The following is a 72,089-nucleotide window of genomic DNA, read 5'->3' as shown; positions in this document are numbered from 1 at the left end:
ATAGCCACAACTGATTAATAAAAGATAGTGTTACATAAACTGTCATGACAGCTCAAACAGTATAAGCTGTCAATTGGTAATTATGTATAATGTACACCAAGCCTGAAGAAGAGACCATTTGGATGTGAGTCATAAGACATAAGCATCGGAAATTAAGTAACAAGCTATCTTCTAAGTTTATTTGAGCAGAGGGAGATTGTGGAAAGCTGGGATGGGATGGAGCCATGGTCAGGAGAGGGAGAGAGTTAGAAGAGACCCACTGGGACAACGAGGTGGACCTGCGCCCAATTAACCTCTTTCTATCTCTGTCTGTGTTTCAGTAAACACTGGCAGATGAGCCAGTGGACTGAATGAGAGCTGAAACTGCTATGTTATGCTGACCTGATGACTGGTGGCCTGAAAACGGCATTCATTATCTGGCAACAGTATGAAGTTTTGCTTATTTACTGCAGTGCCAAACAAAATGTACGGCCTTAAAAGAATTATTCACCAAGAAAACACATTTAGCCTTAATATGTTTTATTTCTATTTTCAACTCAGTTCAACACAGTTAAGGTTCTTTCTATTCCCAAGGAGGAAATCCAGTTTACAGCCAGGGCTAATGACACGCAGTGGTACACAGTTTAAAACACAAACACACACACGCAACAGTAATGTACACAGTATTACAGATTAGAACCTTTTGGACAATGAACTGGTAAAGCCTATGTGGCTCTGAGTATAAAGTAGCTTTTCCACCAATTGCCTTCCTCCCTTTCTATTACTATTTTTTGCAACAGTAGATGTGATGAGAACAGTCATTGTAGTTATCCACATACATTGCATGTAGACATACAGCACAGCTTGATAAAACCATACTTAAGTAATCTAACAATAACCTAATGGCGTATATACAAACACCCTTTTTCTTGTATCTCACTCTCTATATGCCTCTCATCATTCCCATGGTCTGGAGACAGAAAAAAGCAGCTCAAACAGTGCTGTGCACAGAATCATCTTCCTCATCATCCTCAACCAAAGAAAAAGTTCTGAATGAAATATTATTTACACAAATCTATCAATCTTTGGTCATCTTCCCTGGGTTTTGATTAGGCTTGTCTGACTGTCTGGCCCATCCTATTCCTATACCTATTCCAGGATGCAGAGATTGGGTCTTAATTATGAAAGATGCCTAGGCACCAATTGTATGGACTAAAATGTAATTTTTAAATCTTTATGGCTTAAAATTCAATTTGGCAATGCAGTGTTTAGAAATCCCATTAGGGATTTAGCCTATAAGAAATCAAAACACCAAAACAATGTTTGTTTTGCCTTTATCAGTACAATCCTATTCCAACTTTCAATAGTAATTAAACTATTTTGAATAGTTGCCAGCCGGTATGTTCTCTTCACAATAAACACCACTGGTCACTGCTCAACAGAAAACTACAGTAAATCTCATCTTCATGTCTTTGATATTGTATAACCATACTCTTACCTGCCCATTCCACAAGAGACTATCTTCCTTCGGAGGAATATAAGTCTCATAAAGCCATAGCCTCTTTCTAGAATCATTACATGATTTGACTGAAGCCACACATGATGAAATATCTCCAGGATTAGACATTTCCTCTCTTTAATGAAAATCTGATCCATGCTTTTGTCTCTTGCAGAATTGATCACTGCAGTAGCCTATCTTGGGCTGCTCCCAATGCCACACTAGTAAATATCCAACTTATTGAAATTCCAGCTGCCAGAATACTCACACAAACCAGAAACCATGACCAACCAATTCCCTGGTTTTTGCCTTTCTTCATTAGCTCCCTCTAAATGCATATATCGATTACAAAGTACTACTTCTAACTTACAAATGATTGAATTGAAATTAAATTAGATTGCCCCACAGTCTCTTAGTAGTGTGACTTTGTATGGGAAAGAGATTCTGGAACCATCTCTATCCAGCCTAAAGGAGGAGTTCAAATGTGCAAATGTAAGATTAGACGATGCTGACAGAGTCTAAAGACCTAACAGTTAGGAGGGCAGCGCCTATCAGCAGGGTGAAAGTAGAACCCAAGAGAAGCAGTTCAGCGTCACAGTCAGTAAATAGACATAGGGATATTGTAGGGCAGGTGCAACAAGGATGGGAAGGCTTAGGACAACGGCATTTTTTACATTATCTGTCTAGCAATTATCAATAATATCGTGAATCAGTTTTGTTTGAGGCATCAGTTTTATTAGAAACTGTGACAGCAGCGACAGAGTTGAAAGACTTTGAAGATGAGCCAGCTGGATCAGAGTGGCTCTGTAGATCTTCTGGAAACTTCTGACACTCGTCACTGAGGCATAAATAAGCAGACTTCATGTAGTTCTCTCCTGCAATGGGAGAGAAAAAGATAATTAGTGGCTGCACATTAAGGTCTACTTAATACACCAGATGACACTGTCTAACCTCCTACTATGTATGAACACTATAAAGAAATAAGTACTCTTACCATGAGTAATGAAAGGATGTAGGGTAAGTATGTCTCAGTGGCTTTATTTCTGAAACAAAATATTTTAGCCAAAAGTCCAATTACACAAATGTTTACTCTCTTAATCAAAATAATTATACATTGTAACACATAAAAGCAAGGCTCAGCTATAACCTGATAATAAATTTGAATGGGTGAAGGAGTGGTTGTTTTACCTGCTGTGTGGTGGGAGTCGATTTCACGAGTCACGATTTCGATTCTAAATCGAAAATCGATCGAAATGACCGTTCGATTTCAACCTTCGAAATCACAAGCAGGTTTGTGATTCTCCCAGTATTTTTTTTTCTCTCCACCCCTGCCTACTTGCACGCGTCCGAAAAAAATCCAAAAAAAAAACATTTCAATGACGACACAGCGTAGCTGCTAGTTAACGAGCTCACCGGTAGCCTGCAGCTGCATTACTTTTCGAGACACCATCCCACCGCTGCTACCCCACTGGGGGACTGCCCATTATTCCAAAACCCCAATAGTCCGAAAAATGTCCCATTGGACCGAAAGCCCATTTGTCTGACAGCCCGTTATCCCGAAAACAAACGCCCATTGCTCCGAAGGCCTATTGCTCCGAAAATACACACTCTCCCTGCAGTTAGAAAGATTCATGGCCTGCAATCAGTCGGCCCTGCCTCCTAATGTTTCACACCCTCTTTCCCCCGGTTGACTGGGAGCATCTGTGTATATACATGGCTGTCGGAACTGACGTCCGGTAACTTACCAACTACACCACTCGGCTGCTCCAAACATCAGACCATGTGCGTCCATGAAGAAAACGTGAGTAGCTTGTTCTTCTTAGGGGATTAAGCCCTCACTACCATCGTAATATCACTGCTGCATGGAACGCTGCATAATTCCAACCAGGGAAGACGGATTGTTAGAGTAAACATCCGACGAGGTCCGACAGACAGCTTCCTCCGTTGCACCTGGGAAGGTCCGATGACGTCATTCTGCATAATAATTAGCCATGTGCTTCTGTTTGTTTGAGAAACGATGGAAGATTTAGTGTGAACAATGGACAGATAAAGAAAGATAAATTTGCCTCAGAGTAGATTAATTTCATTAGAATTATTATTTGGAATGTTTGTTTAAATTATCTTTCTAACTACAGGGAGAGTGTGTATTTTCGGAGCAATGGACGTTTGTTTTCGGGATAACGGGCTGTTGGACAAATGGGCTTTCGGTCCAATGGGACATTTTTCGGACTATTGGGGTTTCAGAATAATGGACCGTCGGAACAATGGCATGGCACCCACTAACAATGGCATAGCCGTCAGTGCTGAAATTTTTTTTTTTTAAATCGAATCGAATCGTGACCTTAAAATCGAAAGTCAAATCGAATCGTGGATTTGGAGAATCGTGACACCCCTATACAGTATATACTTCAGAGTGCACAAACACAGCACACCTGTCTATGTGATAACATGCCCTGACATGAGGTAAGTTGTCACAAGTTGTCAAGTGATATTTCATCAGTAATAACTTTTGCTTCCAGTAAATTATTCAAAATGTAAAAGACCTTAACCTAGCTATATTTTGTATCTCAGTAGTAAGACACTGTTGATAAATGCACCAATGAGTATTAAGTGTGACAACATGCCCTGGTCTCCCCTACACATTATGCTGTACAATGAGAACAGAATAGACTCAGCAATCCTGTCCTCCCCCTCCTTTTGCTAGAATCAGATATGAAGAATGATGTTAGATTGCACTCGCTTTGTTTCTTTAATTTTCTCCTTTGCTTTTACCAAGATGTGGTTTCAGTCTATAATGGTGCTCAAACATGCAGGTGATCAATGTGCTTCTGATTGGTGACATTTCTGGTGGAGGAAGGAATGTGCTGACCGAAATGCTGCTGAATGTGTTGAACTACATGCTGTATTTCGTCAGGCAGGCAGGCAGTTAGTGTAGCGGATAAACCGTGTCTTCTAAAGTGTTGTGAGTCACGGCTTTATATCCCACATGAGCTGTGGGGTTTCTGATCCATCTGGCAAGATAAATAGTGATCCTACGCAAAGTATATTTTGTACAAATATGTCTTAGACATCTAAAAGTCAGGAAAGATGATAAGATAACGTATTGTCTACAGCAGCACATGGTACTAGTGATCTGAAACCAGTATCAAATCCAAAATGTACATCCCTTGATTAGGGATTAAACTTCCCTTAAAAATGTAATACTAGTTATCTTATTCAACACAAGAGTGAGAAATAAATTGAATAATTTAGGGAACCTTTTTTGGCTTATGTGCTGTCCTTTGTACTTGCTGAAGTTGCATTGCCCAAAACACTAAGCATAATGGGTCTGTTTGGCTCAGTTGGCAAGAGCACAGCATTATCACTATTAAGGATCAGAGTTCAATACCCGCAAGGGGTCAGTAAATTAAATGCCTCATTTACTGTAAGTGAACTACGTTGCTCTGTTTGAAAGCATTTTGTATTGTCCGTTAAGTGGTAGAAATTCACCAAATGTCAGAGCTGTACAAGTGTCTCTTGATAAATCCCATTGTTATCACATTACTGAATAATACTTCACATTTAGGCCTATATGTTGTTTTAAAATAATGCTTGTTTAAATTAAAGTCAACAAACAATAGAATAGAAAATTAAAGGGTTCCTATTATATGAATTCAAATTTTCATATTCAGATCATCAACGATGTTAAATGAAGACTTTGTTTGAGTGGTTAAGTTTCAAGTTATTGCATTTTCAGACTAACTCCGTAAATTAGTACACAACTGGACTTTGTCTTCATTGGCTCCCCTTACGAAACAATTACTAAAATCCTTCCAATCAGGCCAGTTCGCAGGATTTGTGCTGACACACCCACTGGAAAGCCTCCTCTTGGCAGGTTTACCTCATTTGAATTAGAGGAGCTAGGATTGTTGCCAAATCAAGGTCCAGTATTTTGACTGTTCTTCCAATTAATTTAATTAAACTAATTCAGTTAAACTTCTAACTAAGCTTTTATTTATTTGCAAAACCTTATTCTTGTCCTGAGCCATTTGAAAAGAAAATCAGGAAACGGAATAATATGGGACCTTTACAACTGAAATGTTTGCTGTCTATCTAGCCTTGTTTCACCCCCAAAGGATCCCTGAAAAACTCAATTTGAAGAACAGGGTTCTTCAAATGAAAAGTGTTCTTCATAGAACTATTTCTTTTACAAAGAACCCTTGAGGACCCGTTTCAACCAAAATGGGTTATTCAGACGCAAATGGTTCTAGGTAGATCCTTGCCCTTTCGAGAGGAACCCTTGTGGAACCCAGGTTTTGAAGAGTCTACTGATTTGTCAGCAAAGTTGGAGCAGCGGGGTTGGAAAGCTAGAGTGCAAAAAAGCGTGGAAGTTAGATGCCGAGGGTTTATAGCAAAGTCAGCTTCAACACTACCAGGTGAATAGTTTGTTTGTTCATTTGTGGGCAGAGCTTAAAGCAGGCAGTAAAGGCTTTGTCTGAGGCAGCAGTTAGAGGAGTGCACACTGACTGCATGGGACACAAAGTTGCTACAGTAAGTCCCCTTGAGTTTTATAGGGTGGTGTAGGCTATTTGGTTTGGTTTGGTGGTGTATTGGTTTGGTTTATCAGCATGTCCAATGGTCCCATAGATCTATGACAGAGTGTGGGTTTGTTAGTATTTATTTGTAGCATGTTTGCTGGTATTTTGCTTGCATGTTAACTGGTATATTGTTTGCTACTGGTATGTTTGCTAGAATGGTGTTTGTTAGTAACATATGCTTGCGGATATATTTTGTTACTAGCATGTTTGCTGGTATATTGGTTTTGTTTGAATGCTGGTATAGTGGCTTTTTTGTAACCCTCCCCGTTCCCTATAGGATCCATATCCCGACCCCACCCATCACCCATTACTCTAGCCAGCGTTCACCCTTCACCCACATGCACACACATACACAGGCACACACACACACACACACACACTTCTCTGTTTCTGGTAACACATTTGTATTGGGGCGTGTAGAGGTTAGGTACTGAGGTCTTAGGTAGCAGTGCCACAGCTGTGTTGGGTCTGCTGAGGTTGGATGGGGGGGGGGGGGGGGGGGGGGGGGCTAACTCACTGAAACATCAGTGAAGGAAGGTGCCTACTTGATAAATGACAATCCTGCACTCATATTCAACACTGTAACAATAGATTAGGTGGTTAGAGAATGGTGCTGTGGGTTGGTGCCTCATTCTTTTAAAAACCTGAATTGGGCTTCTGTATGGATGCATGCCCTGGATTATGGCACAAAGCATTGTTATATTACATCCTGGGTATTGGTGACAACTCAGTGACCACCACAGCTTGGGTTTCAGGACATTTTCTTTTAACAATATGCAGAGAGGAAAAGTTGGACCAAGGCAGATCTGGCTCTAGACGGAGTGGCCATTTGCCCTTGTGTGTCACATTATGTGTGTTATCACGTCAAGGATAATTGGAAGTGTGGGGGAGAATACCAAGCGGGGATACTGAGGACAAAATGATGGTAAAGGAAAACAGTGAAAGCCAAGCACAATATGCAAGCTGCCTTCACAGAACTGACACAATATGATGCATTGTCACAATATCAGGTGCGGTATAATCCTACTATAGTGATTCAGATGTCTGGCCTTTGTTTATGTTGGTAAGTTTATAATTTTTCTTTTCTTTCTTAAATGGCAGTGATGACCTGTCACTGCACAACAGTGTATTAAAAAGTTAAATCATTACAGGTCCTGTAAAAATAGTTGGTAACATAGATGACATAGATTTAACATTGGCATGGCTTTAGCCTATCACTAAATTTACATCAAGGACACAGTAATGTGAAGTAAATACAGTTAAGGATCACGATTGTAAATAATTAGTTTTTCCATAAATACTGATTTCTTCACTTGTAAAGAAATTTAAATCAGACAATGAGTGTATATTTTACATCATGGGCAGTTATAATCCTATTTTTGGTCAATATCCTTGTTTATTCAGATATTTATGGCTCAGTATTGGTTTATTTGTCTGTCTGTCACCTTACTGTTTGGAAAGAGTAAGGTGATAGAAAGTGTCGAATAATTTAGATGAAATTATAGTGATAATTTAGTTACAATTTCAAATACATTTACCAGTAATTACCATGTAGATAGATCTGTAACTGCAGGTTACAGGTTACGGTAATTGACCATATCTTCAATATTGTAAATTTCATTATCATTATCCCAAATTAACTGTCGTTAACCAGCAGTAACAGATCTACTTACATGTTAATTACTGGTAAATGTATCTGAAAATGTAATCTCTCTCTCTCACACACACACACGCACACACACAACCAGGCATAAAAGGGCAATGTGTTGGTGGTTTTTATAACGATGAATTTACAAAGAGTTGACAGGAATTTAGTTTAAAATTTAATATTTGGACTGCTCAGTTTTATTGTCCTAGATTTAGTTTTTCCATATTTCCATGTTTATCCATCCCCATTATCCCAGCATTTAGTCTATTCTCTCATGTAGTTACTATAGCCTATATATGCTTGCAGTAGCCATACAGTGTTGTTATACCACACTGTATGGCTGTATGTGGTTAAATTTTGTGCAATCCCCAGAAAATACCAGCATCTTACATAACCGCTTTGGAAGCAACCCAAATGGGAGCGACTGCTAGCAGCTTGTTAAAAGTACACTACAAGAACTTAGCAAATTTATAACAAGCCTAAATATGTCTATCTCACTTTAAACCTACTGGAGGCCAAAACATGTCAGGCATCAGAAAAAGGAGGAAAAGCAATGCTGGAGGCCCCTTCAAAACTCATGCTTTGTGTATGCCTACACACACACACACACACACACACACACTGTATGTATTATGTATAGTATTAGCATGCCTGTATGTGAGCTATGCCCATGGTTATTACTTAATATTATACGGTATCAATTATTTGCCATATCCACTAGTATTCTCTCAATGCTTACAACAGTAGCAGCACTGCTAAGGCTCAGGAGCCATCTAGAACTGGATGATCTAAAATACATATATATTTAATGAAACAGTTAAAAAAAGAATAGCGATGAAGCAATTTTCTATAATTAGTGCTCATCAACAGCTGAAGATGAAGCCTGAAAATGACGTTCCTCTGCACACAAGTCAGCCTGCGTGATTCCTCCCACTCATCTCCCATGTGTGCAGAGGGGGAAAAAAGAACTCATAAACACCCAGCTTAAGGTAAACAATTAGCTGTTCCACATGAGTGCCTCTGACACCCAGACTGTCAATTTAGTTCGACCCAATTGGGGAAGAAAAATGGAGCTTGCAAGATCTTGCCATAATGGCAAATTTCTTCCAGATCATTCAAGGTGATGAGACAATGGCATTGTAGCGTGCACTCAGCAAAATTTTTAAGATTATCTCCAAAGTGGTGTTATGAAATGCTGTGCTGTCTTGAATTCAAGAATGTGCATTGTTCTTCATGGTGTAACAACACTGGCCCCTGCTGCTTATGTCAAGTACAGCAGGTCAGACCTCACACACTTATCTACACAGTGTGCACGAGTGTGTGTGTGTGTGTGTGTGTGTGTGTGTGTGTGTGTGTGTGTGTCTGTCTGCGCATGCGTAAGTGCCTACACACAGGTCCTCTATGCTCATTGAGGATTGTATTTGCTTTCCATATGAATGTGGTGACAGATTGCACTTCATTCCCAGCTGACACAAGAATCATTGTTAAAGGAGCATAACCATGTCATAAAGTTATTTCCTCATGTCATCATGTTTGCCGTATGTGTGTGTGTGTGTGTGTGTGTGTGTGTGTGTGCGCGCGTGCATTGCCTGGTTGCATGGTAATTTGCAGCAAATCATAAAAAATACTGCAACCAGTTTCATAAGGAAAGCCAAAAAAGCAGTAAGCAGCCCAGTAACAGCCTGACCAGATGCAGTGAATTTGCATGTAATCGATTTCACATGGTTTCACATAGTTGTTTATGAATGTCAGCATTTATTTCCTTTTGTTAATTTTAATTTAGTCTCATAAAATATTGCCCATTACATAGGCTATATGATTAGTCAAAGAAAATGTCATTTAGGAATGGGTCTATGAAATAAACTATTGCCCTGCAAAATTGGATTACCCTACATGGGGAATTTTAAAATAAGCATTTGATGTCGAATGAATTGCCTTCCTACTGGAACTGGGATTTTGGACGCATCATCTGTGAGTATGTATGCAGACATAATGCATTCTGTTCCATTCTACAATTATTCTCTCCACCTCTCATCAGTCTTAACAGAAAAGTAGAACAAGGAACTAAAATTTACCAAATTACAGGGAAAATGAAGCAGATCTTGGATGCATCCCAATGCTGTTTCACTACTCCTCCTCTCCTTCCCTCCCTCACTAATACTCTAATATAACTTGGGAGGAGACGAGGGGAGGAATGGAGAGGAGGAGCAAGGGCAAGTGCAACTCATAGCCGATCATTATGCACACCCAGCGCAAGTTAGAAGGAAAGGAGGAGGTAGTAGAGGAAAGGAGGAGGCAGTGGAGGAAAGGAGGAGGTAGTGGAGGAAAGGAGGAGTGATTTTTGGAGCTTTGACTCTTGTTTGCCTAATCAGACATGTTCACCTTCATTGCCAAACCCCAACCCGCCCGTAAATCTGTTGTACCTGTTACTTTAGCCTAATCAAAGTAACCTTTTCCCCGACACTAATCACAACCACAGATTTTGTTGCCCAAGGTGGCTGTGCTAGTTAAACAAGAGGCACTTGAGCTGCCTAATGACTTGCCATTTTTTCTCAATAATATGCAAATTTATGCAGCAAGGTGCTCCAAAATCTAATCAGATCATCTACTCTATAGGGGGAACCTGTGGTGTAAGTATGACGTTTCTGTCACATATTTTTCTTTAATTATTGTGTTCTCAAGAATGTGTCAAGAAAAAAGTACAATTTTCATTATTTTTTTCTGTTCAGTTTCTTCATTGACTTCTAAAGTGAAATTAGTGAAGCAAAAGAGTGCACTGTTATTGCACCCTGTGTAATTCTATAGTGATGTTGGGATGATTTATTTATGTTGAGATGATTTATTTATTTATTTATTTATTTTTTAGACCTCAGAAACTGGAATCACTACAAACCACACCCTGCAGCCTGTTAACATGTTCTAAAGGGACCGGGTAAAGCTTCCTGACAATAAAGGTAAATGGTGAGAATTTATTTCAAATGTCTAATTATAACCTAAAGATGAAGTGTGAATAGTATATGTTACTGAATGTTGACCTGATTTCCAGTGAGACAGTTTAGGCCAAGTGAGTAAAAGGGGTGGACACTTTTACAAACTAGATTTTTTTGTCATTGGAATTTTACATGTTGAAATAAATTCATTGAAATTTCCATTTTAGTTTGATAGAAAATAATACTTGATTCCTGTCTTGCTTTGATACCTGGGACTGATAAAAAATGAAAAATAAGTTATTACCACTACAGTGTATGTGAAAAAAGAGAGGCTGCAATTCTTCAACTCTTCTTTGTTGTTGTTGTTTTTTTTTAAATAAAATGTCCGCAAAGACTTTCATATTCGTTTAGAAGAGAGAAAGTGAGAGAGAGAAAAGAGAGAAAAATAAGTTAATATAAGTCAGTCTTGTGTTCACAAGTCAGGACAATTCTTGTATGAATTGAAGATTTATAGAAAAGTTAAAGAGTGGGTGAAGGGTGAGTTGGAAGCGGAGAGAAATGTTCGGCCTTGGATTGTGTATGCGACACGCCGCAGACGGATGTGTTGTTGCAGGCAAGCGAAGGTTACATTTTCCTGGGTGACTGAATTCAGGAAGTCCCTGGTCGACCTGGAGACACAGATAGTACGGAACAAAGAAGAAAGAGAGGCAAAGGGGAGGAAGACAGCTGTGACAGCAAACAAACTGCGAGCAGGTTGCATGTAGGAGTTTACATGCTGTTGGTTTGGTGATCAGGGAGATAGAGATGAGGTGAGCAGTGGCTGGCTTCACAATCTACTGATATGACTTTATATGCTGGATATGAGCCAGTTCATCCAGCAACAATGTGTCCTTGTGTACAGCATCTGTGAACAGTGTGAGTCCTAATATGGTAATTTCTAGGTAACAGGTTGCCTTGAAAATGATGCAAATTCAAACTTCAACGCAAAATCATTAGCTGGTTGTTGTTGTTTTTTGTCTGTTTGTCTGTAAGCAGGACAAACAGATTTCAATGAAATTTAGTATACAGATAGGCCAGTTGATTAGATTTTGGTGGTGAGCAGGATCTGGGATTTCTGCCATTAGACGATTATAGTTTTTTGGCCATAACTATGAAACTAACAAAGATGCACATTTGATTCCACATCCTATATGGAATATATCTGGAGGGTCAAGAAATCAATGCAACTAAAACGTGTGATAAGAATTGATGTGTTTGGGTGTAACAGCAAGTTGGAGAATTGTAACAAAAAAAAAAAAAAAAAAAAACATCGACATAAAACATTGAATCCACTGTCTACTTTTGTGAAAGGATAAGTATAACATCCAACTGTGCTTTTCATTGTGTTTACTTTACATCTAATGATGTCTTTGAAATGAAAAGGGGGTCAAACTCAGTTCATGATTGTACATTTTACAATGAATAAAAAACATATTTTCTACCATTCTCCTTAATTTAAAGACTTATATTTTGTGATAAATACACTCTGCTTTTGAAATTAATCTTCCCAGCAGGCTGCATTATTTGGAAAAACATGTCAGTTGAGATAGCTCTTGTAATAAGCCCACTAAACAGCAGATCATGATTCAGCACATCATAAAACCCTGTGCAGGCCTGTCTTTTCCACTAGATGGTAGTCTATCTTTATATCCAGCTCCACTGGGGGCTGCAAGATGCATCATTCTTCCTCTCATATGATCCAGAAGGTTTTACTGTATAATCTCTGCCTCACAAATAGCTGTTTTGTTTATTAAATGTGTTTTCCCTAAACAACATAACTATATTGCTTTATATAGCATAAAGTAAATACGTAATAGCATTGTTGACCTTATCCTTTGACAATATTCTCCTCAAATGAGATTTGAGTCATCATGAAGTATTGCCTTCTCTTTATTTATTTATTATTTATTTATTATTTATTTTAATTAGCTGGAATATTCCTTATTTTGTCAAGTACTTCCCAAATAGTATAAAATATTGTGATTGTTGAGAATATTTTCAAAATGCTGAGGAGAGGACCAACAACCTCTAATGTGACAGAGTTAATTATCAAGAACACATTTTCATTAAAAAAAACTGCTCTCTTAATCTGCAAAACGTTTATATTTCCCTTCTCAATATGAGACAATGAATTGCATTAGTCTCTCTCTATTCCACTCTGCTCTTAAAAAGGAATTAATCCTCTCAACATGACTTCCAGCATCCTGTCAGAAGTGCAGAGACCGGCCTCAGTATGCAGGAAGGACTGAGCAATCGGTTAGTGTTGATGATCTTGTGATACACATGGAACAATGATATCGATTAGCCCCTAATAAATCTCACCCTGGGAATCGGTGTTCCTGTGCTGCAAACGCTTCAGTGTTCTTGGGGGACACATCAAATGAATGATCACCATAAAATGTCGGAGGTGGATAATGCTGAGGGAAGGCTTTTTGCAAGCTAATAAAGAGTCCTGGTGTGAACGAGCAGGAGACCACAGGGGTTGAGCCTCTTCCTGTAGCAAATTCTCTATAGATTTTCCATTTGTTTAAGTAGGGCATATCAAACTCTCACCCTATATGCAAGAAATACAACATGAGCTGCTGTCACTGCAACTTCAAGGAAGCATGAACTAATGGCTTCCTCACCTCTTGTGGGGCTTTAATGAACAGTAATAAATCATTCCCTAAGCTTCAGTTCTAGTGTTTCCTTGGTTTTAACTGATGATATTGCAAGTTGACATGTATAACATTTTTATAAATCAAGCAATTTATTACAATCTACAGAAGTAACTTGGTTATTTGTATCATGGGATTGTAATTTGCATTGCAGCTGAAGGACAGTGATGTTTTGTGTTGTGCTAAGTTTGTCATAAATCATTTCACTTTTTAAATATGAAGAAGGTTTTCATAGACACCGATGTAAAACATAACAAGTATGTAGTCAATGAATACTTAATGATTAGCACTGTCCACGAGCTCAAGTGCTCACATAACTCAGGCTATTCAGAACGATATTGACTTATTGGTAAAAGGGGGCATCCAGTAATCTCCAAACAGTTCATTAGAGATGACAAATGGCCATGTGTGTTTAACAATACAACTGAATATAAATTGCACAAAAAGTTTCCAGGGAACAGTCTGGGAAATGTACAGTGCCAAAGTTTTAATTGTATTATTCTGCGTATAAGGCTGCAGTGAACCATCTCATCTTTGGTCTCACAATAAACAGATAAATCAATGTCTTTACTGCCTGCCTTTAACCTACAGAAAGATGGTAAATGTGACATGATTTACTTCTAATTGGATGGGTTTCTATTACTATACTAATATAATCCACTGAGCATTAAAGATACAATTGATTGAGCAGTCATGCTCCAAATTGATCCACTTTGTTGGCAAATACAAAGATTGTCTGTCAGATTGTTATTCATATGCTATACATATTAGATGTCAGGGGTTTCCTCTGCCAGAAGCAAACAAAACAATAACACCTTTTTCCTCAGTTTTTTCACTTTACAGAAGATTATATAGCTGAGAAATAGTATCACTTGCTGTACTGCTATATTTCAGGTGTGTAGCCTAATTATTTTTAAAGAGCACATCAGCACTAAATCACATTCTTTGTGCTGTAAACATAGTTATATGGTTTCAATTGTGAATAGCATTAATCCTTTGCTTAATTTAAACTTTTTTCAAATAAAGTCCTGCATCTGCTTCGAGGGGCAGGAAATTGTTCTCTATGTCTCTTTGTTCTCTAGTCTCTGCTCTCTATGGGCTGAAACTTTCAACTGTATTGCACTTCTAAGAAATTTCCAGTGCATAACATTTTAATATAACAATCGAAATTGCAATATTGACTCCAAACAGCAAAGAAGCTGGAAGGAAAGTAGTTTCAGATTGCCCCTAAACAATATTTCCTGGTGTTGTGTAGAGTCCTTGGACTGAAAAACAGGTTCCAAAATTCCATACCAAGTAAATTCCTGTGCAAATTTTCAATTTTTCAGGTGCAGGAAAACTAAATTTGATAGAAAAAGTTATGTCCATTGTTATCACAATTCATATGGTAACTGCAATTTCAGATAAAGAAAAACAATATGTCCAGTTCCACTTTTTCGACTTCTTAGAAACGTCTCAACATCTTACAAGAGACCAGTTGTTGTCTGCATGCAGACTACCTGCTTCCTTAAAATGCAAGGTGCGTAGGCTAATGGCTCGTGCTGCTCAGACTACCAAGAGCTCTTGTAAAGACTAAAGGGCTGAGCTGGGAGAATCATTTCTGTTGCTATCAAATAAGGACTTTGATGGCCTCCAGTGGTCTCAGGATACTTTTTAAAGGTTGACAATTTAAGTGGTCAAGGGGAGATTTATTTTGAAATCTACTATGTTCTCATGTTGCACAGACCTACAGGTCACATAAATATGTAATGAAGCTGTTATAAATGTTGATTTTCCCCTAATGCCATGTCATACTGTGTCCAACTGAAGTGTTCCCACTGATATGACATCCAGCCATCATTATTTGTTTTTGGTGTCTAGTAGAATAGTTTGATATAAAATGAGGCTGTTAATGCACTTACTAATTACTAATAATAATGCACTATTGTGCACGTAGTCGTCCTTAAGCATGACGTCACGGCCTCACGCGTTGCGTCCAAAGTCTCGCCGTCTTTCACCAGAGTGGAGAACAGCCTAGTTGCGGATCAAACGGCGTTATATTGAGTCCGACTGTCCACCTCATACAACTTCAGAAACAAGGAATGTGTTTTTGGAGCTTTTGGAATATATCCTTCCAGCGTCCGCAGAGAGATTTTTAACCGCTATGACCGACTATTAAAGTTAGGGTTTTGTTTTGGGGTTTTTTTCTATTTACTTGCGCTGATTGGCGTAGAGGTTTTACTGTGATTTTCACTAACTGCTGTCGTGCGTGCGTGTAAAGTTTTGTCTAAACCTCCTGACAGCTTCTGTGTGGGATCAAACCAGTTTTTGCTGTTCGTGTGACAGACCAGTGGGGACAGAGGAGTGGATGGGACAACACGAGTGAGCAGAGACAGGAGTGGAATTGGACTATCCTTAGCGCGCCTTTCACATCTCACCGGTCCATTTTAATTGCCTAAAACTCTGTCAAATTTGTACGATGTGTGCAGACTTTGTTTTGGGTGAATCCACCGGACCTCAGCGCGAGAGTTGGGCTTCTCATTTTTGCATGGATCTACAGAATGCATGATCACTTGAACACAGATAATGTGCAACGCGAAGCAACGTGGATCCGTCTGAGAAGTTGTCCTGATATTTTATTTTAATCTTTGAAATACCACTCTAAACGTTATATACGAAGTATCTTAAAGCGCAATGATTTTAGCAACTCTTGTCATTATATTGTCCTTCCTGGGTAAGTCATTCATTCATTTGTTGAATTTTCATGTCATAAATTTCAAAACTTCCGCTGTTCCTTTCATATTTACAATTTAACAATCATATTTACAGTTTAACAATCAATGTAGTAAACACTGCCTGTGCGCAAAACGCTGGCACACTCCATGCCAAAAGGACCGCGCGCGCGCTGTAGCGCATTGCACGTTGGAACGCAGATTGTTCCTACAGTGAACCTTACAATTAGTCTTGATTTTTGAAGCACTTGTAGCTTGTAGTCCGGTGTTATCAGGGTGGCAGGAAGGTTACTCAAGACATTTTTGAATTGTGCTCAATAACAAATGTGTTTTATTTAGAACAAAATTAGCTTTAATAATACTACTAAAGAAAACTTCATTGACTGATTGGTAAGGCTATGATTACGTGTGAAACAAAGTCGAAAAAAGTTAGTGATCCAACTCTAATCTTTTCTGATCTAATTCTTACAACTCCCAGATTCAGTATTCACCTTGAAGGGTGACAGCAGCACACCGTCCCGGCAGAACCGCCTGGACTGCGTAAAGGCCAGCGAACAATGTTTAAAAGTGTACACCTGCAGCACCAAGTACCGGACGATGAGGCAGTGTGTGGCGGGGAGGGAGAGCAGCTTGAGCTCGGTCACCGGTCCCGAGGCGCAGGACGAATGCCGCAGCGCAATAGATGCCGTGAAGCAGAGTCCGCTGTACAACTGCAGGTGTAGAAGGGGCATGAAGAAGGAGAAAAATTGTCTCCGGATCTTTTGGAGTATATTCCAGAGTTTACAGGGTATGCACATGCTCACTGATGCAAAACAAATAACTAAGGTGCTCAATATTAAAATATCCGATGTACTGAACTAATTTTCCTCCTACTGTAAATCTCATTCACGTTGACCACAAAGTTTATTACTTCAAAATGTTTTCACAACATATGCATTCCATATGCAATCCTTATACTGTATGAACCATGTATTTATTTCACTGTCTTATACCACGATGCTAGCTGTTGTCCTGAAAAAGTGATGTACATTTAGATTCCAGATTTGTTCATAAAACCAGTGTCAAGCCTATAGATTACCATGAGAGAGAGAGAAAATTGTAAGGTGCAATGGACCTTGTCCAAGGTCAACTTTATGCATTTGTTATTATAATTACCTGATAAGCCTATATATTGTCTCAACTTTGGTCATAACTGTAAGTAGCAATAATAGTAATTTATAATAATAAGCAAATTAGTGTGTTCGATATTCTCACGTCAATGTATATTAACACACACACACACACACACACACACACACACACACAGCACATACACCATCCAAACACATTATTTATGTTGTTTATTGTTCATATGCAGGCAATGACTTGCTGGAAGACTCTCCTTATGAACCAGTCAATAGCCGGCTCTCAGATATCTTCCGCTTGGCTCCCATCATATCAGGTAAGATGTTGCTTCTACATCCCAGACATTCCTAAGGTTTAAGTTAGGATTTTGTATGAAGGGGCGCTTTGCATAGAGCCATTATTTCTGACTAACTTGTGCCTCAAACCCAGCTTGAGTCACCACATCACCACTACAAATCTGTCTCTATTTGACAACCACCCTTTTCTATTGCTGTCTGGTTTCAGGCTGCAGCTTTCAACACCCATTATCCATCACAAAAGCTTTTATCTGCCATTGTGACCCACCATACACAAAGCACAGTAATTTAGTATATTTCACTTTCAGCTCTCAAAGCAATAATGAGAGGTCCGGTGTTTTTCCACTGTTGCAGTACTAGTGTTGGAAGTAGCAATTTGGAACCAGGCATTTACATGCTAGTTTTGAATGAACCATCCTTTTAGAGTAAAGTCTGGTTTGTTTGTGCTGCTTGAGCTCCAAAAGCTTGACATGGCTGCAGTGGGTGCTGAGTGCCTGGATTAAAAGAAAAAAAGTTAAATTAATCAAAAAAGAGAAATGGCTTGCTGTTGTAAATCTAAAAGCCATAAATGTGTCTTCAAAAGCCAATGGAGTGCAGGTGGACTTGGGAGCATGCAGTTAGGCCCGTATTCAGATTTGGTGAGATCACAGAGAGCCCAATTAAACACAGGAGCAATTAACCATCTGTCTGCATTCTATGGCACTGATAGAACAGGAGTTGTGTGTGTCAAGTGCAGCTTCCCCTGGCATCGCTCACCGGTGGTGCGGCTCTCTGGCTGGAGGAAGACCTCTGCTGCACCGGCCAGCTACCATTTTAGTGAAAAACTGCTCATTCCATCTCTCTCTCTCTCTCTCTCTCTCTCTCTCTCTCTCTCTCTCTCAGCTGTAGAGCATGTAGTGAGTTCTAATTAGAGGCATTGTCTACATTAATTGTCTTAGCTTGCAATACTAGGGCTGACAGCATGTAACAGCTACTGTCACTTGTCAGTCATTTTGAATTTACATTTCACCTCATCTCAGTCTAAGATTTGCATCTCTGAGCTCATCTGGACTAGAAGCCCCTTTTCAAACTAAGTTCAACAGTGGTTGGATTTTACTGAGGAAATGGGTCTCACATTTGCTTACCTGCTGAATAATCATGTGGGTTAGTGCAAACCTTTATTTCTGAAAGAACCAATGGTTCAAGTGAACTCTATCAGCCTCAACAAAAGATATGAACAGCGGTCCACAGACATGCAAGAAAATTGGAAAAGTGAGCATTGGTAATGATTCAGGAGGTTTCCAGATAATGGGACAACAAATAAAAGACAGCAGAGATTATGAAGGCCAAGAGGCAGAAGCAGGTTGTGCCAAGTGGCTCCAGCTACTTTCCTAGCTTGATCTATGAGACAACAGTCCCCAAAAATGCTAAAACATCACAAAAATGCCATCCAACCAATGGCAAATGTTCAAATCTTGATTGATTAAGATATATTTTAAACCCTGGTTTGCTGCTAATGCACTCTTCTATCAAAGTCAAACCTTTTAGTGTCAATGACACTCTCCCCTCCCCTTTGAAGTTGGACGACCTGGCAGCTTAATGTATGATTTTCTCCTCAGCATTAGGGCTATTGTAATAGATCTGTTGTTGGAGGAAAGAGCAAGATAAATAGGGATGCAGGGATGGAGCAGGAGCCGAGTAGCCAGTTTAATGTATAGCAGTGTGTAAATAGCCTAAGGCGACTCTAAGAAAAAAAAATCCACTTAATGGGATAGATATCAGGAATCCATTTGCCATAAGGTGACCTCATTCCTGTCCGCAACTAAGCCGAGCCTTGGGCAAGCAGCAGTGCAAAATTATGTACGTGTGAGTCAAACATAGCAAGATCTGTAAGTCCACACTGGACCCCATGGGGCTAAATGGTAAGAAATGATGCTCTCCACTCTCAGTGGGTGAAAACCAATCCTTATTATTACACACACTTTATCCATTGTACTATTCCAGTGTTCAATTACATTTTATAAACCATGGTGGCTTTGTAATTTGCAGATGCACCGGTAACACTTTACAAAAAGGGTACACTAATTTAACGGTTAGTTAATGCTTAATAAGGGTTAGTTAATGCTTAATAAGCATTAACAGTTAACTAATTAACAGTTAACTTATGTGTAATTTACTAATGGTGTTCATGTTAAATAAGGTATTAATTTATACATTATTTAATAGTTTATAAAGATGACTATTAAATAATGTATAAATTAATGCCTTAGTTAACATGAACACCATTAGTAAATGATTACCAGACACATTAGTTAACTGTTAATTAATTAATTGTTGTACCCTTATTGTAAAGTGTTACCGATGCACCTACCTATTGACTCCTTTCCTCCCATCCTTTCCTTTACAGATAGGATTGGAATATATGTAAATGTGTTATACATATACAGTAAGATTTCCCTAGTTCCCTCATATCTGTTAATGAATTGACTGATAATATATAAGCAGGAACAATCTTGTTGAATGAAAGACGCCACAAGTTATTCAAATGCAATCAATTCTCCTCTCCTCATGTCAGATGTGTGTTTGTTGTCTGTTTTGAGTACAGTATCCTTAAGTCACTGTGCTTCTTCTATAGCGTCTGCAGAAAGCTTCTCCAATGATGTGTTTATATCTTCATTAATCCAAACTGAAAGGCGGGTGACATCCAGTCCAATAACTACTGGAATAAATTCTCCAGGAAGAGCTGAAATTAAACGGTGCGTCATTTATAAAATCAATGAACAAATGGCTTTGAGAGATGTAACACGATGCTGCTGTGCACACTGAGGCAAAGTTGGGACTCACACAGATTGTCCTCCGTGTTTCTGCACTCAATAACTAGATTTTCACTCTGTGGCAATGCTAATGCTGTTAGCCTGGGTACCAGTGGAAAAGAATGAAGCTTAAGTGGTAAAAACTGATATCTAAGTTTCGTGGATCAAAGCAGAAAAGACTGGTATCTAATTTAAGTAGAACATTTTAACTTTTTAACATCTGTATTGAATTCATAAACAGGATTATGGCTCTGTACTCATCTGTGCCTTATTCATATTCTTCTATTTTGGAAAGTACCAACACAATTTTGAGGAAATTTCATAGATGTTGAGATCCAGCAGTTGTAAAATTACACTGTTTTCATTTAAGGGGTCCATTATAGTCAATTAACTTTCAACAAGCATATCTCCTGCCTTGTTTCAGCTCCCACCATGACATTTTGTACATAGCCTGTATGCAATTAAACATGAAAACACATTGCAGCAATTTGTCCAAAAGAGTACTGCATGATTTTTGGGGACGTGTCAGTAGTGGATGTAGATGAAGGTAATTTCTACATTTTCTTGAATCTGCCCCTCTTCTGGTGTCTGGAAGAGAACTGCGTAAGTGATAGGAATTAGGAAGTATTTATGGATTTACAGTAATTTGTGATGCCGAAGTGATAAACCTGAACTAAACCTTCTCGATCTTTATGAAGCTAATACACAACAGTAATGGTGGTGTTAACGAAGAAGGCTTGTGTATGAGCTAAAGACAAATTCATGGGCCGATTTTGGATGTACCTGCAGCTTCTTGGTAATGCTACTTTAAGATCCCATATCTACTTTACAGCCTGTATGTTGATTTTTGTGTCTCTCTGATGAAAATATTGATAACCGTACCCAACCAATGCTGAAACTATAGCATGACTTGATAGGCATTTCATTTCTATTCTTCAATTTCTATCTTGGGACAGAGTTGTCAGAAAATATGATTGCTATAGTCTATCAAACCCACTTATAATCACATTTCCAACTTGTTGTAAGAAAGATACTTTTTGTAAGAGACAAGATGAAGTAATTCTGTTTCTGATAGCAGAGACATCAGTGGTAATGATAGCAGAAAAAAAGGACTTGACATTTGAAGAGTATTGTTTCAATGTGCGTGATCAGGTTGTAGCTTTGTTGCCGGTCATGAGCCCTATTTGGACAGGATTAGTTTTAAAGGGGGAGGAGGTGTAATATAATCATTACCCGAGCGTGACTGTAATTTTAGTCCCGCCCGAATCTGCCATGTCAGTAAATTCTATGGGCAGTCCACACCTGCGGCAGTAAAAACTTGGGCCTCTTTTATCTGCTGCAAAACACCCAGTAACAAAAACCTCAGGTAAAACCAGTCCTGTCCGAATTGACACCCCTGAGATTGTTGTGGACCCTAGTCCCACCATAGCCAGTGTATTTTTCTAGGACATCTCAACAATTGAGAGGTCGAGATCATACCCAAGATCTCAACTCTGGTCCAGCTACAACTGTCCTTTGCTCTTGCAGCCATGCTGTATTGTTTGAACCGTGGAGGTGATGTGGTTGGGTTAAATGCCACTTGGCCAGACCATCTGAAGCATAGCAGGAGTGTGTTTGAGTGTCTGGCAAGCTGCTAATCTGTCTGTCAACCTGGCTAAGAGTGAGATTGCTCAGGTCACGGTGAAGTGTCTTGGAAAGGTTGTGGGCCAGGATAAAGTCCAGCTTGTCAAAGCAGAAGTGGAGGCCATTGTTAACCTGCCTGTGCCAACTATCTGCTATAAGATGTGCACGGCTAGGGCACTGCTGGCTTCTGCTCTAGTGCTTTTTTTGCACCAGTTTGGGTGTCATTTTGTTTTATATGCAAGTCATGTGGGAACAGGAGCTGTGCTTGTATAGGTGATGGTGGTGTTGTGTATCCCATTACATGCTTCTCAAAGATGTTCGATCCATGCCCAGGAGGAACTAGGAACCTTCCTAATAATGTTTGACTGGTAGCAGAGAAATAAATCATTTGAGATCAAACTGCTTTTTCAAAACAGATTAAAAGAAGTGATAATATGCTGGCTAGCTTTGTGTACTTGTTGGTTGTCATTTCCTACAATCAATACTGCTAGTTAATTTATCGGTCATCAAACCAAGCCTTGAATAGGCAGTGCTGCAGTAGTAAATTATTGTCAAATTGTACAGTTGCTGTTGCCCCCCAATTTGCATCAGTTATCATAAATAACATAATTCTGTGGCTGCGTGTAAGTATGATTGGCGGATTTTCTTTATGATATACACACAAAGGTATGTCGATTGGTCAGTTTTGCTGACGGTATGTTTTTACGTTGTTGGTGCCTCCATCATTAGTGTTACGGATTTTCCCATTCAAAACTGACTAAAAACGTATCTATTACTTTAATAATAGGTATTGGAAAGGCCGGTAAGCAAATTATTAATCAGCAACTTACTACATTAAATTATGGACATTTAACTAGTTACTCATTATTACCAGAAATTACCAGTTACTTACTGATAATTTCTATGTAATTACACAGTATAATTACCTTGTAATGTAAAGTGCTACCCATACATGTGCGTGAACTTGAACAGCAAATATGTTAACTGTATATTGTGGTTCAGTTCATCAGTTTATTGATGTTGGTGTAAGATATGTCACTGAATACGTCCCTGAAGCTGTTTGCATAAAAGACACACCACACTGCTGAGCCATCTCAAATAAAACAATAATAAAAACCGGGAATCTGATCAAAATGCCGCATTAGAATTGGTCAACTTTTAACTACTGGGTGAATGAGGCATTCATAGACAGAGCTTGAAACAGGCAGCAAAGGCCTGAGACAGTGGTGGGAGCCAGAAAACTTACCAACATAGGCAAAAAGTCATTAAGATAAGTGACCTTGAGCATCATAGGGCAGGGAATGTTTGCTGGTGCATTGGTTTGTCTGTATGTTGGTACTGTATATCCCATGCATCTTATTTCTCCTGGTAAGGCAGATGGTCACTTCTGCCAACAAAACAGTGTTAAGCAGAATATGTAGCAGTTAGCTTACATTACATTTTAGGCATTCAGCTGATGCTCTGACCTAAAGCAACTTATAATAAGTCCAACAGTAGAGTAAGCTTAAATTCCTCTCAACTGATGACGGAAGATAAGGAGAAACTGCAGTCCTGACTGGAGTGAGAAGGTCTTTCCACCATAAGGAAGGCAAGAAGGAGAAAAGTCTGTGAGGGAACGTTAAATACCATTTTGTCACAAGTCAGGAGCAAACATATAATGGCTTTAAGAGCATTATGCATTCATCAAATCTGTGTTTTTCACCCTTTAAAAGCAATACTTTTGTGTTCTGAACACCGCCTCGCTAATAGCTGTTTTTTGTACTCTGGTTTGTTTTTGAGGGATAATTGAGAGAAAATCTATGCAAATCACATGAAAGGAGGTCTGACCATATTGGAATAGTTGGGAAGAAATTAGAAAGCATTTTGTTGTTTCTCTGTAATAATAATTATGTGCCATTTGTGTTTTTAAATGAGAATACTGGCTTTTTTCCTTGTTTGTTCAAAGTTGTCTTTGAACGGGGACTTGTTGTCTTTGAATGGCAAGTACCTCTGCTAATTAAAAATATCATTATCGATATACAATGTTGAACATCCTCTTAATCATCCAATTCTACCTTTGCCAGCCTCTTTGTTTGACTACAGTCTGGCAAGTCCAGCTTCCACTGGTGTGGAATTAACTTTGCTACCAAGTACAAAGCAGCTTCAGAGACAAATCCTTCAATTTCTACCAGTTCTGTGGCATTCAGCAGAATGCTAATACACACTGTTTCTCTGGTAATGTACTGTTGTCACTTGCCTGCCGCATTAGATGACTGTTGCAGCTCTTATGATACACAAGTCTAAATCCTTATCTGCCATTCCTTTCACAGTTCTCCAGCAGTGCAACAAGTATAGGCCTACATGCTTATGCTATCTCCATTGAAGATACACATGCCATCCTTCAACAACACTGTAGACTTGTCACTGTTTTGGATTTAAGTTCTGTTTTTGTCAAATAACTCTTTTGTCTCTTTGTGCTGTGCTGTTTTTCAACAGCACCTTGAGTATGTTCTTCACAAATCAGAAATTCAACAGGATTTGAAGCAAAGGGATGTGGATGAAGATGATAATGTTCCAATTAACTCATAATACATATAATTTTAGAGTTAATGAATCATTACCTGTGGCAGTGCTATTTTCAGTCATGTCGTGCCACAGTCTGACTCCTCCATTAAAACATAGAACCTTTTAGGGCAGCAACTTGAATGCACTGAATGCTTTTTATAGCATCACTGTTTGTGTTTTTCAAGTCCTGTTGTAATTTTCCTGCGACCGCCTGCTCTTAAATGTAGTGTGTAGGAGTATTTTGACATAGATTTAGTGCAGTGCCTAATTCAGTATGTGTTCAGACTGCTGCACAGTGTAATAAATGTGGTCCTTGTAGTTAAAAATAAAATTAAAAATTAAAAAATTAAAAAAGTATCCACACAAATAGATGATGATTCACAAAGATATTTACATCCAAAAGTGCAAACTTGCGAATTCGCAAATAATTTTGAGGACTGAATATTGTTGAAAATTGACATTCTTGTGTGAAAATAATATATATATATATTTTAAATGTTGGTGTTTTATGTATAAATCATTGTTGGAGAGTGCAATTCAAACAAGAACCACATAACCACACAGGAGTCTGTGAATAATATGTTCAAGAGTGTTTTATCTTCCATGCAACTTCAGTTTTGTTTGCGAGAGGGTTTGATTTGTGCCATGATGGCCATAGTCCGAGGTGAGAGGAAGAAACAATATCAGAATAAATTCATTTAACAGGTCCAGGTCCTCCATTATTCACTGGTCCTGATACTGATCCCAGTGCCTCTCGCCTCCACCTCTGCAGCAGTCGCAGTGACTCCAACCCAGTCTATCCTGGTACAGTAGCTCCTGAGGGAACTTGAGAACTGAGTGAGTGAGAGAGCAAGAGAGAGAGCTTGACATGATGATTCTCCAATGAATAGTGCAAGCTGCTCTCAAGAGTAATTTAAAGGTTCTAGTTCCCTGAAGCAGCAGATAAATCCTCAGTGTATTTGTCTTCTTGGCCTGGCCTGGCTGTGAACTGTGCACATGAGAGCAAACCACTCCAGTTCAGCAGCTCAGTGGCCAACAGTAGAATTATTATTTTAAATCTGTTGATGATTCCTTTTACACAAGACTGATTTAAGCCACATCAGCGAATCATCTGAAAGAATTTCCACTCACACGCTTCTCTTTTGTTTTTGGTCTGCCCCTCTGTAACAGCAGAATAACTACATTTTTTCCAAGTGAGTTAACCAGAGGGAGTTCAAAACCCAAGAAAAGACAAAAGTTGTGGATTGCAAGTTCAAAATTCAATTAGATTCTGCTTTCTCTCTTCAAGCAATATTTTTCCAGGTCTGCAGAGTCATTTGTTAGTGCAATCAAACAGAAGGTCAAATCTCCATGAGTTGGTGTCTTAAGTCGATGTAACAACTTAACCAGGTGAAGTGGAAGATGTTTATCTGAAAACAATGTTGTTTTCCCCAAAATGCAAACCAAAAGGTGAATGAAACTCATATTAATGAGACAGGACCACTCCCCAGACAGCCCCTCCCCCCACCTGATGTCATCAGCCATCAGATAATTTCTACTCTGCAGCATGTTCTCACAATATGCAAGCCAATGCATGAACAGTATTTGACCTTAATGGTCTCTAATTGGTTATGAGTTACTGAGGAGCCTTGTGCAGGGAGAGACAGTATGTGCCGTCTGAAGGGCGCTCTTAACAGTACCATGGATGGATCAATTTTTTTTAGCATGGGTGGTCTGTGTGGTTTGTGTTGTACCTTGTGTGCAGCAGGTTGCACAGAGCACGTCATTTGACTTGAACATTAGATGGTGATGTTGGAGAAGGTCCATGAATTGTATTTAAACCACTGAGAAAACTTGAAGTTGAACATGACCGTTGGCTACATACACAAGTTTGGAGGATTAGGAGGAGGAGGATTAGGAGGAACAGCTTCTGTTCCATTGTCTTTTGAAGATGAATCATAGAGGTGCACAACATCTGCGCAGACCTGGTCTGCAACCCACGCACATGACGCACATGCAGGGCGAGCCATAACTACGCAGAGGAATGAAACAGGCCAGCAGGTCTGCTGTGTGAGAGACGAGAATATATCGTTCTGCGATTACTTTTCTTGCAATTGTTCTTTGTATAGACGCAAACTCAGACACAAAAATAGAGGAAGAGATGCCCTTGTCATAATGTATTGTCATGGGGTTCACATTTTACACACATTGAGTCTGAATGCAAACATCATCACTGGGAAATCCTTTGAAATTTTCTGAAACTCTCCCAGAAAATGAACAGATAACACCAAATGTCGCATGTTATGCAACTTAACATAAGTATTTTTACAGACTTCTGCAGGCAATGTAAATTTGGTATACAGTCGGGTTAAGGGGACATGACTTGTTACTTTGGAGCAGCATCAACCAAGAAATAAAAATGATAACTCTGATTTGCTGAGATACTGGGTTTTGATACCTTGCATTAGCATCATGCAGACAGAATATCATTATTGATAAGATGAATCATGCCAAGAATCTAATTGAGCAAATACTATGTCTGAGGCAGTATCAGCAAGGCAGAGATAAAGTCAAAGAGGAATTTGTACACACACACACGCACACACACACACACGCACATACACACACACACACACACACACACACACACACACACACACACACACGACCACACACAGTCACTTAACTCACTCACTGTCCTCTTCCATTCAGACATAATGTATGAATGTTATTAGAAAATGAGGGCTCAGGCAAAGTAGTTTGGAGAATAGCAGCATAAATCCCTCACCAAGATGAGCCTACCTGATGGCTCAGCCATGACAGGATGTGTGGAGTGAGCCAAGTGGATATGCAACTGTGAGTGATGTCAGCCATGGCTCATCATGGCTTTGAGATGACTAAATAAAAGGCTATAGCCTATAAGTGAGACAGGCTAATGTTTTTAGTCAGGCATAGAATTATTTGATGCTAGCTAACCACAACCTGCACAGACACACATGTGCACACATACCTGCCTGTTCACACAATACAAACTTACACATAGATACATATGCTTATGCATACTGTACATAATGCCGCGTAGAGACAACCATGCACATGCAAACCATCCCACACGCATACACATACACTCAGAGACACAGACGCATTCTCAAAATGTCATTATGTCAGAGGCTGGCTGTGCCTCAGACTGTCCTTACATCTCCCAGATTGATATTCAGGTCCATAAATACATTTAATGCAGGTTCATGCCTTTAACTGCTAATGCATGGAAATAGGAAGCTAACGTCCTCTTTAGGGTAAAATGACTTCGAAACTGTTGATGATGAGACAGTAAATGGACAGTTCTGTTTGTAATTGGCCCAGCTGAATATCGCCCCCTTGACCTGTAAGTGCATTTTTGGACATATCACAGTGTGCCAGGGATCCAGTGGGCATTATAATCATGTTAGTATTTGGGCTGGTGAGTTTTGAATTGAATATTTCTGAGTGTGGCGCTGGGACAGCCAGAGAGCCATACCAGGTATCAATTCTTGAAAAAACAAAAGTATGAATTAGTGTTTCCCACAGTGAAAGACGTGGGCACCAGGAGCCAAATTCAGGTCAGTCAGTCAGTCAGTCAGTCATCAGTCACTTAATCACTATATACCTGTGTACTATCAAATTGATTCCCGGTTCTTGAGAACGTAATTGTCATTTTTACTTTCTTTGGTTTATTGAGTCTATCTAATAAATGTAAAAGTAAGTAACAGTTAAATGGATGATGTCCTGGCACCCATGAGGCAGTGGGGGCTGTGGATCCTACATTACTTGGATGTTTTGTCACTTTGTGCTCAGATGGAGGGGCATTTCCACGACCACATGTTCCCATCTTTGTTCCTGGATCACTTTCAGAGAATAAAAAGAGCAGGCTGGAGTCATTTCTTGGCATAACATTGTAATCCAGAACAGTGGAGAGTGGAGAGAGTCCTTAAGGACCTGCTCCTCCACCTCTGACCCCACCGCCTGAGCTTAATGGTTGCAGCAGTCCAGACAATTCTACTGGTGCTCTTCATTTGCTCTGCGCAGAGGTGACTCCCAGCTTTTACCCTGCGTCCGCAGACATAAGACAAGAGAATAAGGGAACTGCAGTCTCTGTCAGTGCATGAGGGTCTCTGCAAATTCCTGCCAGAAAACACAGGTGTTGATGGATGTTCAAACCCAGCGGTTTGGAATTAGACTGGTATAAATTAACCTTCTACTCCCCCCAGATGGTGAGGGAGAGGAGGTGTAAAATCATAGCGAATGGGAGCATAGAAGCCAGACCAGCTGAATTTGTGCAGCTGTGATATGGTCAGTTACATGAACTTTAACCGAATTCTACCATCTGAATTTTGCTTGTGTCTCCTATGAGGGACCAGACCAGTGTGTGTTAGGTGTGGATTAGTGGTGATTTACCTTCACCAAGATTGCCTCACAGCACCGGTGGACCCATTCTACCAGTGACCCCAGTTGAGCTGATGATCTGACAAGCTGACTTGAGCAGCTTATCCACTCCTTTAGAGCTGGCTTCAGTGTCTTGATGGGTAACCTTAAATGGTAACTTCGGTATTTTTCAACCTGGACCCTATTTTCCCATCTTTTTGATGTAATCTGACGGGGCAAATCGCACCGTCAATGTACGTCCACTAAAAGTGCTTGTTTTTGCCACTGACATTAAATGTTTTTCTTTACCTTTCGCTTGATCCGGTCTGTGTGTAACCAAGTCTCGCTCAAGTCTCGTAAGAGTTGAGTTGTTGTAGGAAGTTACAAACAGACCGGATCAAGCGAAAGGTAAAGAAAAACATTTAATTTCTCTGTAGGGTCCTTTCCATAATGTTGTCAGACACTTATAATAACAATCTGAGCCTGTCAGTGGCAAAAACAAGCACTTTTAGTGGACGTACATTGACAGTGCGATTTGCCCCGTTGGATTACATTGCAGCTCGTTTCGCGGCTGCCGGCTGAAGCGATCTCGCTCAATACTGGACCAATTTCAAAAATTGTTGTCCCCATTAGTTACTTGGACACAAAAAGTTGGGAAAATAGGGTCCAGGTTGAAAAATACAGAAGTTACCCTTTAAGTAGCATCCTCATCCCCCTTTGGCAGTTTTGCAAGGTATTGAATTCATAACATTTTCTCTTACCTTTTATGCTCTATTTTTGTGTTTGGTGTGTGGTATTTTACCAACTTAGTTTGCAAAACTAGCCTTATGTCCAGACTACAGCTTAATATGAAGTTTCCACAACGCTTGGTCATGTCACTTCTCACACAATCCCTTATTCACAATCTACAAGGACAAAAAAAGAATAATATAGCCAGACAGCATAACAATCATTCAAACTTAATGTTTATATGTTGACCAACAATCTGCTTCGTAACATAAACCCATGCCAATTACAATGTTGTATAACTGCTGGAGATATAAGTCAGTGTTCAAATGACATGTGCATTAGTAGAGACTGCAGCTGGGTAAAATGTAACAGCATTTATGAGGAGAAACGTTTAGGGTCCTGACTTCGCCCCTGTAGAGTTCATAGGCCGTAGATGAGCCAGTGCCCCGACACAGATGCTTGCCTTGTGTTGAATATATTTACAAAATGTGTTTTTTACAGTGTATGCCCTCACTGAGCCACAACAACACCTCTGAAAGAGTATCTTTACTAACTGCATATGAGAAGTGTGTTATGCACACTGCTAAAATTTCACTGGTGTTTCATAAGTTAGGGTATATACACAAAGACTGGACATTTTGGCAGCTATACAATAGAGACCTTTGGTTCTCATATTCTCACTTTCACTGTATTAGTGAGCACAGCCCCAGGACACTATAATTAACCTCTTCCTCGGGAATACGATTAAAGCCTACCTGGCTGGCGGTTGTTCAAAAGATCTTTTGTATCAACCTATTGGAGGTCAAAGGGTCGGATTCCAGCGCTTGCTCCATTGGCCTGTCATTTTGTCATTGGGTCTATATCAGTGGCAAGCTGGTGGCCTGGCTCAGGGGCTGCAACTTAAGGAGACCAAATGAGATTTGTTTTGTTCTGAAGCCATTGGGTTTTTGAACAGATGTGTTACTTTAAAGTAAAGTAGGCTACTTTAAAGGCATTCAGGTCTAGGGTTTGGTGTCGAATCAATAAGTATTCAAATATATATCAATACCTTATGATTATCAATGCATCAAATTGTATTGAACAGAATCAGCAAAATCAACATCAACAAAAAGGTTGATCCAAATTATTGTTAAAATGAGATGCATTTTTAACAAGAGAATCAAATTGTTAAGGTCTGATTCTGTTTAGAAAAGCAGACAGTGTTATTATCTACTATCTATTACAGAAAAGTATTTGCTCTATTGCATTGAGAAATGCAATCATCATTTTAGGAGTGAAACATTGAAGTATTGGAATTAGTATCAATACTGAAAACCTTCCAGTGATGCATAGCCCTAATCAGGTGTCTCTTGTCCATTTTCTTGTATACTTTTATCACATTTTAGCCATAGCCCCACTTCTAGAGCCTGCTGGCCTTCATGCAAAGAACAATGAAGACAATGTCGACAATGTCATATGACTTAATAGCTTCACAACCTGTTGAGCAATAGGAACACATTTCTGATTAATATGGTGAGGAATGACATGGGGCTCTCCCTGTAATTTTGTTTGAGATTTGAATGAAACAACTGTTCATTATCTCACCTTTAAATGACCAAGGCTCAGTAGTTTCGGCAGAATTCCCCTTTAAGTTCATAAAACGCAATTGCGAATGCTGTTACTATTATCATGTATTACTACATAGCAAAAATGTTCATGAAAAATAGACAGGAGAATATTGAAGAGAGTGTTTCACACTGTATTGCAATATATCAACAATGTCATGATTCTCCCTTTTCGTTTGGATGTGTTCTTCTTATACACAATAGAAACAGGGTTTCTAATGAAATCACTCTGGAAACACAGAAAAAATGACCCTAAATTTAGCTCATTAAACGCAAGAAAGCTCCTGATAGAAAAGGTTTTTTCCTGCCCTGGGCTGTTATGTCTATACAGAGTCAGACATGCACTGTGACTTACAGCCTCAACCTACTTACTCACACTAAGCTTGGGCCCTCTGCTGCACACACACACACACACACACACACAGACAAAGACACACGCACACACAGAGTTTATGGGCACACAAACTAAGAACTTTTTACAGACTGAAAATTGTGGCTTTAATAAATTTCTGATGCTTAGCATTTTCTTTCTTGGGTCACAGTAATTGAGGTAAAATCGTCACACCTACGGCCCAAAATCTACAAACAGGACTAAAGGATCACAGCCCACATCTCTATGCACTTGTCAGATGTAAGTAATGGGTTTTGTAATATGTGATTAACCCAAGGTTCAAGAATGTATTCCGATTTAATCATGGCTCATTCTATGGTGCATGAAAGAGTGCAGTGAGTTTCAATTCCACATCAAAAGGCAGAATTACTGAATTCATTCTTCCATGCAGAGGCTGAGGATACAGTTTGTATAAGTGAGCAGGAGTCAGTCGAGCAGGAAGGACTTTGACTACAACAAATGAGAAAAATGAGAGTGTGTGAGTCATAATGTTAGCCACAGAGTGTTTTTGCTGTGGTCGAAGGAAAGGCATATTGGGAGGGTAGCTGTAGGCAAAGCTAGGTGGATATGAGTTTATGTAAGCGAGAGGAGGGAAAATGCTATCTTCTGAGCAGGTTTGTGCATTTTCAACGCTCAGATTTCTATGTTCTTGTGTAAGGATGGGGACAGAGAATTCACCCTAGCTATTTGTGTGAGATTTGACAAAAAAGGGAAGGAGAAGCCTACTCTAGCCCCAAATAATGCTAGCAGCAGTCGCACAAACACACATAGACACTGAAGAATTCCCTGGGTTGCCCCTCCTGTCTGTCCCTATACTACTGTGCCCATGTGCAATACATGGAGTATTGTTGCCAAGCCAGGCAGCTCAGAATGAGCCTTCTTTCATGTCGCTGAACTCCTCTAAATAAGTGCATGATATGTGTCGTTGCTGCAAGTTTGCTCTAAAGTCTATTCCAAGCCGTGCCTAATATTAATGAACAGGAGCGTGTTTTCCCACGCAGAGCATCTCACACTTGGTGTCTAAACGCAGATGTAGAAATGTATATTCATCAGCCATTATTCATTCTGCTAATGCCAATTGTGATGGATATGCATGGTCCTTTGTATTATTTGTATTAATTATGTTCATCACCCTAATGGCCTGCATATTATATTTTTTTGTTCCCTGTTCTTTTTAGAAACCATACTCCAGACTTAATCAAATTCAATTGTGTTATATTGGACACCCAATGGACTGTTTGTAACCCAGTGATGAACTTTACTAATAATTATAATAATACATGTGTGAACTGCCACCTGTGTTTCTGCCTGTTTGCTACTCCCAAGAACCCTGCAATTAGTGGATTTAACCAAGACTGGCTTTCAGTTTTATCATAAATGTATTACTTAAATGATGAAAAGGGGTAATTTTTTGTATTATTTGTTGTTACTTCATGCCTAAGTGAAGTTATAGTGTAGTTTCAGAAGGACAGTATCTGCTGTGTACTCTTCAAAAGAACATGTAAGGTACTTTGAAGCACACATACTATATTTGTGTGTATATATTTTAAAAGTCTTCTAGTGTGTCCTCAACATAATGCATTCTGTCACTTGTTGCTGAGGTGTTGCTAGTATGCTTTAAGTGTCTAATAGGTAAGCCAGAAAACATAATTCCTGCCAAAAGGATTTTGTAAAAGTCTAATTGTATCTTTCTGTAATGCACATACGGGTTTGATCATAAAGGCAAGGCCTAATGAGGTTTGACAGAGGAATTTGATATCAATTTGAAGTACATCATTTAGCCAATGGATTCTGTGTTCAAGCTTGTAACAAAGCAACTGTGAGCAATAAATTGGTCCAATAATTTATAACAAAATAGCTTCTAAAAGATTCCTCTGTCCACGTTGATTATACTGTTGTGTCTGTAAATATATTCATGGTTAGTAAGATGAATTGAACAATACACTCTTACAGTAGCTCTTCAGGAGGTGGCTTCTGATTTTAACATAACTGAGGCGTTGTGATGACTGGAACTGGAGGAAATTCATTTTTGCAGTTTCAGATGCACATAAATGATATAAAATTGCAAGAAAAATGGCCAAAATATATTCAAAAATATATATTAAATAAAATAATGGAGCACTCCCTAACACCAGCAGGCATTAGAATGTCATTGGTGACATTAGTTTTTTATCAAAAAAGTTTTTTTCCACCACATCAGAGCTGCTTAGAAACCACTTCCTCGACCTGGCGGACTTTGGATAGAAAGGGAAGTTTGGAGATAGTCTGTAATTTTGTGGGAGTGATGGATTAAGACTGGGTATTTTAAGAGGCTGAATAATATTGCTTGAAAAAATCAGGGAGACTTCAAGAGGTGAAGGAACTGTGTACAATAGTGAACATGCTGGGATCAGAATTACTGTACACGACCTCTATAAGTATAAATGTAAAACATAGCTTCTCTCATTGCTCCTTTGGTTTGTCCATGTAGGAAAACCTTTCAGCTGCACTGCAAGACAATGATATTTCCATTACTGAAATATTTCTACTGTATAGTACAGTTTCTTCTCTTTTTGCTCCACCTTACTCTTGGCTACACTCTCCTTTCCTTTGACCATCTATGTGTTCCCTCATCCCATTCTCTCAAGGTTTTATTCATTTTGAAGTAAATGATGCTTTATAATGATTAAAGAATGATACATTTGTCAAAGGAACACTACCAAAGTAGGAATCCTTAAATAAGGAGCATGAAATAATCTGTCAATCTCTCCCTCTCTCTCTCTCGCTCTCTCCCTCCCCCTCAGGAGAGCCTGCATCCACAAAGGAGAACAACTGTCTGAACGCTGCTAAGGCCTGTAACCTGAACGACACATGTAAGAAATACCGCTCAGCTTACATCAACCCCTGCACCAGCAGGGTGTCTGCTTCTGAGGTGTGCAACAAGCGCAAATGCCACAAGGCCCTACGACAGTTCTTTGACAAGGTAATTTTGTGGGCTATTTGCAGTTTATTTTCTGTTTGGGTTTCTGTAGCCCAAACAGGCGTCTTATGTCAAAGGAAAGAGGTTATTTTAAATCCAGGTTCAATTTAACATTAAGCCTACTCTCTGCCCCAACAATAGCCAATTTAATTCCCATTTTTTATGCCCTACACCAGGTGACGCGTGACTCACGTCAGGTGGCAAGAGCACATGGTTGAGCGAAGGGCCCCACGTTCACATTATGCCAAAAGACGTTCATAAATTGGATGAGATAACTTATTTAATCGTTCCAGTTTGGGTGGAGGTCATTTTGGTGGCTGCAAAATGTCACATTTATAAGCCATTTTTGGTAGCTGGGCTAGATGCCGAACAGATGTTTGGTAGAAAGTTTAGATAATTTCAGAAATGCTTTGCAAAATGAAAACAGCCCATATGTTCATATTCTGAACAGATTCAAGAGCCATTTTGGGATGTAAAAGGAATGTTTTCCTGTTGTTCTGAAGAAGAAGTTCTCTTTATTTAGACAACAAAACGAGAGAGCTCGTCAGATATCACCGGACACATAGATAGCTAGATAGATAGATAGATAGATAGATAGATAGATAGATAGATAGATATAATTTTATTAATATGTCACTCCTCAACAAACAAGTCAAACAAAGCAACAAACACAATAACCCAAAAAAAAAAAAAGTTGAGGACCACTCATCAAGAGTTATGAGACACAGGCTAAAAACAATACACATAAAAAAAGATACTAGAATATATATATATATATATATATATATATATATATACACATATGTATATACATACATACACACAAATATACACACACATAAGTACATACATTCTTACAGATACATTGATACACATATACATACATACACACACACACACATGAGAAAAAATAAATAAATAAAGGTCATATTACACACACACAAACACAAAGGATATAAAACAATCTTAATACTGCATTATAAAATTTAGACACTGATGAATGAACGTCTTCTGTTGAGAATGAGGTGGCAAGCTTTGCGTGGATACAATATTTACCAGCTAAAACTACACACAATTTATTTAAATCATCGTACTCATTAAAATTTGCAACGTGGTTTGAAAGTTGAAAAAATAATTCAGAACGAATGAGAGGATCTGAAGGTTGTCTGCCCTACAGACTACAACACAACCAGTCACTTACTGTGTCTTTTTTTCCAAAATCAAGGTTCCGCCCAAATACAGCTACGGAATGCTGTTCTGCTCCTGTCCAGTGGGGGATCAGACTGCGTGTGCAGAACGCCGGCGACAAACCATTGTACCCGTCTGCTCTTATGAGGATAAGGATAAACCTAACTGTCTGTCTCTTCAGAACGCATGCAAGACCAACTACATCTGCAGGTAAGACGGCACAGGGGGATCCGTGGTAAAGTTCATCTTTTTCCAAATCGAATACGAGATATAGTGTGTGATCTATGCTGAGAGAGCGGAATTTCAGTCAAGTTTTTTTCACATCTGCGTTCAGTTATTAAGAATGCGTGTGAAATGGATCACTTAGTTTGCTTCCTTTTGATAGGGAACCTCTTATGTGTAGGCATTGTGAGTCCAGTGCATACTTAAAATGTCCAGGAGCTGCATGTAACATACACACAGAGAGGATAAGCATAAGCTCCTGCATGTGTCCCTACACACATATACATTTTCAAAACACCGAGGCATAAATCAGCAGTAAGATAAGTTACATGGTCTGTCTACTGAGACAAAAGAAATGTTATCCTTTCTGTTGTAACCAGAGTACAAACTGAAAACCGGATGCGGATAATGTTAATGATGGACATAAAATTGTAATTCATGAAACAAGTTCAGTCAAGTCCATGACCAAAGGAGGCTCACAGTCAAGTCAAGACCAAAATCAAAGCAAGTTGAGTTCAAAATAGAAGGATAACCTTTCAGAAGTACTGGAAAAAAACACTACTCAGCTATTATTTATCCATAAAGTGGAGTGAAGTGAAGTCACTGAGTGATTTTTATGGGGTACAACACTAAGACTTGGAAAATGAACTCGCTGGAAGTGCTTTAATATTACATTGTTAATGCATTGATAGAAGGGTTCAGGGCAGGTTTGCATGTTTAGTCTGGTCTTCGGATCATATTGTCCTCCATGCCAGCTGTATAAGTTTCAAGTCCTTGGATTCAAGTAAAATTACATCATGTAGTCCAAGTGCACCGAGCTTTTCTGGTACAGTCATCTTGTTCTGAGCCAGAAATTCTGCAAGACTTCAGATATGTCTGAATTCAGAGGTTTTTCTATAACAGTGTGACCTACCAATGTATGTGTGCATATTAAACAATAAGCTTATGTCAATAATGAGGAGAATCTTCCCCACACTCTCTCTCAACACCAATTCTCCAGCTCCTAAAGCCTCCAACAGCACAAACTTCAGTTTTAATAAAATACTTTTGCCAGTGTATAGTTTGTCAGAAAAAAATATATAAGTGAACATTTTTTTTATCATGGAAACAGTTTTTCATTTAGTGAAGAAGTTTTGCCAGTGACATCATTATTTGAACTTTATACTTTCACATGAATTTCTTGAATTTCCATTACATTTTGATTAAACAAAAGAGTGTTTTTTGTGCAGTGTGCAAAATTGCAAGGGGATGTAATACTTTCACTGGGGGGTTGTACTCCCACTGTATAGTGGCTATAAACACTGATGTGTGTTTTTTTTTTTTAAGCCAGCCAGTATATGCTCTCAACCGCTGCACTTTTGTCATATTTACTGCTTAAAAATGCTACATAATATTGATTTGACTTCAGTCGTCAACGTGCTCTTGGTACTGGACTTAAGTATTGGTGAAATGCTTTGATCCTGATACCTTATTTTACCCAGGCTACCAATAGTATACCTAGCCCAGTATCAGCATGAAATTCAATGCCAGAATCAGTCAATGTGCATCCATAATTTGTATCTATGTTTTTTTAGGTCAAGACTAGCAGACTTCATCAGCAACTGTCAGCCAGAGCCTCGTTCCATATCAGGCTGTCTGAGGGAGAACTATGCTGACTGTCTACTGTCTTACTCTGGACTTATTGGTAAGTTGAATGTCCTCAATTTCCCCAAGGGGATCAATAAAGTACTATCTTATCTTAAGTTATTCTCTCTGTATTTTTTACATTTATTTCAAATTTGCCTAATTTTCCAAGAGAAGTTAGTTGTATAACTGGACTAAAGTACTTGGTTGCTTGATGCTCGGTACACACCATGTGTACCGAGCCACCATGTACCTGTGACATTGTACGGCCCTGTTAATCCATCTGATTCTAATTAATTAATTAATTAATTAATTAAATAACTCATATTCATTATTAATTCAATTGTTAATTAAAGTCATTAAAAATATGTAATTCTACTACATGTAGGGTTTTCTCATTAACACAACTCTCATAGTCACACAAGGGGGAAACTTACTTCTGGGTTCTTCATCTGTTAGCTTGCATGGACTGCTATGATACAGAGATGTATGATGATGTATAGCTAAATGTTTTTATGATCATAAGACAACTCAGGCTGGCATTTTATAATAAATCGCATTGTTGTACATGTAACTTGGCAGTCAGACAGCAAAGATTACAGTCAAATAAACTGTAGAGAATCTGTAGTTTTGTTCCTTTCCTCAGTCAGCAGGTGTCATATATGTAGAGAGGAGTAATAATGTCCCACAGAGTTGTAGTGAGATTTGAACCACCAGTGCCCACCTGTGAACCTGACAGGCTGAGATTTTAATCTGCACCATTGTCCAGAGAGAGCAGTAAGTATATTTTCCATTCTTGTGTGTTCCAGGTACGGTGATGACCCCCAATTATCTGCGATCTCTCGGCATCAGCCTGTCCCCATGGTGCGACTGCAGCAGCAGCGGCAACGGCAAGGCGGAATGTGACAAATTTGCTGAGCTTTTCACCAGCAATCGATGCCTACGTGAGTTCCCATATCCGGCCATCCACCAGAAATGCATTCCCCTTCCCTTCACCCCCCTTCAGTTTTTTTTCAAATGATGGATATGTCACATTTGACTGAAAATCTTTGAAACCATTCGCAGAATGTATTCTAGTAGTAGTAGTAGGTAGTATGAACTCGTTAAGTGTTCAAGTTCAATGTAAAACTGTAAGAAAATTAATAAACATTTTGGCCATTTTAGTTTATCTAGTAAAAATCTAGTAGAAATAAAAAGCTAATACATTCAGAAGTGTTAATTTATGCTTTTTGCCCCTTTAAAGACCCTATCCTCATTAACTTACATCAGTTTGATACTATTTGTTATGAGGTCTTGTATGAATTTAGGTCATAAAGATTCACATCAGTCTAAAATGGGTAAACTGAGTTTATGGGTGTTTTCCCTCCACTACATCCCCGATGTTGATCCATGTATTATCCACACAGTGTTGTTAGAAGCTCTAACACAGCTCCAGTCAGGTCTAAACTAAGACTGACACTCCAAAGTGTCCCAATGTACATCTTAAAAGCATTTGATGGTGGAACACAAATCCAATATTCTTCGCTGGATAAGGTCAGACAGGCCAGCGAAATCTATTCTTAATTTGGCTTGTTATGAAATGGTGGCCCTGGGAGATGATGGTAGGAAATAGGATTACATTTTATGCCGTGGTGGCATTTGGTGGCATCATGTGTTGATATATTCTCCCTTCAAGTGCAATTTATTTTACTTTGACACTCATCTAGTATGAGCAACACTGCTTCTGAGCACTTCCGCTGTTCCTTCACTCATTATATTGATATTTCTGTTGGAAGTATAGAACTTATTGTGGTTTACTCGAGCAAGAGTGATTGAATGGCAAAGTTGAAAGCAAACTACTAACTGATGCCCGTTCAGTTTGAATAGATTTATAATGAAATGAGGAATCAGTTTGATCAATCAAGCAAGAGTGACTTTTGACTCACACTCTGCTCGTGGAAAAGTGTGTTACTTTAAACGTCAAATCAATGTTGAAAAGAAAGAAAGAGTGGAAAGAAAATGATTGGAATTCTATCATTTCAAGTCAGTCAGTCAATAAGTTCATTTATGTGAGACCACAATGGGCTTAGAGGTTTGTAAACCATGGTTATTAAAGGCAGACACTGCTTTTGAAAAGGCTCATGAGGAAGGTCAAGGCATTTATCTTCCTACTCAATCATCAAATGTGTCAATTTTAGGCATTTTTTTTGTTAGACATTCCACAAAACCTTTTGTGCCATGCTGCTTGCACTTATTTCCTAGACTAAGGACTTGAAACCTGTGCTAAAACTTGTCAGATGATTATACATATTCTCAAATATGGGGGACATGGGGCATTCTGGTGGATGAGGAACATTACATGTAATTGCAACATTGTGGGTTTGAATCTAATTTTTGAAGCTCCCATTTTCCCTGTCACTTTCCATTGGATACTGTCTAATAAAATGAAAAAAACGAATGTTTAAAGATTTTGTATGTGTACAGGATGAAGAATGGCATGAATAAATGCACTCTATATTCTTGTAGGGAACGCCATCCAGGCATTTGGCAACGGCACTGATGTTGGAGTGTGGCAACCCCAACCCCCAATCCGGCCTACTGTGCTGGAGCCGAGCACCCCTCAGAGGACTAAGGAGCGAACCAGTAACGCACTGGATGCACTGACAAACATGAACAAACTGAACCTAGAGGCCGACCCCCTCTATCACTTCTGTGGGACCTTACAGGTGAGGCTTTAGATAAGGAGAGCAGAGACAGTGGTGTTCATAATGGCATTTTCTTGTGACTCCTACATTTTCAAAAACACCTAAATGTTTAAGCTAAACGGTTAAATGTAGATTCATCAACAAAGAGTTTCATAATGTACAAGAGGTGCCTACTAGAATATGATGTGTGTGTGTGTGTCTGTGTGTGTGTGTGCGAGTGTGTGTGTTTCAGTTGCAGTTATCCAAATCATTTAATATAATTTTCATTTTACTCCATTATGCCTCAAGAAACAACAGAAACTAATCTAATCAAACAAGCAACATTCTGATATCACAACCAACGCCTCTGTGCTGCACATTTTATTTGACTACACAGTGTAGTCTAGGCTTATTGTACATTTACTGCATCTTGTATGTCTAGTTGGCTGAGGTTTACAGTATACAAGGGTTCTTTGTCATGAATCCCCAAATGATGGAGCCACCCAGTCAGATGTGACTCAGAGGGATGACTGTCAGCCAGCTCATACCTCCACTGATATCACCCATTTACTGACAATGTTTATTGGCCTGTGAAAGGACACCTTGACATTATGAAATTGTTATTTTTCTTAATTTTAGCTTTCCTCGCTGAATCAAAGGGGCACTGCTACTAGTTGCAAGCTAATTAGTTTTACATAATATCAAGCTAGCTAACTAGTTTGTTTTTCAGCTAGTGGCAGTGTCCCTTGTTGACCTCTTAAAGAATATGTCAAGTTGTCCTCTCCTTTAAAGAATGCTAAGCTGTTTCAAGGGATATAATGCAGGACAAATGTGGAAGCTTTTTTTTTTACATTGTGACAAACGTCTGAAAGAATATATAGGCTTTAAATGTTAGCCATATACGTCAAGTTGTCCTCACAAATCCAAGTCACTTTAAATTTTGGAATAATCAGAAACATTCCAAAATCTTCTGAAAGGGACCGCCTCAATCCACATCGAGACCTTAACATCAGGTAGAGACCCAGCCAGAGCTTCAGTCTGCATGTGATAGGTCTCATTCAGAGGTCTGGCTCTGTCACCTTGGTGGGTCTGGGATGCCTTTATGATTGCATGCACACAATCCCCCCTCCTGGGCAGAAAGATGAGACATCAGTGTGGAGTCAAAATTGCCAAAGCTGTCATGTCAAAGCTAATTGGTTGCCACATTAACATCAGAAATGCCCTGCAGTGGTAACACTCCACCCTTTACATATTGTGGCCCCATACACGTGCGCACTTGTTTACACACACACACACACACACACACACACACACACACACACACACACACACACACACACACGTTTGCCCCCCTAGTGCTGGAACTCTTCAGAGATGTATTTTTACTGCATTATTTCTTACTGTAGAACAACATTTACACTTACATTTATACTAATATTTAGGCCTCATTTAAAAATCTGTGCATAGTCTCAAGCTCCTTTGGAACTTTTTGGCTTCAGCAACACATTGCAGACCTCTGCTGTTCTCCAGTGGTAAATACTATAGGACTATATTTTTAAATGAGATGATATCACATACTTCAAGCCAGACGATTTATCATATTGGCTTTTAATAGCGATAATATGATTTATCACCAGCAAAAAGATCCTCCAGGAGGAAAGACCTCCTATAGAGCAATTAATCATTCTTTTCCACAATTCTGTTTTATAGAATTTTTCTACTTACGAACCAATGGGTGGTGTGTTTATTATGTTCCCAAACCACTATAGAGTCACTTTATCATTTGCTGTATTCCATCTCTGTATCTGTGTGTGTATATATATATGTGTGTGTGTGTGTTGTGTGTTTGTGCAAATCCATGAGTTCCAGTGAGTTCCAGTGAGTTTGTGTGTGAAAAGGTTGTGAGCAGCCTGAAAAAAAGTTTTAATTTATTAAACTGTCATAACCTTGAGTTGGCACAAACATGTATTCTCACACAGACACACTTGTACACACACACACACGCACGCGCACACAGACACACACACACACACACACACACACAGACACAGAAGATCAATATGAAGGCAGGAGGATTGTACAAAGAGGTCCACATAGGTCTATGGGAACTGGTGGACAGAGAAAATATTATCATAAATTTTAGTACTTTGCTTCCCAACAATTGCTTCTTTACTAATGCGGTATGCAGGAGTGACTGAGTTTGCATGACCTCTTCAGAAGACAATTAAGACTATGCCCAAGAGAATTTCCTCCAAGCCATATACATTGAGGCTGGTTAAATAAGGGATAGTAATGCAAAGAGGCAGTCTATATTTCATAGCATATTTGCTCCACCAGCCCCGTCTTTGTGATCTTGAAAGATGTGCAAAACACAGAAGTCAAAACAAACCCCACAAAAATGAATGGAAGTCAATGTTGCTCTGCTTCTTTCTTTCATGCTTGCTTGCTTTCTTCCTCCCTTCTAGGCCCAGAAATTGGAGTCTAATCTAACAGTGGATACTGCTATGTGTGTGGTAAGAATCGTTTCCTTCTGCCCGTTCGCTTTATTCGCATGGCAGCCATATTTGGTTTACATCATAGGGAATTCAGTTTGAATCTAACACTCTTGTCTTTTTCCCCAGAACCCTCAACTGGATGAATCCAGTGACTCAAATGCCATCGCTAGAAGCTCACCAGCTGAGCTCACCTGCCTGCATCCCTCGAGTATGCTCCTCGCCCTAACCTTTGCCTTTACGCCCATAGTGTCACCTCTTCAAGGTTTCCAGCTTTTGTAGAATTTTTGGACAATGGATCAACAACACCTCTGCCCTTATCCCCAGAAGTAATTCAACTCATTGTAATTTGGACATTTGACAGTTTCACACCTACAGTTTTCTTAGAACTAAAAGGAGCAACACAACAAGGTGAAAGCATAACGTACTGAAACCATAGACAACAGTGGAGCATATTAAAGGATTTCTTGTTGCCTTTATGGTTCAGTTTGTGCTCTTGCTGTGCTGGAAACAGAAAGAGTGGACCTGCTGAAGCTGTTGCGGAGATATCAGCCCTATTTGCCTTCCGTCCCTCATGGGGGCACTTTGGTAACTTCAAAAATCAGCTTCACAAGCAGGAACACTCTGGAGTTAACCCTGTGAATTGATACCCGTGTGAAGAAATTCACTTCTTCGGGACGTGCAATCAGTGCACATTTGACTGATTGGACTGCCAATGTGGCTGAACGTGGCTAAAGTGGATCATTCTCTGCTTAACTGTGCTTAGTTTTGTGCTGTCCAAATAATTGCTTTAATTCAAGAAACGAACAGCAACTGAAACTAGAAGTCTGTTCATCTGTAACATGTTAAGATGGACAACTACCACGTTTTATTTCTTAGACACCTAGTGTGGAATATGGTTAAAGGAGGCTAAAGTGAAACGTTTTACCTCCTCTTTTAAAAGCCCATCACATCCTGTCAGAATATCCTCAAAGGAAGCGAACATATCATAGAGTCCCAAGACAGTAACCATTTTCTCTTGAACATGTTCAGTACAAGGTACAGGTCCGTTTTGTACATTGATTTGATTGTGGTGGTGGTTTTATCACATTACCTCTTGAAGAACACTTTGTACATATGATACATGTAGTGTATATTATATTGCAATATGCTGCCTTTAGCTTGTAACATATTGTCTGTTGTGTTTTTGAGAGTGTATATTAGTATCTGGTAACTGGGGCCTGTCAGCTTTATCCAGTGTAGCTATGATTTATACAATGTGATATGCAGCCGATGGGTGATGGTTCTTTCATGTGGTGGAAGAATTCCAGGTATGATTTATTCTGTGATTATATTTTGATGGCATATAATATGTAATGCTATCTCAAACATTTTGTTTACCAAGTGAATTTCAACCTTTCTCTGTAACAGAAATGAGACCACAAAGCATTGACAAAACTATGTTTAATGGCCAAAACAAAGTAATTTCATTCTTGTGTTGCTACTGAACTGAAGTATGTTTTTGATGGTTTGAAAGCAGCCTCTTAAGTCTGCCGCTGTTTTTTTCATGTTAATGTATCTTTGCCAAGAGAGAGGACAGTAGTGAATGGACAGGGTTTGATGTATAAAGAATGTGTGCGTAGCCATAAGTGAGAGCAACTGCCAAAAGCCAAGAGACATTGACCACTAACAATTGCAATTACAATTTGCTGAGGCAAATGGAGGAAAAGATCAAAACACTGACATAAAAGACACCCTAATTATTAAAGGAACTCATCAAGGAATGTAGAGTATAATGATGATGAACAATGAAAACATGTCTTTAAACATCCATTTCTGAAAATGTGTAAAATATGGTGTCTAATAAAATCACATCCATGTACAATCCCTGTAGACATCTTAACTGACATTCTAATGATGCACTTTAATATGGATTGTGTACCAGATTTGGTTTTTGAAAGGGTGTGTTTTTGTTTAAACATAACAGAGTGATAGTAACACATGAAACAAAGGTTTGGGTCAGTAACAGCTGCATAAATGTGTTAATCTAATTGGAGCTCTAGATATTAACAGTACTGGACATTCTGACACTTAACATTTGTAAAAAGGGGATATCCATATGTAATATTAGCCATGAAATACATTTTAGGATTTTGTTATTTATTCAATGTTTGCCTAAATAGCTGAAATAAAAACAGTGAACAGTGATTAAAATACACTGGAGTCATGGTTTCTACAGTCAACAGCAAATGATAAGGCATTTACAGAATCCTCGTTTTGGCTTGCATCATTCCTTTTCCCCATGTTAGTTTATCTCTGCTTTTAGTAACTTGGACTCAGGATTATGTGATAGTACCTGGCAGACAGGCTGCAATTGTCAGTCAGATCACATCAGTCCTGGTGTGGAGTGACATCGGCGGACAAGGACGCAGCCCTTAGAGGACAGACTGCTCACCAGACAGGAGGGAGACAAGTCTCGCAGAGAATATGACCCACCTGTTTTGGCACAGTGATGGAATACTTGACCTAGAGAGAGAGCTTAAGATTTATTAGATGTGTCATGAAACTGAAAGGGACAAAATTTCCATCTCAAGTTATGCATGTAGGGACCACTGTCCACTTTGACTGACATGGAAGGGAAATGTTGGTGAAGACAGAGACTCTTATACATTATATGTTGCTTCCGACAAATCACTGCTAGAATTTGGAACCATACAACATACGTTAAAATTAAAAAATGTGTGCATACCTGAACATTTCACCTTTAATGTTAATGAATGCATGGTGCTGAAAATGCTGAAAAAGAGCATGCATGCTCAGCAAAAACCCTTCTCTGTAGTTAATAAAAGGAACAGCCAGATTTAACATGTTGACATCCCAGTGTCAGAGACAAATTATGTCCTCAGGCATCTATTGTGTTCATCAAAACTTGCAAAGTGAACAATGAGACACTTGGGAAGGCACGGATCAAAATAAATCATCTACCATTTGAAATATGTGACATCTCGTCAGACACAAAGATAAAATTCATCGTGGAATATTATTGAACTTATTAGTTATCTCCAGAAATGACAAAATAATCTTTGGATAGACAGTAATTTGTATTTTTTTTTATTTTTATTTCATGTTCATTATGTTTAAGATTCTAAAAATAAATATTGGGCTTTTTGGAATGAAATTCCTCATTTAAGCCCCTAAAACACAAAAAATTAGGCTGCCATAATATGTTCAATTTCTAATACTTCGTACCCCTTTATGAGATTTGCATGCAGTAATCATGCATTTGGATGTGGAAATGGCATTACAATTTCACTGTTGGAAGTTTTAAGAATGCACCACACATAGCAGGTGACTGGAGCCTCCAGACAAGAATTGTTTTCATTAAATCTATGATAAATATTATTGCTCTCTAGACAGGGGTGTGATTTACTGTTCCCATGCCATAAAGCCCTGAGGACTGTGGGATAGTCTTTGAGTCCCTCCCCCGCCGCCCAGATTATAAAAACACTGCAGGTCTACTCAATCCAAATGTTCACCCTTGGCATAGATTAAAGAGGATACTGATAAAACAGTTCAATCATAGCAACGCTGCCTTGTAGGGATCACATCTAATTACTGCAACTCTGACCTCTCCAGTAACATTGTTTCAGCACCGCGAAACTACTCTGTGGATTTCACCTTTTCCATTAAGCAGGAGAGCAGCAGCCATTTCGGGTTTATTGCTTTTTTTTGTGTGTTATTGTGTCTAAATGTCATGGTGTGTCTGCCTCCTCACGGTAAACGCTCCACGGCAGCAGCTGTTTTGAAACGCTTCCCCTTACATCTTCTCCAGAGGAGTGCGGGCACCGAGATGAGAGATAATATTGCAGTTCCCTGATTGCACAGTGAAGGTGCGGCCCTAAGCTCTACTTGACTGAAAAGACGAAAGACTCTGGAAACTTGTTATGATGGGTTGGGAAAATGAAGTAAATATCAAGTATCTAGAGATTAAGTGACCTGTTATCGGACAAGGTGTAGAGGGATTCATGACCCTGTGTTAACCTCGACATGATTGGATCACTAAAGGCATCAACATATTTTAAGGAATGTAGGAGAGTGTGCAACTGCTCTCTACACTGTGATGAACTGGCTACTAAACTGTAGCTTCAACACACAACACATTACAGGAAGAAACAACTGGAATGACAAAAGAATTTCAGTTGCAGAAAATGTGTAATTCATTCCCTAGTGTTACTGTTGTTTCAGAGCATGGCATTCCTTTTTAACAAATATTTAACTTTGTAAATTTATAGTTGGATTCTGTGTTAAGTGAGCTATTTTTCCCTTTGTCTAGCCAACCAGAATAAAAGAAATAGGACTTCAAAATAAAACCCTTACTGATGAACATACTGTACGTTGTGTTTTGAGTAACGCTGAGCCAGTTCAGCACCATGGAGAGCGCCATTTCCACACAGGGCAAACTGGGGGTGAAGTCCCTTACTTACCACACCAGCTGTTCCCAATCAGAGTAATGACTCCCCCCTGAGAATTTGCTCAGTCCAATCATATGTCCAATCATATGCCACGCAGGGCCGAGAGTCTGCAGGTTTTCCTACAACCCAAACCCCACAGCAGCTGATTTCACTGATTAGCACACCTTCAAGCAGAGAGGGAGCAACTAATTAGTGAAATCACCTGTGTGTAGTGATTGGTTGGAAGGAAAACCTGCATACTCTTGGCCCTCCATGGCACATGGTTGGACACCACTGCTTTAAATGCATGTCAGCAGAGTAGAGGAGCGTGGGAGAGCAAGAGCACAAGCACAAGCAGACGAAGCAAGAGGCGGTGGTGAGATTGGACCTGGGGGAACTCAGAATGAATTGTGATTGTGTGTGAATGGTCCGACAGTCTCTTGCTCCCTCCTCTCCTAGTGTGGCTAACCTCCCAGCCGCGTGTTTCTTCAGGCACCGTGCTGATATCTCCCTATCTCCCCGATCTGGGAAGAACCTTAGTTGCATTTCACCCCAAACCCCATTCCTTGCACCAGTACTAATAAAGTCAGCTTTTTTTTTTTTTTTTGCATTGTACACTGTTTAACTGTATTTTATTGGTAATCTCCTTTTCCTACTGCAAATGAATTGCCACACAAAATTAAGATGAAGAATTTATGTGAGGGTTCTGCAGTGAACGGAAATACATTTTCCCAAATGTTTTGTCACCACAATAATTATTCTTTGTTTTTCAAGAGTAATAATAGCTTTATTTTGAAGGCAGAATTGTTTATTCTGGCTATCTCCTTGACACAGCTGCTCACTGTGTTGTTTGTGGCAAGAGGGTTAGGTGTGTGGCCAGCTGTTAGCTAATTGTTATTGAAATGTGATACTGTAAATGACTCTAGTTGGGTAAAACCTTGTGGTTTCAGGCTAGATGATGTTGTCAACAATTACAGTTGTTATGAGTTACATGCCAATGCATAAATAAACAATTGATTTAGATTGTTTGGCTATCTGGTAGAACCGTAACTGTGTTGGTTGTCTGTAGTAATATCTTGTCCAAGAGAGCTGGTACATGAGAAAGTCTAGAACAGTAGTGTACCTTTGTTGCCACTGTGTGCCACTGACTACATGTAAAAGTAAGGGAGGAATTAAATCTATTCTTACCCACAATGATTTACTTAATCTAGCTGACATTAGTTTATTAGGTGCTCTGGGTTAGGGTTAAGGCTAGGTTAGGGTTCTGTGTGTTCATCGGTTTGTTTGATTATCATGCAGAACATTTTTGCATTGCACAGTGCTTAGGTGAATTACGGTATGTGCTCTTAGGCCGCACACAGCCCTGGCTCTGTATAAAGGAAATACAGTGTGTGCTCATACACCAGGCAGTAAGGTAGAAGCCACACAAGCATGAGCCAGCTTTAGTTATTCATTCACATACCAGGCAGATCAGTGATTAGTGGCTAAGTCAACGCATGAATTAAATATTTTGTTCAGCGATTCTCTTTGCCACAACTTTGCCTCTACAGCACTTTGGTGTTAACAGGTGGAGTTTCACTTCCAAAAACTGCCTCACAGACATCAAGTGTTGGATGTCTGACAACGTTTTACAGCTCCACAAATCTTATTTAAAGGAGCTTGGTAGTCTATCCTCCAACACAAAGCCAGAGGCCAGAAACTTGGCAGTAATTTTCTGACAGACTTGACTTTTGAATGCTCTTTTCTTATTTAGACTACTGCAGCTCTTTCACTCTCTATCCCTGCCTCAGTCAAGCCACTCACATGTCTGCAGCTCACCCAGAATACAGCAGCTAGGGTTTTAACTGGTGCTAAATGAAGGGACCATATCCACAATTTCAGCATGTCTCCACTGGTTACTAGTTACACACAGAATTGATTTTAAGGTTTTCCTGATATTTAAAGCAAGGCTACGTGTTACACCTAGCTACATTACAGACTTGCTGTTTTGATTTTGCACATTTTTAAATCTTGTGGTTTTTTTTATCATACTTTATGCAGTTATTTTTCTTTCTAATGCATCTCTTAAAAACAGGAAAAGACCTCTAACCACAGCAACCTTTTAACAAATGCATACTCTACATCTCCGCTCCATCCTGTCGATACAATGAACCACACACTTTTTCACAGAACTGAGGTGCAATCTTTGAAAAATCTTTTGGGATCCTGCTGCTTGACTGATATACCATTATTCAGCGGACATCTTCTATTGTTGGATCTGCTGGAGTTACCTATAGCCATGGGGACATGGATAGAGCAATGGATTTCTAAAGCCAAAAGTATTTATTCATGGTCAGTTGGCATGGCACATAGGACTGTTAAAAAAGACAGATAGATTCTTTGTTAACATGATCTGCAATTAGTGTAATGATCCTCTGGCACTGCACATGGTTAATGAATGCTTTTGTAAAGGCCTCTGCCGATACACAAGGAAGCAGATAAGAGGAACAACCCCAGCCTTTGGAAAGATATTGCAATTTTTTGTCTGTAATTAGCAATCATTCTTTGACAGTGACCACACATTAAGGAGGATATGTTGGCAGCAGTTGGAAAACCCAAGCACAATAATCATGTCATTGGGATGTCAATGGGATGGGATCCCCTCCTTTTTTCATATATTCATACCAAATAGCAGGAATTCATAAATTATAGTGGGGACTTTGGAAAAACTCAAAAAAAGACAAATTTCCACCTCATGTTTACATAGATACAGTAATAAAAATGTCTGAAGTAAGACTTTTTTACCTATCTTAATGCATTCCCATGATATCTCTCATTAGTATTTTCACCAAAATAACCATTCATAGTCAAGAATTCTAATGCACCGTGCACTTAACATAGCTGACACCCCTCAAATAATAATGACTTTGCAACAGTATAGTGTACACTGAGCAACACATCTGTGTGTGAGAGTGGAGCTGTAAATCATTTGCTATGTTGTATATAAAGGAGATGCCTGAAGGACTCATGCTTGATTAGGCTGTCACATTATATATAGCAAAGTAAAAGTATCTTACTGTGCTAAAGAGCAACCATGAAAGAAAGTAGAAATTTTGGCAGGGCAACGTGAAAATGCAGAATAGGATAGACAGATCTTAACTGAACTGATAAAGACCATACATTTGTACAGTGTAGTGCCTGCATTCATAAGCGTAATCGGCGGGGGGGACGGGGGGACGCATTTCCCCCCAATGTTCAAAGGAGGCAAAATTGTAATAATTAATAATAATAATATAATAATTTATAAATATTTTCTGTATATTTTCCTACTCTTGTATTTTTGCTAAATCCTGTACAGCCGACGCACAGTTAGCCGTATTCATACGCCACGTCATCATTCATTCAGTTTGTTTGTGATAGGGACATTCACTATCGAAACCACATATGTCATCAATCACCAAGCATGCCAATCATATCCCAACCTCATCCCAAACTGGACTCTGCCTTGTGTTTGATACCTCTAGCATTTTGATTAGTCATAATGTAATAAAAGATATCTTAAATTAGCATTTTGACTAGTGGTAATGTAATAAAAGATATTGGTAACACTTACAACAATAAGGGTACATTAATTAAGGGTTAGTTAATGCTTAATAAGCATTAACTAACCCTTAATTAACAGTTAACTAATGTGTCTGGTAATCATTTACTAATGGTGTTCATGTTAACTAAGGTATTAATTTATACATTATTTAATAGTCATCTTTATAAACTATTAAATAATGTATAAATTAATACCTTAGTTAACATGAACACCATTAGTAAATTACACATTAGTTAACTGTTAATTAAGGGTTAGTTAATGCTTATTAAGCATTAACTAACCCTTAACTTAGTGTACCCTTATTGTAAAGTGTTACCAAGATATTTAAGATGTCTGTAATGAGAACTACTGGAACTACCACTACTAGGCCTATACTGGTGCAGCAGCTGTAGTATAGCAGCAGCAGCAGCAGCAGTGTTGTTGCTTGCCGCTACTGACTAATACCACTCGGCTTAAAAGTACTGATGCAGCAGCAGGAGCAGCAGCGGCAGCACTGACCACATTCCCTACCCCTGGTGCAGCCCCTGGTAAAGCTGTTACTGTGGACTTTGACAAGGGCCTACAACCCTATAAGATAATATAAGGTAACACTTGATTAATACCCTAAGCTTGCCTCCCCGTCGGGGAATTGAACCCCGGTCTCCTGCAAGACAGCACTAACAATTTGAACTGGGTGGCAGGCTTGCTTCACTGGGAGAAGAACAATGTTTCTTCGAACGGTGTCTCGTGGAACCGTGTCTCCTTGAATGGTGTCTCTTCCAATGGTGTCTTCTCCCAACCTACCACCAGCTTTTAATGAACCGCCAGCTCTAACCACCAGACCAAACCTTTGGAGCGGCTGGCAGGTTGGCTGCAGCAGTGGGCGAATCACGTCTCAACTACCATTTACCAGACCACCATTTGGACTGGCTGGCAGGCTTTCTTTCAATAAACCGCCATCGCTAACCGCCAGCCTTTGGAGCGGCTGGCAGGTTGGATTCAGCGGGACGCGAAACGTCACTTCATACCAACCAGCTCTTCAATGAAGAGCGTGGCGTGCTCCGCCACGCCACCTGGTCCAAACTATCAAAATTAACTAGAAAAAAAATAAAAACATTCCAGAGTTTCCAAACATGCCCATCAAGCGATGATCCAATAGCTACTGGTCTGAAATTAGGGCCGTGTAAAAAGGTTCCCAGAGAGAGCCTCTTGCCACGGTCCAAGCAACAGCTATACCAGCGCCCAGGGGAGTAGGTCTATACCTTACCACACAGAGTGTGGTCAGGTATGAGGCTGAAAACCTTGAGACTGGCTTTTTATGCCCTGACCTGTGATTGTGATGTCATTAGTGCATCTGAGACAGGCTCTGATTGGTAGAGCAGTCCAGCTCCATCCAATGATGTCATAATCCGTAAGAATGGCTAAGCGAAGCTGTGTTCTGATTGGTGGAAGAGAAACAACGGGCCAAGCCCCGATTGAATGCTAAAAGTGAGTTTGGATTATTTGAAATGATATTTATTCTATTTGGAGTAAGCTTGTAGATGCATGCATTTACAAGTCAAACTTTTCAAGACTAATGTATGTAAAATAGGTCAATTTATGTGCAGTTGGATGTCACATGCTTCTTAGGTGTGTGTGTGTGTGTAAGAATGAATGAATGAATGAATGAATGAATGAATGAATTAATTAATTATTTTTTTATTTATGTGTCATGCCACTTAGGTGGCCCATCCCACATGGGATTACAAGACACCGATAAATAAACAAAATTTCAGTTTGCTATATTATAGCTATAAACAATACTCAATTCATTACAGTAAGCACATTAAGTAGATTAAGTACATTCCGGTACTATAATACTCCTAATATGACAAGAACAAATATCCATGGAAAAGTTAAAAAAAAAGTAAAAAAGAAAAGAACAGAAGTACATCAGCTCATCTATAGAGTGCTGTCTTCCTTCTAGCCCAAGCTTTTTCTAAATAGTCAGCAATTAAAAAGGTTTTATGCACAAACAGGTTTTGTGTGTGTGTGTGTGTGTGCGTGTGTGTGTATTTGTGTGTGCTAAATTCCTTGTATTGTGAAAACTTACTTGGCAATAAACCTGATTCTGATTCTGCTTCTGCCAAATGTTATTGAAGTGATGCATCTATTCAAACAGCAGTCACCATTTGTGTGTTGCTACAGGTGTTTATGGTCCAGCTATTATAACTACACACACACACAATGTAATGGTACCTGTGGGGTGGGGTGGGAATAATAAACTCTGTTGAATAATTTTAATTGTATCCGTCTCAAGTTCTCATTATCTTCTGGATTATATTGTTATGTGCTTGTACATTAGCTTGCTCTCATGTGACTTGGTAGATGTGAAAATGTAAATTAATGGAGCATTACAGATCCACAATACAATGCTAGTGGTCTTTAAACAAGAGAATGTAATATGTGTGCAGTCATGCATGTTTCATGTAGGCTAGTTGGTTGTGTTGATCTTTACTCTATTGGTAAGATTTATGTAGTTACCCTTTTTTCAAAGTAGACACATTACACTGTAAAAGAAAAAATATATAACTAATAGAAAAAAGGATGGTATTAAAAAAGTTTTAATTGTGTTCAAAACTTACGCCTACATATATCAATAGTTTGTCACGTAGCATTTTCCTTTTTTGGTGAAGGTGATTTAGTTTATCTTTTACTGTATTCAAGAAAGCTCAACAGTGATGCCAAAGTCTGTAGAATTGCAGGAAATGCATTTAAAATTAGTAACATTTTCTGGGGGAGGGCCCCCAGCCACCCAACCTTCAGTTGTTCCCCCCCAATGTTTTAGACGCAATTACACCACTGCCTGCATTGCATTGCAGTGGTGATGAGGTGAGGAATGAGGTTTGGGTGATGTGATGTCATTATCCTGCTTAAATCTTACAGTCAGTAATCAGTAAGCCATCAGAATTCACATTTTATATGTCCAAAACAAAACAATCAATGGTCATCCCCTACAGTTTCACTCAGTCAGTGCCATTGTGATCAACATAGCCTGAATTAAATACCAAAAAGTGCACTTCAGAGTGCGGCCACTTCTTATGCACACCAATGGCAGTTGTGTTTCCACAATGAATGATTTATTTCACAGTTATGTCAGTCCCCTTCTTTCAACCTCCACATTATCTGTAAAGCACACTCACATTAATATCTCCTAATGTTAAGGCCTGGACAGTTTGATTTACAGTGCGCTTTGGCAGCCAAGGGAAAGCCGATAAATGTACAAAGCATCCCTCACTTTCTTCCGGCAGGAAGAAATTCCAACAGGATTGTATTGAATGGTTCGGCAGATTTGTCTGCCGACACACCCCCATGAATTATATTGCTGCCAGTGACAGATTAATCACATCTCCTGGTAATACAAGTACAAGACAAACAGGAATAAAAATCCATACTCTTACATCTTAAGGGAATCGGGGGACTCAAGAGCCTTAATTTCTGCACTGACACATCTCTTGCCCTGGGACAAGGCAAATCATTCACAAGAGTTAATGATCTCTTAACCTGATATAGTGTATGTGATCTGCCAAAATCTTCAAATTCTCAGGTTTTTTCAGACTTGTGTTTATCACACAAGTCTGAAAAAACCTGAGAAAAAACAAACAAAAAAACCCACCATGATTTAATCTTTCTCAAATCTGATTTGTGCAACATGAGAGGGCTTTTAGTCACAGAATCAAAGACACTGTAACAAATATGGTTCCAATTTGATTAAACAATTTGACCCCATGTTTTTGTCTGCTTATACTGCAGACAAAATCTGATGCTGTAATACTTTATTCAATTAATTTCAAAAACATTTTGACAAGTAATGACTTCATCAGTGCAAGAAGAATGGAATAAAATTAGGCCATATTTATAAGAAATGGGGAACATTCAGGTAGACATAATTGTAAGGACTGTTTGACTTGACTGTACGACCACAAGATACATTTTTTGTAACGTGACTGAAAATATTAGCCCTAGGTAGAACCTTCAAACAGTACTACACTTAAGTTCGAGAATAGGGAGGGAGGAATTAAATAGCTTGAAAAGTTTTTATGAGTTTTTTGGGAGAGCAACTGCATTTGCTCAAAGTAGCTATGAGGACGAATCAAGTGAGAAAACAGAAAATCTTTAGTGGTGACTTCATCACTGTACCAGGAGGCGTACATAAAAATTCCAACCAAGATTTTCACAGATCTGTCCGTTTCTCTCGTCTGTCTCGCTCTCTGTCTCACTCTCTGTCTGTCTCTCTCTCTCTCTCTCCCCTCTGCCTGCTCGCCCTCCCTCCCTAATTATAGATTGACCGCACCTGGGCGGCTCGTTTCCCTGCCCTTTTGGTTTGGTTTTCTTTTTTGATTCCACATCATACAACACCTGTCGCACACATACCGTTGTTACTGCATCCAAAGCCCACACGTCACACCGATTACTGACTTCACACACTGTACTTTTTCCTTCATTGCTAATACACATTTTGGTTAACTGGTGTATTACCGTGTGGACTCCCTCAGTTGTGACTTTCACAAGCCAGTAATAACATGTAAATGCCATATCCCAACTGAGACCTTAGTCGGGATAAAGCTCATATTCAGATTTTTAATGTGCATGTAAACACACTCAAGCTAAACGAAATATAAAAGCAAAATCACCTTCGAGGTCAGCAAAGGACTAAAAAAGACCTTATTTTGGAGATGGCTTTCAGCTGGAGGAAACAGGACTGTACAACTGTCTTCAGGGGTTTGAATCAAAAATCACTCCCAGGGTTCCCCCATGACTCTAGCAGCAGGCTTAAGCATGTGATTTGATATTATATCTAAAACTAAATGGAGCAAAGTCTAAGTAGAGGTCCAAGCACCGCAGGTGCTGGAACCCTACTGTTTTTGTTAGGATTCTTCTTCTTTCTGCCTTAAAATGATCTGTATTTCAGAGTCTAAGTGCTAAAGCAATCAAATTTGCAACTTTATCCATTATGAATGAAAATAAATGTTTTACTTCAATGATTCTAAAGCTTGTACACAGCCTTTAAAAAACATTAAGATTCAGATTTAGCTTTTGTCAGTAACTTGAACTGGGAAAAATGATCTTCAGTTCAGTCAACAAAACCAGTAAGGGGGCGGCTGGGTTTCAAAAGCGGGCTCCATAATGCAATTACAAATTGGGGCTTTAAGCTTTACAGGGACTACAAGCACTAAAAGCAGCAGTGCAATACGCAACACAATGCCTGGACTATAGTTATGTGAAATGACTGATGTGGGCAAACGATATTCAAGTCTTTTTTATTTTTCTGGCATGTTGTCCATCTTTAAAATACACTGAAGATTACTGATATGCAGATTCTATTCTCATCTTTTTTCACATGTTACAGTGAGAGACCCTGATTCCTGTGTAATGACACTGTTATAGGATTACTCTAAAAACATAAAATAAAAACACATTAGCTGGCATACTATCCTTATGAAATGCATCATGACCACTTTGCAACAAAAAGCAAGACAATGCCCATATAGTCCTTAAAGATGCACAATTCAAAAATAGTTGACATTGAAACATCTGATTTAAGTCTATAATACCAAGTTAAATGCGCTATTACACAGGAATCTGTTAAATATCAAAACAAAATAATAACAGAAATGTTCTTTTCACAAGTGTAGCAAAAGACTTACAATTTATCATCATAGATATAATAGTAACAGGTGACAAGGCCTAAAATAAATGATAATCTCTCTTGCCATTCTGTCATAAAAACCTGACAAAAACACATAAAATCAGAAAAGATAAGAGTGACAAAGAGACTCACATTTGTTCCAACAAGACATTGTACATCTCTGGAGGGAGTGGGGGTTGAAAACAGTTAACAGCTTTCAAAATTCTGCAGATCATGATGCCCCCCTCCTCTGGAGTTCAAGAGTTCATGGGAAGCCAAGGCATTATAAAAAGGCATTGTAAGCCCCTGTACTCAGAAATGGAAACAAAAACATAGCCTAGAGAAGACTCTTAAAAAAACACAAGAGTGGGCAAAGAAACTCCTTTGTGAGCAAACCAAGTCAATGTGCTAGCCAGAGGTGCATGATGTCCCTGGTCTAATTTTTCTATGCAGATGTCTTTCTCCTAAATGACATCCACCCCCACACCAATCAAAGGGCAGGTTCAAAACCGCATTACCCAAGTGGCACAGCAAAGTGATACAATTAGAAATTACAGTAATGAATTTACCAGAACATTATGAAAAAAGAATCAGCAACCACTGTTGCATTTCTAGAGTCATCATGTTTCTTCAGGTTATGTAACTTCGTATTATACAGTGAGCACACTGCAAATTCTGGATTATGTAACAGTTGAAACCTCCAGTTTTGCTAACAAAATGAGTTTTTTCTTCTTAAAGTTCCGACAGCTTCCATGCTTTAGGTTAAACGACTGATGATTTGTTCGTGCCTCCTATAATTTGCAGTCCTCACCCGCATATCGCTGGTACTGATTGCAGTCACTTGTCTCTGCAGCGTTTGTATTCCACAGAAAATACAGACTTTAGCTTGAGCTGGGTGGATCATACATATGTACAATAAATGCTTGGACAGGTCATTACTGGTATTGGCAAGGTGGTGTGACAAAATACTCTACTACTCAAAACACTATCATGTGGTCGTAAAAAGAGTCCTGACCTAACGCATAGCTTTCCCCACAAAAAGGCAGAATTAATTCAGTTTGTACAGCAATGGCTGAGTTTAGATTCAGGCTTGTCATAAAAACTAAAGGCTTTAGCACCATAGAATACCACTAGTTGGCAAGCAAATAGTAGGACAAAACCCCACAGGCAGCATGTTCTGGATATCTACCAGCCATCTTCAACCTTCTGTTGTATTTCCAACACAGTAATGTGGAAATGACTTGATTCACTTTGACCTCTCATGTTCAGACTCCATTGCTTTCCTCTCATGTTGAGCGAATGGCTGATGTGGTGTCACCAAGTATTCAAGCATTGTCCGTCTCTGATGTCACTGCTGGCCACTTATTAAGCAAGTTCAGCCTTAGTGCAGAGGCTAAGCTTTACCATGATGACTGCCAAAGGTGAAGGGAAGAGCTTTGGGCCCAGTAGATGGAGGAAATGCTGTGGCAGATGTTGGAGAAGGATCGATGGTAATTTGACCAGAGGTTGTGGTAAGCAGAGTACAGTAAGGGGGCTGGGAAGGCAAGGAAGCTTGTGCTCTTGGGACTTGGAAAGTTTTGGAGAACGGTGAAAACATGGGTGGTAGCAGCCAAATGGAATCCTCTACCTGTAGCTCTCTCTTGCCTCTGGAGAGGCTTCCAACTGGGACCGGCTACAAGTTGGAACAATAAGACCTAATACATTATAAAAGGGATCCAAAGGACTGACAGGTTGAGACTCAGACGCAGGTGCCTTGGTGTGCTGGAGGAAGGGCCTTTCGATTCTTCAAAGCCTGGGACTTGTCCTTGAAATCTGTTGGTTTCTGCTGGGAAATGTCTATCAGCGCGCTGGCAACGATGAGTCCTAAAGAAAAAAAAAAACACAAGACATAAAAGTGAGGGAGGTGAAAAAGAGCAAGGCAACAAAATGCCTTGGTCAATTAAACAAGGAACCAAATGCCTATTATAGGTATGTCTATTTATTTCAAACATAAACACTCAATTCAGTCAAGGCACCAGTTCACTGCTTTCAAAATTAGGTTAAGAATAAACCAAAACATTTAAATGAGGCAAAAGTATTGGGGTGCATCTCATACATGTGTATTATTCCAATGCATTTTCACTAGCCCTCTATACTCTTACTGCAAATTTAGCCCATAGATAGGCCAAGGCCTGAACCAAGCCAAAAGGTGTATAAATCACAGCTAGGAAGCTCTACGTTTTTTTCAAAGAGGCCTCTTGTAAATTATTGGTTGTGGGGATGGAATCAGGTTGTGCTCTTACCACTCTGACACTGCTCCTCCCATTGCTATCGAGGCATACAATTATCTAAAGGTCCAACTCATTGCCAGAGACTATAAGGCTAGAAAGAGCACTCAGTGGAGTTCATGAGGATATGGTGTGGTGTATCGACACTTGGCAGAGAGGATTTACACCCCAGAAACCAATTGAGGCTTAGATGGGAAGTCTGTCCCTCAGGATGTATATGGACAGAAGGTGGTATATCTGTATGTGTCCATGAGATAAAACATAATGTGAGAAACAATGGAAGAAAGACAGATCAACTAATTTCACCAATTTCTTTCAAGAGGGTAAGAATGTGTACTTCTTCAACACACACACACACACACATAATTGACCTATCCACCTTGTCAACCACTGAGATTCTGTGTAGAGAATTTCAGATATTTAGTATGTATTAACTGAATGACATCTTTAGAGAAGGTGAGGAGTGACTGGAATACTTGTAAAAATTGTCCAACTTGCTACATGAACTGACTGCTGTAGATTTCACCAGGCCTCTCTCTCCACTCGTCTGACTGGCAGTGACACACACACACACACACTGCCTGTCACATTCCAAAAACAACAATATCCACGCTGATAGGGGAATTAGAGAGCCCCCCCGCCCCCCCCCCCCCCTTGGATTGGTCAAGTCCATGTTTGTTTTAGAATGTGATGGTCAGCTAATGACATGACAAGCTCAAGAAGGTTGAATTGCAAACAAAATGGAAAGAAAAGGGAGAGCTGAAAAAGCAAAGACTAAAAAAGCACAGCAAAACGATGCAGCAAAATGCACCATAACAACCGAAGCTCGCAACCAGCAGCCCCAGAAGATAATGATGATGATGAGGATGATAATGCTGAGACAGGTAGCGAGAGAGAGAGAGAGAGTGGACCAAAACTGAGCCATATGATATGACATGCATTGCACAATGTTATTAGTACTGTGCTGTTAAATGATTTGTTTACCTATGTAGAAATTGTGATATGCAACAGTGCATTGATTATGCAAAGGCATTAATGATGTTGCTGTTGGCTATCACAGCAAAGTCTGCCAGTAGGACAAGTTATTGATGAGGCAGGACCTGAAGACAGGGCAGTACAGCTGTGGCTAATGTTATTGTGCTAATGTTATAAGTGCCATGAAGTTTGCAAACTGCCAAAAGACACATTTTAATTCCATTACTACTACTACTACAACTATTACTACCAATACCAACAGTATTGTGATTTTTATTAATATCTAATAGATTCAACGTGCAGAAAAAAGGAAAAAGAATAGGGCTATGGGGAAAATGAAATGACATTTTATTTTAAGTAAAAAACAGAATTATAAGTTATAGTACTTTCAATTAAACAAGTGTTTTTGTTTTATGTGTTCATGTTATGACAATGCATGCAATGACTGGGATACCTGTAGGGGCATGATCGGGAGGAATGACCTCCTGATCTGAACCCAAGCAGGGTGTTCTGTTCAAACACAAGGAGGTTCATAACTGTACATACAATAGTACCAGAGCACCTTGGGCACCTTCGACTGTAGTTTTTTCATCAGACCTGAGGCCATATGTTCTAGACACTCGGGTGAAGAGAGGGGCTGAGACATCTGAAGGTGAGTTGGATCACATGGTGGGGGAGGCTGCCGGACAAGACTGGTAGGCCCAAACGTGTAGTGAGGGTTTGCTGGGAATGCCTGGTGGAGGACTCAGTCCGGAATGATTTCAACTCTCACCTCCGAGTGAGCTTCTCCTGTATCCTGGCGGAGACTGAGGACATGGAGTCAGAACGGACCCTGTTCAACACCTCTATTGTGTGCCTTTGGATTGGCAGACAGGGGTGGTGGTCCCCATTTCCACAAAAGCGGACCAGAGGGTGTGTTCCAGCTATTGGGGAACCACTGCTCAGCCTCCCTGGGGTTGGTGCTGGTGCCAGGGTCGCTGCTGCAAGCCATTCAGTCCCTATACACTTAGAGAGAGAGCTGTTTTCGCATTCGTGGCATTAAGTCAAGCTCGTTCACGGTGGGCATCGGACACTGACAAGGGTGCACCTTGTCTCCTCTCCTGTTTGCGTTATGCATGGACAGAATAGCAAGGTGCAGTCGAAGTCTGGAAAGTGGCCGGTTCAGTGACATTAGGGTAGAATCTGTTTGCAGATGATGTTGTCCTTCTGGCTTCATCAGACCGTGATCTCTGATGTGCACTGGAGTGGTTTGCAGGTGGTCTGACACATCCAGATGAGGGGTGAGCAGCTGCCCCAAGTGTAGGAGCTCCGGTATCTCAGGGTTATATTCATGAGTGAGGGTAAGGAGGATTGTGAGATTGACCGAGGGTTCGGTGTATCAGCTGCAGTAATGCGGGCGTTGCATCGGACCGTGGTGGTGAAGAGAGAGCTGTGCCACAAAGCAATCTACATTTACCGGTTGATCTTCATTACAACCCTCACCTATGGTCACCTACGGTCATGAGCCCTGGGTAGTGACCAAAAGAAGGAGATCGCAGATACAAGCAGCCAAAATCCTCTGCATGTTGGTTTGCCTCATCCTTTATGCAAACTATATCAGAATATATATATATACTTTGTTGTATGATAGAGTGAATGTGTGTGAGTGTGAAGGAGACTGCATGCATGAGTGAGGATCAGAGTTTATACTGCTTTGAACATGAACTTTTGTCAACACAACATATATTTTATGTATTTGTGACTATTGTTGTCTTATATGTTTGTATTGGGAGCAGCAGTAGCATTTTCTGTCCAAATTTCCCCTCAAGGTCTAATAAAGTTTATCTTATCTTAAATTCCCTTTTAGCTCTCTAGTTTAGTCTAGGTTGAGCTTGTGCCGCTGGACCAGGTAGAGGTTAGGTTTCTTGCTTAAGGACACACTGACAGGTAAGAGGGAGAGGGGGGGCGAACTCACTAACCACTCAGCCATTCTGCCACCCAAATATGATACTATGTGTGCAGGTGGTTGGAGGTGGAGGTGGTTTCTTCACTAGAGGATTTCACTGAAGGCTTAAGTCTAAAATGCCCAACCCACTACTGGTGGGCAAAGCTCTCAAAACAGTCTATAGGACATCCAGAATACAAGTCTGCTGCCCATGTAATCCTGTGCACGTCTTGTTCAAAAGTGGTTTGCTGCCTTGACTGATACAATAGACATATAAATATTTGTTAATGTTTTTGACATTTGACTTCCAGAGTCAGTCATTTTATCATATAGTGAAACATTTGAATGAAGCTATATTGTTTTCAAGTATACACTAACTGAAGTTTCTGAACAAAATGCAATAATGTAATAGCACTATTCAGAGGAAGTCAGGTTGAATAAGAAGATTTTAAAAGCGCAAAAAAGCAGCCCTGCCATCACTGACAACATGCATTTAACTACAGAGCATTTCAATTACCTCTTTTCCACACTACTTCAAAGACAACAGCTACAATGTTTTTAGGAAATTTATTTTTTGTTGGCACAAAAAGATCACTGGCTTTCAGCATGGCAGGACAGGAAGAGGGATCAGACCGGTAAATGTAAAGTGCCTGCTCTTCTTCTACAGTTGTGACTCATTTCTGCCAAAGATTCCAGCAGGAAATGGTGCAATGTGTTAAGGAAATGGTCGTCCTAATACTGCTGGGCTGGTGTCAAGTATGCTTCTAGCACCTTTAAGTTAGCTAGCCTGAATCTATGGAAAAGGAGTCTGGGGGTTAAAAGGAGTCATGAGAATCTGATATATCCATTGGACATCCACTTGTAAACATCTGTTCCTTGTTAATTGTACACTGCATACCAAATCATTCAAGTTAAAATCAATCCAATCAAAATGTGGAGATAGTATACAATGTTTGCTTTTTGGTTAGTGGATGGATTTTCATGGATTTTCAGAAATGACCCAACAAGTCAACAACAGGTCATAACCATTAATACTGCAGAATGTCCTGTTGATGAATATATTATTTTGGGCCACTGACTGCAAATTCAATAATATAATATCCTAAATACATTGTAACCAAAATTAGAAAATGCACTGGTGTATGTGTGTGTATGTCATTACCAGACTGGCCTGGGGGAGGCAAGCCTGAGGGTCCGGAGGGCAGATACATGAGGACAGTCAACACAGCAGCTTTCCCCCCTGAACACGGCTCCATCGCAATGGGCTTCGGTGGGCCCTGAGAAGAGAACAAAAACACACTACAATGAAAGAAATTCAAAAGCAAAAATATATTTATTCTTTTTGCCACCAGTGCTCACCAGTTAATTCATATTTTACAATAAAAATATATAGTATTTCCATACATGGACTGCTGAAAAACAGCAAGGAGAGATGAGTGGTTTAGTGACATGACGCACAAGACACAAGCACAAATATAAGAAGCAATGTATCCTGAATAAAAAAAAAAAAAGTGATGCCCTCCTCCTGAGACAAATGGTTAGATTGGTCACACAGCAAAAACACTTGTGTGCGTCTCTGTCAGACAGTCTGCGTGTTGAGGCGACGACCTACCCTCTGAGTTAATGGCCATAACTGCTTGTCTCAAGCGTGAAAAACATGTCATCCTGATAATGAAAGCCAAGTGTTTCAAAGCATGTTTTGGGTGAAGGGATAGAAATTGGGGAATAATGACATGTCTGAATAGAATTGACTTTTTCTCTGTCTCCCTCTGAATTTAAAATGGAGATGGTTGGAGAGGGAGGCAGCAGTGGGGAAAAATGTGAGAAAGCATGCACATCTACATGCATGAACACAAAATGGCAGTGGGATGCACTAATCTGTTTAAATATGTTCCAATGGAATCTTGTGAACATTGTGGAGCTTGCTCTACATTTGACCCTGTGGGTTAAGTGGTCTCTGAAATAATAATAAACTAGAAATAACCACCTCGCGGTTGTATGCCTCCGCCAATAAACTTTGTTTTATCATTGCAAGGACAGTCTTTATTTATTGAACATATATAATTAATGTGATTATTAGGTCAACTTAAAGGATTTTGGTGTCTGCAAAAGTAAGTGACAGCACTTCCACCGTTTTTTTGTAGAATGACCCAAGATCGTTTTCTCAGCTACAGTGGTAAGCAAAACATTATGCTGTCACAGTGAAGTTGACCTTTGAACTTTTGGATATAAAATGTCATCACTTCATCATTTTATCCTATTAGACATTTGTGTGAAATTTTGTCATAATTAGCGTATGAATTCTTGAGTTATGACCAAAAACGTCTTTTGTGAGGTCACAGTGACCTTGACCTTTGACAACCAAATTCTAATCAGTTCATCCTTGAGTCCAAATGGACGTTTGTGCCAGATGTAATGAAATTCCCTCAAAGTGTTCCTGAGATATTGCGTTCATGAGAATGGGACGGACGTGAAGTCACAGTGACCTTGACCTTTGACCACCAAATTCTAATCAGTTCATCCTTGAGTCCAAGTGGACTTTTGTGCCAGATGTAATGAAATTCCCTCAAAGTGTTCCTGAGATATCGCATTCATGAGAATGGGATGGACGTGAGGTCACAGTGACCTTGACCTTTGACCACCAAATTCTAATCAGTTCATCCTTGAGTCCAAGTGGACGTTTGTGCCAGATGTAATGAAATTCCCTCCAGGCGTTCCTGAGATATCGTGTTCATGAGAATGGGACGGACGTGAGGTCACAGTGACCTTGACCTTTGACCACCAAAATCTAATCAGTTCATCCTTGAATCCAAGTGGACGTTTGTGCCAAATTTGAAGAAATTCACTCAAGGCGTTTGAGATATCGCGTTAACGAGAATGAACGTACGGACCGACGTATACGGACGTACGTACGACAACCCGAAAACATAATGCCTCCGGCCACGGCTGTCGCCGGCGCGGAGGCAGAAAAAAGTCATTGTTAATTTACGTCCTGCTTTGGATGTGAAAGAGTACTGACCCAAGAGCCTTGATGTATATAATAAGTATACATAATACACTGAGCTCTGTAAGTCTTTGGACAGCAACACTGGTTTTATTTTGGTTAGATACATAATTTTTTTAGTTGTGAAATTACATAATGACTAATTAAGTTAATGTGTGACATTTTTGGGGTAGTTCACAGTGGAGAAAGACACAGAAAGACTGGGAGACCCCAGGCCGGATTCAAACCCGGGACGTCACAGTTACATGGTATGTGCCTTAGCAAGTGAGCCACCAGGATGCTAGTGGTGTTGATCTGGCTGTCCTTTGTATTGTCTGTCTGTCTACAATGCTTCCCCTAGCACAGTTGACATAATGTAAATGCGGCATCACAGGAAATTTTAATTTTGACACATTTGAGGATTAAAGATACTTCTCAAGAAAAACAGCATTGAAGGACTGGATAATAAGTGGTTTAAAAATGTTATGCCGACATATGAGCCTGACAAATGAGACAAAACTATGAGTGGCTGGAAAGAGCAGGCAGATGTGCTGTAGTTGGTTCTCTAGTGACTTCCATGTCTCTAACTTGTATCTAGGTCTTTATACTTTGAATGCTTCACATGTAACTCTGATGTAAAATTATCTGAAAGCACTGTTCCACCTACTTTTTTCAGTGTGGAGTCCTTCAATCAAAAGTAAGTGCAATCTCATTTGCTAAGAGGCACAGCATGTAATTTCCCATGCAGCTGGCAATTAAATTCGCCATTTGAAATGCCATAGTTCACAACTATGTTTCTTAGTTTCACAGTGACATTGAAAGGGTTGCCATGTGCATCAAGCTTCGGTTACGTACAGTAATTGTCTTCGCACAGGGGGTGGGTATGCTTGAAAAGCAGTTTAATTGTCACTCAGCAGTTTTATTGTCAAAATGAACTTCACAATGGAGACGGTATAGATGAATATTTCACAGCAGATAATGGATGAGAAGAGACGCATGTAAGTAACGAGGAAAAGGATAGGAAAATTATCTATTCAACAAGTTGTAATGCTGCATAAGTGCCATTTTTAAATCAGGCAGGATTCCAGATTCCAAGTGAAAACATAAGTTGTAGAAACTGATGGAAATGAGGTAACATTTAATTACAGAAATCAGTTAAGTACATCATTATCAAATCAAATTTTTTTGCTTTTTATGTGACATGAGAAACTAAGAACAAAGAACATATTGGGTGGGTGGGATGGGGTGTGTGGGCGGAGGTTGAGGGGCTGAGGCCCTTTTGAAGGGTACAGTACCATCTGAAAGCATGTAACATATAGTTGATAATCATTTAAAGACTAAATTTTTTTACTCTGACTTGCTGAATAAAAAAAGTAATTACTGCCCTATTTACATGAAACACATTAACAGACTAACAGACTATCCCCAACTCAGGCTTCATACTTTAGAATTCAATCTAATCTAACCCTTCTAATTTAGAATATTATTCAGCTATTTTCGATTTTTGAATTTAAAGGATTTCTAGAAAGATTTGGAAATCTGGTAATCCGTTTGTAACCTAAAGCACTTCAGACAGAAAAGCTCACAAGAAAACAGATCACAAAATGCAGCATTCCATAACATGCAATATTCCTAGAAAAACCCTTACACTAATGGATGCTAAAAATAGCTTGCTGTAGTTACAGTCGACTACAGTTTGCACTGTGCAGCCAATTGCAGTTGTCTGTTACTAGGATTACGTTTTCTGTGTCTTTCACCAACCCAAGTGACATGTGCTCAGGCTGTGATTCAGAGTTAAGTTTGTATGCGGGGATTTAATACCAAAACCACCCACATTCAGACCCAACTGATCTTTGGTATTAAGCACCTTTTGGGCAGCTGCACGGTTTGGGGATTGCCCAAAATAAAAGCATGTCCCCAAATGTTCCCAATCCAGACTTGCTGCTTAAGTTCTTTTTGGATGTGTGATATGTGGAGATGGAATGAGTCTAGCAAACCTGGCTGTATTTTGAAGAAAAGCACAAGACTTTCCTGTATTATTACACGCCCCATTAAAAGTTGGAGATATGAACTCAGCAAATTTGTCTTTCATTGAAGCGATATTCCAAAAGATCGTCCCCAGCCTATCAAATGGCACAAATGATGTTCCTGCACACTTCACATACATAGATTATCGAATTTCACTCTGGGTTAGATCTGCTTAGAATTAAACTAATTTCTACAAATAAATATAATTAAACGCAATTGTATTGATAGTGGTCTAAAGTTATCCAAAAGGAGAAGCAGCCAAAAGCACCTCACTGAAGAATGTGACTGTGGGAAAAACCTAAACAAAAGTCATTAGACTCTTGATCTGCATTGTATTTGGCTGTCTGCATGGATTGACAAAATTAGAAATGTTTACCTCCTAAGAAGTCTAACTTAGTGCTCTACTGCAACCCAAGAACAAACTAGCCTTTCCTTTATTGTATAAAAATACATAGGCAAGTACATAGACCTGCATCAGCTAGTCCCAATAGCATAAATTATGATGTTGAATTTTCCTTGATAGGCTAGAGGCAATTTAACAGACACAACTACCATAACTAGCCTGATTTTTGCTGAAGGTGAAATAAACTAGACCCAAAAATAAAATATATATATATTCTCGCACATCTGGCATACTCAAATGGTCATACTCCAGTAACATATGGGTTAATATGCCTTTGAGCAGCATAGCTGACTCATAACAAAATGACCGTGACTCTTATGGAGCCTACTTTCTAGTCTATTTTATTTGTGAAATAGGGAAACTGCTAAGACCAATTTCTTGTAATGGCAGCCAAGTGTTGTTATTTTTTTGTTTTAAAGGGAACATTGTGTATTGTACAATGGTGTTCCAAACTGGTCTGGTAGCAACCAAATCTTTAGTTTGTTGAGACTAGATATGGATGGAAAATGTGAGGGAGAAGATCTTTCAGGGCACACTGAGTCTTGTTTTTATTATTCAAATGTCACAATAATAATTTGTCAGACCTGTAGTATTTAAGTGTCTGATTACACGTTCCTGTTTGATTAGTCAGGAGCTAATTAATGAAGGTGTTGCTATTGATTAGTTAGTTTCAGTATAACTAGGTAAGTGGTCAAGGGAGTCAATTCCCAGTTTTTACCTCATTGTGTTAAGGCTTGTTAGTGTACAAATATGGCCAACCTTGGCACATGCTATCGAATGTTGATGTTGAGAGGTAACAGGTTATGAGGTTGAGGTTAGGAATGCTGTGAGCACTGGCCCTGCTAGCTTTCCATTTGCCTGTAAATACTGTTCAGCTGGAACTAATAGAGAGGGAATGAAAGATGAAGGAAATGGAGAGCAGGAGAAAGGTAAAAAAACAACAACAAAAAAACAAAAAACGGAAAGGTACAAATGGAAAAGACAGAAAATGTTACCAACCCAGACATCTTCTCTAATTGGAAATCACAGTCATTAAACAGTTCACTTTTTAGGGCGGCCATTATTTTCCTAATTTTTTGTCGAGCTACAGAAATTATTGGGTGCACACATCATTGGGTCTGTCTTCAAACCCTGTCTTCCCTTTCAGAATTTGTGAATACAAGTTTTTCATCAAACTTTACCGTTTGCTGAAATTTGTTGTTTCCATTCAACTCAGATTTTGGAACTCATTTGTCAGCTACATGCTACCCTGGATCTAAAAAAAATAATAATAATACTTATACTGGGGGAAAAAAAAACAATTCAGCTAAATGAGATTCATGATAGCAATGCTATGATATGGTACAAAGCCCCTCTGCCCCCTTCAATTCCTCTTGATTATGATCCGGTCAGATTGAAACACAATAATTGCTATAATTACGCAGATGATACACAACTTTACCTTTCACTGTTCCCTGGGAATTCAAGTCCTGTTTTTTGTGGGCACAGAACATGTAACATGTTGGTCTGTCGGTCCCAAAAAATTCATAAAACCATACTGTGCATGTGCCATCGCCACATCACTTTGAGCTTAGCTTGGTTGGTAAAGCATAGGTTTGTCATGCCAGATATCCCGGGATGTAATCCTGAGTGAGTTAATTTAGTGCCAAGAGGGTCGCAGCTTAGCATGAATTATTTGCTTGTTTTGTTATGTGTAAAAAAAACAACAACTTCCCAATATGCAGGAAATGACAAAATGATGGAGCCATGCCAGCCTGTTTCAAACTTGATCATCTACTTTATGTGTCTATCAGTGATTATTGTTGTGAATATCTAACATGTCATCTTGACTGGATCTTCAAATGTTCACCATGAATAATGTGGGGTAATGTGTTGCTGGGGTGGAGGACGCTTGGGCCAGCCTGGGCTGTATGGATAGCTTGACCACTATGTTACTATGGGATTGATCTTTTCACAAAAATTGACTCATTTTTTCCTGAAGAATAATCTCTCCGTCTCTGTCTCTTCCACAATGTTACACATGAACGAACAAACAAACAAACAAAACAACACACACACACATACACACAGTTTGGCTCTTAAAGAGGGGCTCCTGAGCACCTAATAAAAAAAGAAAACAAATTCACACCCCAAGGCTGAATTGCCCTCTTTCATTTTAAACAAGAGGGTCATATATAAAAAACATATTTCTGAATTGCAGGCAGGATAGAGAGTCACAGAATATGACTGGTTGGGTGCATTGTTGCTCAACCCAATTAACGCACATGATCTGAACAGAATATGTTCATGCATCTGCCCAGGTACATTCACGACCAAGGGGCATATATTAAATGTAGCGCTGACATACAAAGGGCAATTAGATTTCAGGCCATTTCAAGACCATTCAAGTGATTCTGCTAATGAATTGCTATATAGGCCACGTTCATGCAAGGGAACTAATGCAACTTATGCTGAAAATTTGATTAAAGCAGATTCCATTGCAGGCTATACTCACATGCATCACTGGGTGAAACATCATTACAGCTGTCACAGACAAATCAGTAACACTTAACACGAACACTTTCGTAACACCTGTACAGCAGCTTAATAACATATAACAATATACCCATGTTATACTTAAATCATTTGAGAATGCTATAGAGCAGTATGTGAATTTATTGAATGAAAAACTATGAAATATGATGTGAAACTGTCAGCCAGACATTATTATATGCTGTTTATTACATGTGGCACCCCTTTGGTTTACATACTATAACTCCCATGCTGTGACTATACTGTGGGCATAAGTCACGCATTTTTGTTTGCATGTGTGTGTGTTTGTAAGAGAGGCGGCTTCAACAAACTGAAACTGTCTTCTCTTTCCTTTCCCTTTTTCTAGAGCCTACAGTATATTCATACAAAGGGACAATAGTATATTTCCAAGAATGCAGAAGAAAATAGAAACATTAATAAATCATTTAATCCCATTTCAATCATGATGTTGTCTTTTTAACAAGGCATTTGGAAATTGTTATGTCCATTTTCAAATCGTCCAAAGAGGCGGCCTGCGTCCCTACTACGCATCCATCAAGCATGGGGACTGTGTTATGGTCATACACAAGCATCCAGGCACACAAACATGCACACACGCACACTCATTCACATTCACATGCACGTGCAGACACACACACAATATGCCTTCTCTCGTTTCTACTGCTGACAGGTGTCATCTATCATACTAGCTGTCCGTTAGTGGTTCCATATGTTGAACGCCGGCCATAGTGAATAGACACATCTGTGCCATCAGGGCCTAACCCTGCACTGTCTGGTCCTGATTGGCTCCCCATCCAGCAGCTGCTGTCATCTTGGTCACCAATAGAAAAAGCCCGTCTCTAGGGGCTTTAAACCAACCAGGGATCAAGGAAATGGGCATCATGGCTGTTGTGGTTTTCTCTCTCAGAACAGCTGGCGGGTTTGCAAAGATTTAGTGACAGAGAGCTGGGACTTACTAATGCCTTGTGAGATCAGTTGTGGGCTGACAGTATAGTCAGAGAGTAAGGGACATACAAGGCAGGAAGGAGGAAAAATAAATAAATAAATAAATCAGTGATTTTGCAAGATACACCGTCACATAATTCCACCTTTCTGCTAAAGTGTCCATCCTTAGTTGTAAACTGGCTGCTAAACTCTCCATAGATTATACAGTTTTCATTTTTTGTTTCCATTGCTCCAGAGATGGTGGGTGAGGTTTTAGCCAACCGATTGTGATCATTTTATGAGCCAGCAACACAAATGCCCTGAGCGTATACAACTTGTTTTTATCCAAAACATCTAAAAAAGGTATGCTTCCCAAGATTATATGATCTCGTTCAAATGATATGTCCCTATCCAAAATTACCCTTATTTCCTTTCCCACAGTATCCCAGAAACCTTGTAGTTTCAGGCAATCCAAAAAAGCATAGTCACCAATTATCCTGCAGCTCCTTCAGCAAAATGCACTGGACATTTTATCGTAAGAGGATATTGCCAGTGGGACTCTGAAATATCTCGTCCTTAATTTCCATCCATATTCCCTCCAGCTCGGACTGCTTAGGCGTTTATGTCGAGATATCCCGGCCTTTTCCCAATCACTATCTTCAATTATTGTATTAACCTCCAGTTCCCATTTTTCTTTTCTATCTCAAGTATTGTCTGTCGCCACTGCTTGAATTCTTTTATAAACACAAGATACTGTGTCCTCTCCTGTATTTTGACCTTCAGCTACTTCAGTCCAGTATTTTTCCAATATCAGAGGGGAGGTTTTCAATACCTCCCCATTCCCTATGTGTCTTTAAGTAGTGTTGAATTTGGAAATACCTGAACATTTCTTTGGATGCAAGACCAAAATCTGCTTAGAGCTTTGAGAAAGATTTACAAAGCTGATTAATCCTTCTGCCTTTCTGCCAACTTACTGAAGCCACTGTTCTTGGCAACTCCAATTTTTCCCAAATCTTTAATATCCAGCCACATTACTAAAATGATTGTTATTGGTGTTGTTATGATATGAAAGCTGATTCAAAACACTGTCTCTGTAGATGAGAAACTTTTTTAACCAAACGTCAGACTTCCAAATTGACCTATACTGGATGTCACACGAGCACAGTGAGCATAATTAGCAGGAAATGTTGCCATTTCTTTGTGGAACAAAACTTTTTAACTGCAGTAGATTACATGTTTAGATTTTTTTTTAGATGAACTATAATTGAAATGGCAGTTCCTTATTATGTACATGCTTCATATATGGGATGAGTTTTGGTCTGGAATTTCACTAGTCTGCATTAAGTCAGTGAGTGAGTGCGTCTGAGCTAAAAGTAACAACAGTACTGGTGAAACATATGGGAAACCTGTGCTGTTAGCCTGGCTTCATTGTCCTCTTTGTCATTAACAAATATTTTAAACAGCTAAATGATGCCAGATGCCGATCAATTAACCTTTATAAAAGGGAATTAAGCTTGCTTCATATGGTTCACCTTCAGCTGGTGCCAGAGCATGTGATGGAGCTGTATGGGGTCCAACATGCATTTGCAGTCAAAGGTTTGAAGACATGTCAATTTTTCTCTGCACAGGGAATGAGTCCAAAATACATGGCCAGTTTTAAAACCCTGACTATTGGCCACAATGTGCTATAGTACTACACAAACTTTCACTCATCACACAGCTG

The 72,089-nt window shown here is 39.4% G+C and overlaps 2 protein-coding genes across 2 annotated transcripts in view; one reads left to right on the top strand and one right to left on the bottom strand.

The window, feature by feature from the left end:
- Window positions 1–16,001: 16,001 nt before the first annotated feature.
- On the top strand, window positions 16,002–42,952 carry gfra1b (gdnf family receptor alpha 1b). The gene is made up of 10 exons (XM_071920337.1): window positions 16,002–16,041; window positions 16,518–16,826; window positions 17,397–17,480; window positions 34,307–34,485; window positions 35,708–35,880; window positions 37,467–37,576; window positions 38,325–38,459; window positions 40,021–40,220; window positions 42,644–42,691; window positions 42,800–42,952. Exons 1-10 carry the CDS (start codon window positions 16,002–16,004, stop codon window positions 42,950–42,952), a joined length of 1,431 nt encoding a protein of 476 aa, XP_071776438.1.
- Window positions 42,953–55,943: 12,991 nt separating this feature from the next.
- The window catches only part of atrnl1b (attractin-like 1b), a 91,876-nt gene continuing 75,730 nt past the window's right edge, over window positions 55,944–72,089 (bottom strand). The window contains exons 28-29 of the mRNA XM_071920302.2: window positions 62,659–62,773; window positions 55,944–58,193 (exon numbers count right to left, since the gene is read on the bottom strand). Of these exons, the coding sequence (XP_071776403.1) occupies window positions 58,069–58,193; window positions 62,659–62,773 (240 nt within the window). The 3' untranslated portion in view covers window positions 55,944–58,068. The remainder of the gene's footprint in view (window positions 58,194–62,658; window positions 62,774–72,089) is intronic.

Source organism: Centroberyx gerrardi, chromosome 20, assembly GCF_048128805.1.
Source record: "Centroberyx gerrardi isolate f3 chromosome 20, fCenGer3.hap1.cur.20231027, whole genome shotgun sequence".
NCBI classification, from domain to species: Eukaryota; Metazoa; Chordata; class Actinopteri; order Beryciformes; family Berycidae; genus Centroberyx; species Centroberyx gerrardi.
Note: the sequence above shows the minus strand (reverse complement) of the source record. Positions and strands in the feature narration are given on the sequence as shown.

Excerpts from the sequence above, each read along its gene's own strand:
- gfra1b (XM_071920337.1), top strand. The coding sequence starts at position 16,002 with ATGATTTTAGCAACTCTTGTCATTATATTGTCCTTCCTGG. Across the intron at positions 16,827-17,396 it reads TATATTCCAGAGTTTACAGG|GCAATGACTTGCTGGAAGAC; the intron begins GTATGCACATGC and ends GTTCATATGCAG. Across the intron at positions 42,692-42,799 it reads TGGATACTGCTATGTGTGTG|AACCCTCAACTGGATGAATC; the intron begins GTAAGAATCGTT and ends CTTTTTCCCCAG.